This window comes from Rhipicephalus microplus, chromosome 9 (assembly GCF_043290135.1).
Source record: "Rhipicephalus microplus isolate Deutch F79 chromosome 9, USDA_Rmic, whole genome shotgun sequence".
In the NCBI taxonomy this organism is placed as follows: domain Eukaryota; kingdom Metazoa; phylum Arthropoda; class Arachnida; order Ixodida; family Ixodidae; genus Rhipicephalus; species Rhipicephalus microplus.
Genome location: NC_134708.1, coordinates 96789247 through 96861335, shown reverse-complemented (window position 1 = coordinate 96861335; position 72089 = coordinate 96789247). Strand labels below are relative to the sequence as shown.

The 72089-nt window shown below is 46.4% G+C and overlaps 2 protein-coding genes across 2 annotated transcripts; both read right to left on the bottom strand.

Moving 5' to 3' along the window:
• Positions 1–25476: 25476 nt before the first annotated feature.
• Positions 25477–40443, bottom strand: LOC142771421 (uncharacterized). The gene is made up of 7 exons (XM_075872902.1): positions 40318–40443; positions 37254–37500; positions 35251–35323; positions 34000–34130; positions 29098–29163; positions 27500–27684; positions 25477–25606 (listed from the first exon to the last, which is right to left on the bottom strand). The coding sequence occupies exons 1-6, from the start codon at positions 40318–40320 to the stop codon at positions 27521–27523; spliced, it is 684 nt and encodes a 227-aa protein (XP_075729017.1). The 5' UTR covers positions 40321–40443; the 3' UTR covers positions 25477–25606; positions 27500–27520.
• An 11668-nt stretch (positions 40444–52111) lies between these two features.
• LOC119164685 (cytochrome P450 2U1) lies at positions 52112–70176 on the bottom strand. The gene is made up of 5 exons (XM_075872901.1): positions 69924–70176; positions 69226–69346; positions 66188–66446; positions 63136–63326; positions 52112–52477 (listed from the first exon to the last, which is right to left on the bottom strand). The coding sequence occupies exons 2-5, from the start codon at positions 69320–69322 to the stop codon at positions 52299–52301; spliced, it is 726 nt and encodes a 241-aa protein (XP_075729016.1). The 5' UTR covers positions 69323–69346; positions 69924–70176; the 3' UTR covers positions 52112–52298.
• Positions 70177–72089: the final 1913 nt, after the last annotated feature.

Here is a 72089-nt window from a genome sequence, read left to right as displayed (position 1 = left end):
TTGTTTCTGTGAGAGATCCGGTCAAATTTCGTGAGCTACTGCAAATTTATATGTTCTCTTGATTTTGTATAACGATGCTTTATTTTTTTTCATTTTGTTTTTTTGCTGCATTTGCTTATAGTGTTTGTTCTTCTCCCTTCCATTGTGCAATTTTCTTTGTTTTCTTCGATATAATTTCTTTTTATGCTTTATGTTATTGTGATTTTTCTGTAACCCCCCCTACTCAATGCTCTTCTGGGGCCTGTAGGGTAACATGAATAAATAAATAAATAAATAAATAAATAAATAGAACGTGACACGAATAGTTCGACGGAAGCTTGAGGCGTCAAGTCCGGCAACATTTCCTCCACATCCGCTCGACCATGGCGCCGCACAAACGCCTCCGGTGGTCTCCGTTATTCAAGCCGTCGTGAGGCAGGAAATTGCAAAGCTCGGTTTTCCTGTGGCCTGCTCTGTCTCCCGACCCGTCTCCAGACCAATGACAACAAACGCACCACGCAATGACTTACATTTTCTTCCGCGATCCCGCAATCCGGCGGAATGGAGAACTGCAGATGACAAGCCGATCTGCTTCTGCTGCCACCGAGTTGGCCATATCTTCCGCTACTGCCACAGCATTTGGACGCCCTCAAACTGGAGCCCATTTTCCTCTACTCGACTATACGAGGACTCCCGTCGGTATTCGCCCAGTCATGTGTACCCTTCTTCCGACGTCCCTAACAGCCGCTCCATCGCTCGTTCGCCGTCACCTCAACGCCGCCGTTCTCGATCACCCCAACCACGCCGGTATCCGTCACTGGTCAACTACGGATCCACTCGGACGGAAAACTAGATCATGAAGCTCCGGGAGGTAGTGCTGCATCACTTGCGACTGATCCAAATCCTCCCCACTAATACGCTTCCCACTAATACGAACTTTATTGAGGTGTATGTGGACGGCATTTCTTTGACGGCGTTAGTCGATACCGGAGCTCAAGTGTCCATAATGAGTGCTCATCTGTGTCGCCTGCTCAAAAAAGTCCTCACGCCTGCAGCAACTATAAAGCCCTCCGTGTCGCTGATGGTGCAACTGTGGCCATCACTGGAATGTGTACCACTAGTGTTAGTATTGCCGGCCGCCATGTCCCCGTTTTATTTACTGTGCTTGAAAATTGCCCGCACGACCTAATCTTCGGCATGGACTTCCTATCGACGCATTCTGCCCTGATAGATTGTGCCACCGGTACTCTCTGCCTAGAACTTCCTCTTCTCCCGGATTCTCACGCTGAACTCACGAACAGCCTGTGCACCACTGACTTCTTCAGGATACCGCCTAAAGCTCTCACATTCGTTGAATTGGCAAACCCTCTCCCGTGCCCGACGGTGATTATATCTTGTCGCCTATTCCTGATGTTCTCCTGGCGCGTGTCATTACTGTCCCACACTCCATCGTAACCATGGCCTCTAACCGAACATATTTACCTGTTATCAAATTTGGTTTCATAAAAAAGTGCTACCTCAAGGCATGTCGGTAGCTACGCTAACACCCTTAATTGACGACCACATAACCTGTTTTGTGGTGGACGTATGTCCAGATCACCCACGTCACTCGCAGGATGCCACGTGCCTTGATGCGACTTTACGCTCCATAGACGCCCCGGACCTCAAACCTGAGAAGTCAGCCGCGCTATGCCGCCTTCTGGCTTCATACCGCGATGTATTCGACATCGACAGCCATCCACTCAGCCAGACTTCAGTCGTCAAGCACCGCATTAACACAGGTGATTCTCATCCCATTCATCGGCGACCATACCGGGTGTCTGCCAACGAGCGTAAAATAATTCAACAAGAAGTCACCAAGATGTTAGCCAAAGGAATTATTGAACCCTCTTCGAGCCCTTGGGCGTCCCCCGTTCTGCTCGTTAAAAAGGAAGATGGCACGTGGCGCTTCTGCGTGGATTACCGTCATCTGAATAGAATCACAAAAAAGGACGTTTACCCTTTACCCCGCATCGATGACGCTCTCGATTGTCTCCACGGCGCCCGATACTTTTCAACAATAGACCTACGTTCCGGCTACTGGCAGATTGCTGTCGACGAAAAAGACCAAGAGAAGACTGCATTTGTAACTACAGACGGCCTATATCAGCTCAAGGTTATGCCATTTGGGCTATGCAACGCCCCAGCCACGTTCGAGCGCATGATGGGCTCTCTGCTACTAGGGTTCAAATGGTCAAGATGACTTTGTTATCTTGACAATGTCGTTGTATATTCCCCAACATTTGAGACCCACTTCAGCGTTTTTCAGCTATTCTCGACATATTCCGCACTGCAGGCCTCCAATTGAACTCGTCGAAGTGCCGCTTCGGACACCGGCAAATTACAATGTTGGGCCACTTTTTCGACGCCTCTGGTGTGCAGCCGGACCCCGAGAAAATTCGTGCAGTCACCAGTTTTCATGTACCCCAGTCAGCCAAAGACGTCCGGAGTTTTGTAGAACTTTGCTCCTATTTTAGAAGGTTTGTGAAAGATTTCGCAACCATCGCTCGACGCCTCACAGAGCTTCTGAATAAAGATGTCACATTTACGTGGGGTATACCGACCAAGCTGCTGCTTTTTCTCACTTAATCACGCTACTGACGACTCCACCCATATTGGCTCACTTTGACCCATTCGCTCCGATGGAAGTTCGAACCGATGCTAGTGGTCACGGAATCGGAGCTGTGTTAGCCCAACGCCAACGGGGACACGATCGTGTTGTCACCTATACGCTAGCCGCCTTCTCACAGCTGCTGAGCGCAGCTATTCTATTACCAAGCGTGAATATCTTGCTCTTGTTTGGGCAGTCTCAAAGTTCCGCCCATATTTATGTGGTGCTAATTTCTCTGTGATAACTGACCATCATGCGCTATGTTGGCTTACGCCACTGAAGGATCCCACTGGCCGGCTCAGGCGCTGGGCTCTGCGACTCCAAGAGTATACCTACACGGTGACATACAAGTCCGGATGCCTACATCAAGACGCAGACTGCCTGTCTCGCTACCCGGTTGCTGAGTCGAGCACTATGCCTGACACCGACACCGAGCCTTGTGTCTTTTCCCTTTCGCAAATGACATGCATCGGTGACGAGCAGCGCCATGATGCGTCCTTGCGTGCTATCTTTGAGTGCCTCGAATCACCATCTTACAATCAGTCCCATCGCTCATTCGTGCTCCACGATGGTGTATCATACCGCCAAAGTTTTGAGCCGGACGTACGGGCCCTGCTGCTTGTCATTCCAAAACAACTTCGCTCGGAAGTTCTACATGAACTTCATGACCTTCCGACTGCTGGTCACCTTGGTGTGTCACGCACTTACGGCCGAATACGCTGACGCTTCTTTTGGTCAGGGCTTGCACGCTCAGTCAAAAAATACGTTGTGGCTTGTGAGAAACGTCAGCGCCGCAAAACACCATCGACACTTCCCGCCGGATGCCTTGGTCCACTTGACATTCAGTCAGAACCGTTATTTTGCGTTGGCTTGGACCTACTTGGCCCTTTCCCCTTGTCTTCCTCGGGTAACAAGTGGATAGCCGTGGCCACCGACTACGCCACGCGTTATGCCATCACACGAGCTCTCCCTACAAGCTGCGCCACAGATGTCGCCGACTTCCCCCTCAAGGACGTGATTTTGCAACACGGAGCCCCACGGCAGCTGCTTACAGACCGTGGCCGCATCTTGCTGTCGAACGTCATAGCCGACATCTTGCAGTCCTGTAAAACGAGACACAAGCTGACTACGTCTTACTACCCACAAACCGATGGACTCACGGAGCGTCTAAATCGAACTCTTACAGACATGCTCGCTAAGTATGTTTCTACCAACCACACCGACTGGGATCTAGCATTGCTGTACGTCACATTTGCCTACAATTCTTCCCGCCATGACACTGCTGGTTACTCTCCATTTTTTCTGCTGTTTGGCCGAGAACCAACATTGCCTCTAGACACCGTCATACCGTCCCCTGGAGTACCGACCAGTGAATATGCTATAGACGCTATCGCTCGGGCCACTCACGCACGCGAAATCACCCGTACTCGCCTTCTGACGTGTCAAGAGAAGCACCGGTGCTTGTATGACGAACGACACCTCGACGTACACATTACGCCCGCTCCTTTGGTTCTGCTCAGGTTTCCGACCCGCCAAGTTGGCTTGTCAGAAAAACTGCTTACTCGCTACACAGGTCCATACCGAGTCCTTCGTGTGGTTACTCCTGCAACATATGAAATTGGTCCTGCCACCCCTTCGCCTTCATGTGCCCAACAAGCTACCGATATTGTGCATGTTGCGCGATTGAAGCCCTGCCACTCTCCTAGTGACGTTGACATTTTGATGCGCCGAGACGGCGCTTGTGCCGCTGGGGGTTATGCTACATGCATGTATATTGATATTCTAGGGGGCGACGCGCGTGTGTGCCTGACGAGGAAGACGAAGAGTGGTGTCCGCTCGATCGCTGGTGAACCAGTTACGCCATTACCGCTGGTTTTGAATATATCTAATCCCCAGCCTCGTCGTTACGGCGTCTCTTTTTTTCCGCAACAATATGACAGACGTTTGCTGCTTGTTAAACGCGTCACTGCGGAGGACACGCTGGTGCGAATCTAAGCCACACCGATTTGACCTATTTTGGCAATCTTGTTCTTCGGCGGGTTACAGCTGGCGTGTGGGTGTGTGCGTGCGAGTGAAAAGCCAACATATATCTAAGCACGCATACTTATAACTATGCCGTCCTGTCGTTTACAAAGTGTAACGATTTCACCGTAGGCGTCTCGCCTGGGAGTGCAGTTGTGTTTGATTATCTACAAATACGTGACAGCATTTTATCACACCTGTAATTGGAAAGCTGCCTTATGTTTTCGCAATCACACGTAGCTTGCTTGCTTTTTGTTTGTATGCATTTTTCTTCAATGCTATTTGTGCAAGACATTGGACCTGCGATCGCGCGTCTGCTAAAGCGGCTCCCCAATGCACTTTCTTAGAGGGACCCAATGTGCATCTTATGTTCGTCAGTGTGCATGATAATTCATGTGAAGACTTGTTTTTCAAAGCCACTTGCAGTTTTTGAAATACAGATTACTGCACCCAATAATATCTGACACGTCATTTGATATCAGTAGTTAAAGAATACTACTGTCAGAAAATTCATGGCAAGTTTATGGTACAGATGCATTAAACCTGGCAAATACCGGGGCAGGGGCGCTGGCAGAATATTTGTAAGAGCTTGCTCGGCAACCTCATCTTGCTGAGTTAAAGACCAATCGGAATGCACCCATTACGTACAATGACATAACAAAGCACTTTTACCTTGAACACCGCACCCCCCCCCCCATTCCGAAACTTAACAGACCACAGGCATTAACCCTACGCCTATTACAGACACCCACGTACCCAAACCTTGCTACGCTTCACGTTTTTTATCCCGATGCATACCCCAGTGACACATGCCCATCATGTGGACACACAGCGACACTCGCACACATGCTCTTGCAGTGTGGAAAAACTCCTCTTGACGCTACCTCAAGCAAGTGTGAGAGGTCCCTCAGGAGCTCACTTCTCGCCGACCAGCAATGGGCCGTCCAGCAGGCTCACGAAGCGGCCGCCAGGTACTCCCTGTCGGTCCCTACGTGGGAGACGCCCGCTACGCGCTAAGCGCGTCCTGCAGGGCTGAATGAAAGTTTTTTTCATTCCATTCCATTGCTCGGCAAGCTGCTTAGGCTCGTGCCTTGTCCGATGGTGGAGGCCGGCGTGTACACAATTGTTGCCAGTGTACAGTACTGGCGGATTCAAGAGGGTACACTTGGGAGTTGTAACGCCTGGCTGCCTACACAGATGGGGCAGCTCGTGGGCGCTCGGGGAACGAATGCTTTGCATTTTGGTATAGAGCAGGGGGGGGGGGGATATTTGCGGAGCGGGAATGCTGCTTCAGGCCGCCATTAAGTTGGCCTGTACTTTACCATGTGCACACGGTCATCCTGGTGCTGCTAGCCTATAGCACGCTTTCGCATGCCGACTCAAAAAGCTCGCTGGTGCACACTACTTATATTGTAGCCTGAGCAGACGCCGCTCTCGTTCAGCGCTTTTATAACTGATGTGGCACGCATGCTCTGCAAGTAAGAAACACGATTCGGCTAAGAGATAGCTCCTTATACGTGCGTTCACAGACAGGATAAAAATAAACATCTGCACAAAAGCATAGTGAGTGTATTTCGTGCTTTATGTCACGTCAAAACAAAGCTGTCACAGGGGTTTCTTTATGCGAGAAACAAAGCAGTCACCGGGCTTTCTTCGTGTGGGTTTTGGCACCCATAGGATGTTCGACGGAACGCCAATTTCTTTGCGCATAAGGACGACCGCATAAGGTCGACCGTAGTATCGCTTGCGGATTTTTGGAGACACTGGGCTTTCACTGGGCTTTCAATGCCCATTGCGATCTCTGGCGCCACTTCGCTACACTTCACTCTAAAAACATTACGAAGCAGTCACTTTCCTTTCGCATGCTTCGCATAACATCGTTTCTCAAGGTACTGCGTGACATCTAACGAATTATTTTGCGGGCGAGAGGTGAGGGCTTTCACGTCCGAAATACATAGAAATAACGCCTTTTCTTGAAACCAGCGATAACACGTATTTTAAGGTACAAGATCAACAGGCGTATTGTAGAGCACCGATTATGTGAGGCACTGTCGCTTAAGAGAATTGACACCAGGTCTGGAAGAGCTTTCTATATATTTAATTTGTTAGTCAACTCATGAAGGGCCAGTCACTCATATCAAGCCTTTTGGCCGAGTACGGCTGAGTTATGTGTTGGTGAGCTTGAGACCGAGTCAGTCCTCGGTAAGCTCCAGTTTCTTGCCTACCAGTAATCGTGCGAATTCAACAGATTTTGTTCGTGCGTTTTCGGGTGCGCGAGCGGAGCTGACGGCGTGCAGTTGAAAGCATGAAAATGCTGATAGGTTCAATGGTTACTGCTGACGTTGTCCTCGTCATAGAGTTTCCCAAAATTAACATGAGGGCACTTTGGTGCTGCGATCATTCAGCGACTATGGAAATGATGGGTAGTACACACATTCGCCTAATTTTCGCACTTGCAGGCGACGAATCGTACTTGCGGCTTCGTTTATTGCTGGTTACGGTTTTGTTTTGAAAGAAAGAACGAACCCTTCTGAACTCAGTGACTTGATTTGAAACGGTAAGGCTAAAAGAATAAGGTTGTGAAGCGCAAACGGTGAACATTTGCTAATTTATGTTTTCGTGAAAAAACAGCTCCAAGCCACATGAACACACACGGAGCCGGAAGCAGGCCAGAAGTACGAAAATTAGACAAATGTGTGTACTACCCATCATTCCCATGCTCGCTGAAGCGCCGTGTGTTGCAGCTCCCATAGACAGCGCAAGAGTTCTCTCCAGCGTATATTAAAGAACTCTATGGTCCACGTGTCTTATGAAGAATTAAGCGGCATGGAGGCAGCTGTAGGAAGAGTGGTGAAGGCGAGGAAGAGACCACTCTCTTAGGTTAGAACTCGGAGTGGTTTAGTGGCTTTTTAATTAGCAGCGGGCCACTCCTACGTCATAGCGACAACCATTGGAAGCGGCCGCTGTCTACCTACGTTTTGCTTGAAGGAACTGCGCCGTTATGAGTCCTGTGGATCTGGCAACATTCTTTTGGCGATGTGTAATATATATATATATATATATATATATATATATATATAAACATTAGCTTAATCTAAGTTTTTTGGGCAGTGGTTTCAAATGATTGCAAGACAGATGCGATGTGCCGTCGTTGATCTGTCGTTGAGTGCCTGCTTTCTTCAAAACGCAACGACCGGAGATTATGCCTGCGGAGCATCCTTACAAGTTATAACGCACGAGCGATCGCCATCTTACCGAGGCTCATCCGCCACTGAGAATCGTCCCGGCACCAGGACCACGTTTGTCGCGTGTTGTATCGGCGTGGTCAAAAAGAGATGCGCTTTCAAAATGAACACAAAGATGACAGAAACCATAATTTCCCGCACTCGACGTACAGTTATTATACCTACAAAAATCTTGCACCTTGAAAATGACAAAATTAGCGCTGTCAACGAGATTAAAGCCATGGGTGTAACTTTTGCAGAAACATTGTTTCGGAATAAGCAGGTATGCAGCATGTGTGTAACAAATTAAGATGCGTCACTGCATTGATTAACAAAAACCGTCAAATACTTTCGTAAGAAGCTAAACGTTTGATATACAGTGGATTATTTTTATCAACGTTAAACGAATGTCACCCTGTATGGGGTAAAACATACTCTTCGTGCTATCGCAAACGTTCCGTATGCTACTCAAATCAACCTGCGCATTTCGTATTTCCTAGGAATATCGTCTCGCTATTAGGACTAACAACATAAACTTCTTCATTTCGTCTAACAAGACGTCACTGTGCATACGACACCAGAAGTCCGGCCCTTTGACTACAGCCATCAAGTCGAACAAATTATTGAAATCACTCGGTATCATTCCAACTAGCTGCACTTCTAAATAAATACTCTAAATATGGCATACGCGCTTAGACCGCTTCGGCAAGCACCCTTCGCCCAATCTTATCGGGTGATGACAAAACTATTTTCCCCACTATAGCATCTGGTTGTGATGATCAGTTACGGAATGCTAAGCATGCTTTATCTGTTCGGCGCTTGAAGTTTTCTATCTGTTCATTATTTTATGCCTTTTTATCTTTTTCTTCCTGTCGCACTTTCGTTGCCTTCGTTGTTTTTTGGCTCGATTGTCAACTCAAGTTGTAAAGGTTACATTATGTTCAATTGACATGTGTTTTTCTTCCTTTACCCCCCCCCCCCCTTTATTCCTATAGGTCGCATCAATGTGTCCAACTACGTAAATGATTCATAGAGAAAAAAATACTTTGATGTTTGATCTAGTTTCCGTTATATGTTGCGACTTGTCATAGTGTATTGAGTTCAAATGTGTTTTATTACTTCTATTTGGCTGATTTTGCAGCTGGACTTTGTAGAGGGTCAAGCCGCAGTACTGCCGATTTTTGCCACCCCAATATTTCTCAAGGAGAAATAAAAGCTAATTTAATTATTGAATGATTGATTAATTGATTGATTAATTAATCGATTGATTGTCGCAAGTTGGACTAAACGTGACTGCTTTGGCACAGTCAGTGGCTGCCCGATTTTTCCCGTCGCGAAGCTCTGAATCAATAGACCTCTCACTTTTTATAACAGTGATGTGCGCACCCAACCCACATGTCCCGCCTTTGTCCTTTTTGGACGTCTGATTCGGCGGAAGCAAAATGGTACAGGCTGGTGCATACTCCATTATGTCCAAATGATTAACACTATATCATCTATATTTAAATGTTGTAGGCCCGTGTGCTCAGATTTGGGCGCACGTTAAAGAACCCCAGGTGGTCGAAATTTCCGGAGCCCTCCACTACGGCGTCTCTCATAATCATATGGTGGTTTTGGGACGTTAAACCCCACAAATCAATCAAATCAATCAATCATCTATATTTCCGGAGTCTTCCACTGCAGTGTCCCTGATAATGATATCGTGACATTGACATCAAATTTCGCATAATACTGCTAAGAATTTCATCAATTAGCTTACCTGTAAAGTGGCGTCGTGGTCGGCGCTACCACACTGCGTGAAGCAGCTGAACAAGAAGTAGAGTTGGTCCTCGCGGAAGTAGCAGAATGTCGCCCTCCGCCCGTTTGCAGTCCCGTCCTCGGCCATCCAGGACTGTGCCTCGGGCAGCGTTGTGATGGCGTTGGCGACGTGCGCTGCGAGGCTGGCGCCAAAGAGCTCTCGGTATTCCCGTCGCGTAAACTGGCTGACGATGTCGTTGCTTCCGAGGGACGCTCCGTACCTGTGCAGGTCCCAGAGCAGCGATGCAAGCTGGTGGTACATCGGATGCGTCGGGTCGTGCTGCAGTCGTCAGAGCTAATTTACATCCCCACAACGGTTCTGGAAAAATATATATCCGTACGGACGTGTCCAGGCACCCTTAAAGGGGCCCTGCAACAATTTCCGTAATAAGGTTACACTAAAGCGAAACAATGAGTCATTTTAGATTGATAAACTGCACTATGAGAACTCTAGTGGTATGAGTTTCACTGTTGTAAGTTCATTATTAGCGGAGAATATAAAGGTTGAAGTTTCATTTTTTTAAATTTCGCACCATTTCCTCCACGCGTGACATAAGTAATTACACAATGTATTTTTCGTGCTTTCGCAACATAGGCTCGATAAATTTTTCTGAAACTTCGTATGTTATGCCTATGGCCCAGACCGATGACAATGTACTTAAATTTTATCGATGAGAAGCAACGTAGAACCCAGTAGGCGCCTTCGAAATTTATGACACCGTGTCTGGTGTGGGAATCTCAATGTGGCGTCTCCATCCGCAGTTTCTTTTCACGCGTTTTCTCGCTTACCAAAGGTCATCTCCAGGTAATAGTGGTGTACTCAGGATCGTGAGATCATGCAAAAAAGAAAGCGTTTTTCTCTTTAGTGTCCCGTAATCAAACGGCTTCACTGAAACTTTGACTCAAGAAGTCAGTGAAGGACTTCATTGACTCCTTGATAGACTGCCCCAAAAATATTTACAATCATCAATACTGACAATTGGGCGAGTTTGTACTGATTAAGTACTGTTTATTGTACAACACACACACGGACCAAAAAGAAATAGACACCCACAGGTGCGATCTCACTACTACTTTTTTGTAAACAACGAATTACGCTTTTATCGTCAAGAAATACAAACTCTCCCCGGCGGTGGACCGGAATGCCTACGACATAAAACTAAGCACACGTGCTCGTTGTCCCTTCGTCGTGAAAAGAGCAAAAATGATTGAAAAACATAAAAAAATACGGAAACAAGGTCGAGGCTGACCTCGCGCATCTGCAGATGGATTACCACACGTGATTTCCTCAATTTTGTTAGATTGCGCCCGTAGTGTCTTTTGGATGGGAAGCATAATATCTTCGAGTTCAATCCGGTGTGTGGCGTGTCCACGCTTAATGCGCATGCACGTCCATTCCCCCTTACCTCACAACGACGATGCATGGAGCGTCTGCTAACCTACGCTCGCTCCATCCTCTTTCTCCTCTAAGCGTTGCTTTTTCTGTAGCAGCCGGCATCTTAGGAAGATTGAAGACATTGGGAACAGTAATTAGGAAAGTTTAACTTGTAATGAGTGGAGTTTGAGACGTCTGAAATGAGAGGGCGTTGTTATATTAACCATCAACTAACTTCGCAGTGTGGCTGTGTGTGGTACGTTTGCAATTAGAGCACACACGACGCACATACGTTAATGAAAGGGGAAGAACTGCAGCCCAGTAACCGCTGCTTTGAACAGTGGCGTCATTGTAGCCCTCTGCTTGTTGTGCTGATCGGTCTTTTGATTTTGGTTTCGTCGCATAATTTAGATGAAGTTCATAAATTAGCTGTTATTACTAGATGTCCTCTTTCCGAAATTAAAAAGCAGCAATTAGTTCTTAGCATGAATGTCTTCAATTCTCCCATTTGACTTGACTGTCTAGCCTCACAAATGAAAAGTTAATTGAAATAATTTCATTAACTACTGTGCTGAATGATATCTTCAACCATCTTAAAACGTCTACCGCTACAGAAAACGCTACTGTGAAGACATTGACGAAATAGCGACTTTACTGATTTTTAAAGATCATTAGACACACAAGTTTCTTGAAACACCCTGTAAAAAGTCGCTGGATCTCAACTTCCAAGCTAGTGCCGGTAGGAGATCTCTCCTGTGCGTTGTTAAAAAACAAAAATTCGCAGCGTGCACTAACTAAAAGCGGATGGCGGGTCTGTGTCCAATTGGAGTCTTCTGTCTCTCACTGCCCATTAACAACAATTGGCATGTTAAGGAAGGAAACACCGGTCCATCACTGCGCGCTTTGCGCCTCCCCAGGTTTCTCTCTAGAGCAATGTCTCGATGAGTGCCACCGTCAACGTCACCGCCAGTGTAAGCGTTAGCGCCCACTGCTTCGCATCTGCAAATGGTTCCCTTTACGGGAAGATGGTGTAATCTTAATCTCTTAATTTTTTCCTTTGTGGTCCATGCCTATTTTGTGCAGAATTACGTACGAGCAAAGTTACAGTGGGATCTGTTTGGACGTCAAACGCAGTCTGTCTCCTTTCGTACGTGTGAGCACGCAGATGACTACCCAGAGGGGCGAAGCAGATGACTACCGAGGGTGAAACCACGCATAGGGGTGAGAGGGTGTCAATGAGCTACGCCAATTCGTCATCAAGCGCCATGAACATGGAGCACTTTTTGGTCTCCGAGCACGTGGCTTTGAGTCAGTATGATCGCGAGAGCAGGCCCACTCCGCGGCATTCCTCAGCGGTTGCTATTCGCGACTTCACTTGAGCGCTCACCACCTAGCGGCCGCGTCTGGGAATGGCGATAATAGGGCCAACCTTGCAAGTAGACTTGTGACCATGTTGCGCGTATCGAGACGCAGCCGCATAGTTTTTTTTATTTTCGCCATACCGCACACGCAAGCGCGAAAAAGAAGAAATCTACTGTCCAGAGACCATTGCAGCGTGTCGCAATGCGTGGCATAGTGGTGGAAAGATGAAAACTTGTCGTTCTGTCCCTTCCTGACGGATGCAGATGATGCACGACGGAGAATGGCCCAAATAATAAACTTGATTGACATGTGGGGTTTAACGACCCTAAACCACTATAAGATTACGAGAGATGCCGTATAGTAGAGGGCTCCGGAAATTTCGACCACCTGATGTTCTTTAATGTGCACCCCAATCTGAGCACATGGGCATATAGCATTTCCAACTCCGTCGAAAATGCAGCCGTCGCTGCCGGGATTAGATTCCACGACCGGCGGGTTAGCAGCCGGTATACCTTAGTTACTAGCCCACCGCAGTGGGGCAAATAGTAAACTTACACATTCGAAAGAAGGTGACGGACAGTACGGTAGTTTGTTATTATTAATTCGCTCGCGGCGACGTAATTCTCCTCGGCGAGTACACCATCGTTTAGCTTGTGTGCATTCTTATATATATTCGGCCTTCTCTAAGCACGGAGTCTGTGGCGGCTGCCTTTTCGACGAAGGCGAAGTAGGCCCGTGTGCTCAGATTTGAGTGCACGTTAAAGAACCCCAAGTGGTCGAAATTTCGGGAGCTCTTCACTGCGGCGTCTCTCATAATCATATGGTGAGTGTGGGACGTTAAACCCCATGTGTGCGTGCGTGTGTGTGTGTGTTTGCGTGCGCGCGTGCGTGCGTGTGTGCACGTGTGTGTGTACATATGTCACAATCAGTCACAGCATGTCTGTCTGTCTGTCTGTCTGTCTGTTCGTTCTTTGAATAAGTACACGCAACTTTGATAATTACACGTTTATATTATTAACCACCCATGGCTATGGTTTAACCTTGAAGATTCCGTGGTTCTGGGACTCATGTCAATTTACGATGTCAAATGGCAATGTAGCTGCCTCACAAGTGATGATGTAGCGTGGTTCCGGCATATATGGTTCGATAAATATAATGATTTACTTCATTTAGCCCCGTTCCAAATCGCTTAACCAATAAATAGTGCTTTCAGATGGAATTGGACGCTATCGACTTCCGCCATACTTTGAACGTGCCCTGGATACCACGAAGTGGCAGAGCAGAATAAAAGAACTTGGCGGAAACTTCATGGTTAACAGCGCAAAAGGACGTTCACAACCACTCGGCATATATCACGTACCATTGGAATCAATGTTATGCGAACAAGCATCAAGAAGTTTACTATGTCCCACTTTTAAAATGAGCATAACTTTTCGAAGCGGATGAATGTGGTACTCAGTAGAGATACGTATAAATTTTATAGGCATTCAGATGGGAGACCTGGCGATATGAGCGAGGCAACCAGCGCTCGTTTCATCTGGTACAGCCCAAGTTCTTTCGCTCTAGTAACCATGAACGTAATCTAACTTTCTTAGAAAGGGTGCTTACCAGCGCAAACGACAGGGCAGGAGCGGACAGGAGAAGAGACGAGACAGAGCGCTGACTCTTCTCCTGTCCCCTCCTGCCCTGTAGTTTGCGCTGGTAAGCACCCTTTATGATGTTATACCATCACGCCCAATCCCACTGTCTCTTAACTTTCTTAATTTGTCCTTAACAGGCACACTTACCATGAAGTTTTCGTCGTAGTACAGGATAAATCGTCCCAGTACAACGAGCTCTTTGCAGATGACCGTGGCTACCAAGGCCACAAGTACGGGCAACGGGTGCCTCAGGTCGAACAGTGGTGGCGTCCTTAGGTAGTTCAGCACCACGGCTTCCCTGGCGACGAGCAGCCTGTACAGTCTAAAGGTTGCGAAGCCCGGTGAATGAACCACGGTCGGGCTGGCCCGGTGTAATGACTTCTTCAGAATGCCGATACTTCTGATGGATGTCCGGATGTACAGGTCCAAGAAATCTGCCGCAACGTCAAACTGCACGTAGGAGTATACGTTGTCTAATATCTCCCACGTCAGTGTCATGTTCCAGGCGTTCACTCCCACTTGAGACATCACTTCCGAGAAGTACGCCCTAAAAGCGTCACCGTACACTTTCTCCAACCGTTTTACAGATAGAATGGTGAGGCGAAGCAGCTTCCACGTGTGCAGCCTGCTATCGTGGTCACCGTGTTCGGTCTTCCAATGCACTAGCGGCAGGATGTCTCGGAGTGCCTGCGTGCACTTGTGGTGCTGGTAGCGCTTGTGGCGGGACTCCAAGCCCATGTCTGTCAACATACCCTTCATTAGGTAACTTGAGGCGTAGGGCGAGAACAACCAGACTACATACGCGCCTAGGAAGAGCTTGAAGTTCTCAGGCAGGTCGGCTTCACTGAAGTGGGTCACATTCAACTCGTCGAAAAGTTCGGGCTGCAGGTTCACGATCTTGTCACCGGGCCACAGCTGCGAGTCGTCCGCGAGGTGACCGTTCAGGGCTCGCCGAAGTTCGGGATCGCGTAGTTCCTGGAACTCTGGACGGCCTACTGGGTTCCAGTGGAGGTGTACCTGCGTCGCGATGAGCAAGTGCGTGGCCGTCACCGCGTCGATCATCCTTGAATAGGACTGTCCCGTACCACCCACAATCTCTGCGCAACGCCAGAGGTAGGTGTGGTGCTTGCGCAGGTGAATGAGCCTCTGGAACGTCGATATCCACTCGGTGGCTCGCTCGTCCAAGGTCATATAGATGACGTTCTCGTTTGGGCGCGATGGATGGCGACCTATGAAGAAGGCCCAGAATATGTGTATACCAAAGTGCAACGACGCCTTGACGAGCGTGCTGAGTACGTCTCGTCTTGAGGCTTGCGTCTTCTGAGGCCAAGGAAGACCTAGCTCTTGCAGAATGTTCCGGAGAGTGAACAGGCTCTCTTTGCCCCTCTGCAGCAACGCAATGAGAAATTAAAGTCACATTTTACCTTCTGGCCTCAGGGGCGTTGGCAGAAATTTTTTTCGGGGGTTGGGGGTGGAAGGGGCCTATCCTGAATCTCAAGCGGAGTCCAGGCATTCTATGGAATATTTTCGCTTTGTATGTCATGGCGAAAAGAATTTCAAGAGCGGGAACAAAACCAGTGTGCCACACCCTGGCTGTGCCACTGACTGTGCTTCACTATTCACAGCGATTGTGCCGAGTTACTGCGGAAACGGGAAAGGAAGCTGGGAAGCAGTTCATAGCATTGTACTTTTTGCTCATTTTCATGCACTTCTCAAGCTCAATCATTGAGTGTTCGTAGCAGTGTGTCAGACGGAAGAACAATTATAAGGATGAAAGCTTTTATGCCGGACATCATGAGGAAACCACTGGTAATAGAAAGAATACTAACTTTCTGAAATACACTGGACGTGTCTTGGAAGGGGTTTGCGGTTCTCCCGACGTCTCGATTTAATCGCGGCATCCCTACTGGCCTTTTTATACGCCTTCGGTACTCTGTCATCATCATCATCATTATCATCCTCATCATCATCCTGACTATGCGCACTGCCGTACAAAGGTCTCCCATGTTCCACCAGTCAACTCGCTTCATTGCTTGCCGCTGCCACTTTATACTTGCAAACTTCCTTATCTCATCTTCCCGCTTAATTTTCCGTCTGCGCCTTATCAGCTTGCCTTCTCCTGGAATCCATTCTTTGATGCTTAATGAGGATTGGTTACCCTTTCACTTTACGTAATTATACCTTGAACAAATTGGTCAATAAATTCCTGTGCACATCATCGTCATAATTATGTTCCCAAATATTGTGGTACATTTTTATGTGACGGGAAGCTACTACCCTCTTAGTTATGTTCCATGTTGAGCAAATTATGTTCCGTGTTGGCCACTACACGCCGCACTTACATTGCGGCGTTAGAGAAACTGTCTGATGTGTCCTGCGTGCCCTACTGCGCAGGACCATTATTTGGACGCGATATCTTGAAAGATCCTTGTAAAGCCGTGTAATTCCTCTCGTTTGCAGCATTCCGTTTCGTCAAATTATTGCCACACTACCGTGGCCTGGGTTGTCTGATTGTTTCCGTCCGTGCCATTTTCGCGCTCTTTCATCACATTTTTACCAGAAACACTCTACAATGCTATAACAGCAGCATCCTGTATGGCTGAGAACATATTTAGTGCGCTAAGAAGAAGGTGAAGTGCGCAAAAGAAATGTTCGCTTTTATGCTCCTTCGCTAAGGAACTTTCCACAGCTTGTAAGGGTATGACTATTTGGCATAGGCAAAAAGGCAGCGACGCCGTTGCTGTGGATATTCCCAATATGAAACCGTGCAAACGTAACTAACTGTGCAGTTTATTCTCAGTGTGTCGCTCGGTGGCGCTGGTCCCGTTACAAGGCAAAAGTGGTTGCGTTAATGGAGAGACATATTCGTCGTTACAAGCTTGTGCTCCACTGGTGCTGAGTTGGCCAATGCATTGTCGCTCACCCGGCTGAGGCATTTGAGCAGCAGCACCGATGCCTTGTCTTGCGCCCTCGTCGGGTTCTTCGGGACCTGACGCAAGAGGTGACGCTTTATGGTCTGGCCATGGAACATATGCTCGTACTTTTGCAGTGGCGTCAAATAACTTCGAGATTGATCCCGGTCCCACTGGCCACACACGTGCCTAAGTGGATGGCAAGCACCAAAAGATATTTTCCTTAATATGACGGCGTCATTTTCAAATACAACAACAATACCAAGGCTTCTCGCGTGAGTTGTTTTAAGCGCGAAAAAGTAATCGTAGCGCGATAGAACCGAGACCGAGGAAAGTACAAGACATGAGTGCTCTGGTTTCCAGTTGTCTCCTCTGCGTGTTCGCTCAAATTTTTCAATGCTTATTGAATGTTACCTCACGCTACAATCTGTCTACGTTCATGAACATGCTTTTTTAAACAAGTCATGTATACACCACACTGTTCAATGTCGTTGAAAATTACGTTGACTAGAGTGTCCTATACCCATATTCGAACAGTGAGCAGCTGAAGTCATCGTCAGAGGCTGGTGCGCAGACTATAGTGAATGCCGGTGGTGCAGCCTATTTGCTTGGGCCTAAACTACCGAGGCTACCTAGATTGAGTTTAAGGTTGTTCAGATTTAACTACAGGACTAATTTGCTGAGACCTAATAATTGGGTTCAAGGTTGTTTAGGCCTAACTACTAGAAATTTCGGAATATAGTCTGTTTCTAAACAAAGAATAACATGAACATTATTACACTATTGATCGTTAGAAGAGTTCACGTGCCCGCTGAACATCCGCATATCCGCCCTGGACAACCATGGGACACCTACAAGATTGCCTGTGAGTATGCCCCTTAGAACCCTGCGGGGGCCCGCTGTGTGCCTATCGGCTATTTGCGGATAACCAGCGGACGACTGAGACATCTGGAAGTCGTTTTTCAGTGAACGTCCATCGATATTTCTATGTTCAATGGGTTACAAATAATCTAAACTTTGTATAGAGTCATTGAAAAGAAATACACATCAATAATGGCATTTTTAAGTAGTTTGCGGCTACTGTCACCAGAAATGAACCAGGAGTAAGGGGAAATTTTGGGTGGCAACCAGTATACCTGAGCAAAACGTTATAATCATGAGATCCATGTATAAGTGTGATTTCGTGGCTTTCTAGTGAACAAACTCGTAAAGCCGCATATAGCAGTGATTGCGTAGTACATTGTCCCTCCTCGTAGAATTTCTTCCTGAAACTTGATGTTTAAATACGTGTGAAATGTGGAGCTGACAGAAAAAGCAAACTGCAGCAAAAAACTGACACGATCCTTAGATTCACTTGAGACGTACGCAAAAGCCGTTGTCTTCTAGTCAGTCTATGTATCAATGCTCCCCCACCCCCCTCCTTAGGCTTTGTACATGTAAAGTGGTTTTGCAATGCCTGCAAGATCAGAGGCATTGCACGCTTTTTGTACTTCACCTAGTTTCGTACTTGTCCGGGATCGGTTCTCCTTTAACCAAACGACGAACTTTTGTGATGACATCACCGTGCTACGTCGCTATATGTGACGTTATGGTTATGTAGTGATGACGTCACATAATTTTCGGGTCTGTGACATCGTGATGATATCCAATATAGATGTCAATCGGTGCGGTTGATTTTGTGCATCGATCTTGTTGACACGACTGGCCCCCCACGCTGACGCGTAGGATGAATTTTCGTGTTTCATAAGATATCTAAGGTTCTTGAATTTATACAATTTTGTATAACCAGATGAAGGAAGCCTTAGACTGGCCAACTGTTTGATGAACCATTGTAGGCAGTCTAAAAAATACTACACTACATTTATATCTTGCCGTCGCAACTGCGGTAAAAGAAACATGCTTATAGTACTCACTGGTAAAAGTCGTTGCACGGATGCACGCTGTGGTTCCGTGAGTGTTGCAGGTCTTCGTCCAGCGTGAACTGGTCCCGCTTCCATGGATCCAGTCGCGTCAGGAGCAGCGCCGGTGTGGTCAGCAGCGTGGTCGTCGTGACGAAGACGGCGGGCAGCACGAAACAGGAGTAGCGCGGGCAGGACGCAGCGCAGGACGTGTCCTCGACGACGGCACTGCAGAACCGGATCGTGGAAGACTCCTGGCAGCGTGGAGCTCGGGGCCTAGATAGTGTAGGCAACTGCATGGAACTCTTGCGTCGTCGCGTGGCCTGTTCCGTGGCCATCGTGGAAACAGTGCTCGAGGTGAACCTGTGACTGAGGTCATCCATTGCGCCTTCAGGGTGTCCTGCTGTCTTAACTTGCGGGAGCTCGGACAGGACCACCTGGCCTAGTCGTCGTCTTCTTCTACTCGTGCAAGCTTGGCACGTGTGCCCGCTTACTGGCGCTCGCGGTAAGCTGTCAATGGTACCAACCTCCTTGGATGGTACCAAGGAGCTTTTACCCTTTCGGCCCTGGCGTCATCAGTCGACGAAACCGCAGAAATGAAGTTCAGTAGGGTTGAGAGCTGGGCGTTGGTGAGATATCATTTTAACATATGGTGTAGAAGCGCAAATTTGATGGAGACACAGAGTAGCGAGTGACGTGTTTTCTTGTACTCTGTGTCCCCGTCAAATTTGCACTACTACATCATATATGTTAAAATGAAAGCACAGAAAACTTACCCTAGCATCTCGAAAGAAATGCAAAACCTGCCAATTCTTGGCCGAGTACGTCAACAATCCCCATGGTGATTGACACCACCACTGTGGCATTTTTCGTGGAGTTCGGAGCCGTCAACAAGAAGCTTGACCGAATTCGGGGGGGGGGGGGACGCCAATACGCGCAGTCTGAGGCGGGAAAGTTTTGAAGCTGTTTCAAGACCTTTCACACTGCGAAATACTTCGTTAATTTTGATTTTGTGTACTCTTTTGAATAGCAGGAATCAATGAACTTTTTTTGTCATTTAATGACCGCAGGGCCATCATGACGTATAATCTTACCGATTCCAAAAAACATGCACCCCGAATATCACAAAGCAAGGAGAGCTTAAAGAGCGAAAAATATACATAACAACGTAAAATATTTACCGGAAACAACATACGTAGACGCGGCAAAGTACAAAGGAAATGACAACATGACTATAGCAGTAGTGGACTACAAAGGAAATCATAAGGTCAGCGGCTCGGTGAGAACGAGCTTTGCAGAAGAGGCGGAGGAAGCAGCTATTGCAATGGCCATAGCATCCACCTCGACTTCACTAATTGTTAGTGACTCGCAGACGACTGTGAGAAACTTTGCACAATGGCAAATATCCCAAATAGCTTTAAGAATATGGGCTCGATGCAAAAACCAACGAACGATAGATATAGTCTGGGCACCCGCTCACTCCTGCTTACCCGGCAATGAGGCTGCACACCAGACAGCTCGAGGACTTACAGACCGAGCCTCTGGATTGCCCTGGTCGAACGGGGAGGCCGATGAGAGATTTGAGCGGATGACCACTTACAGAGATATTACGCAGTATTACAGGCTAAGCAGGAAAATTTATCCTCTCACACACACTCGTCATTGAACAAAGGACAGGCGGTGGCGTGGCGCCTACTCCAGACCCACACGTTTCCTAGTCCGGTAACAATGAACCGCTGCGTGCCGGAACTTCATTCGGACAAGTGTAAATTTTGCCACAACAGGGCGGACTTAAGCCACATTTTATGGGCATGCCCACAGGCCCCCATGAGAGACGAATTTCCAGACGGGAGAGGAAGGGATGCCGCATTCCTCCGCTCTGACTCTCAATTACAAGCCCGCTTAATACGGCAGGCCGAAGACGCCGCCAGGGCCCATGGTATCATGGCCATCGTCTAGGTTTGGTCCTCCCTTCTCCTCTCGCACCTGAAAGGGGAGGAGGACCTTTCTGCTAATTAAATAAAGTTTGTTCATCATCATCATCATCATGTCTATAAATCCATAAATACCTACACCATTGGCTCAATTTTGTTTGTGATTTTCTGAAGTACCAACTGTTAAAAAATAATTACTTAAATGTTTCTAACAGAAATGAAACTTTCAGGACTTGAAGGGCTTAAAGTACCTGCTTGGACGGCACCTTATGATCATTGGTGTTCAAATTTTCTGTTTCACGGTGTGAATATCAGGGACGTAGTAGTATTGACCTTTTCTAAAATTTCTCCCTGGGTGCCACTATCATCCATTTTGGGCTGCGCAAATTGGCGTGACCACCAAAAATGCATTGTGGATGCTGTGCCTTTAGCCTTTGTTCTCCCGCGCGCAGCCCATGATGATGGCGTTTGTTCCTCTCCTGTGGAAAGGTGTATAGGGCACCGGAAATTCCGACCACCTGGTGTTTTTAAGACGCGGGCCACAAGCATTTTTGCCTCCATCGAAATTGCGACTACCACAGCCGGGATTTGATCCCGTGATCTACCTGATTGTACTTTTAAAGTGTGGTACATAGCTCGAATGAAAAATTGAGTATGTAGTGGTTGTCACGACGAATAAATGAATAAAATGCGTTCACTTCAGCTAGACGGTCTAACAGAAGCACAGCCCACGACCCAGACCTCCAGGCTATCTTGCACTGGTTCTGTCAAAGCGATTTTGACTAGAGAGCTGGCATCACGTCATCTCTCATAAAAGACTGCTTCCATTGCCAGATTATATTATATCGGTAATTGCAGTTCACCTTTCCCCCTTATGGTTCACCACCCCCTCCCACCGAAGTATGAACCATGCAAACAATCACGGCAGAAGAAAAGTGAAAGCCAAAGCCTTGATCTTCCAGCTTCACATTAAAGAAAACGCTCTCTTCGTAGATGCATCGCAATCAGGATAAAACAGCTTTCTGACATCTGTGGTGGGATTGTCGTCCTGACAGGCCGCATGATTAGCGCCGCTTCAGTTAGGACAAAATCCCCCGAACTTGCAGAACTGGTTGCGATCTCTCTAGCACTGACAATTTGGGAACCTCTTTCCATCCTCTCGGATTCTCTATGACGGCCATTCAGTCGTTTGACGCGAACCAAGTTTTGATGGCCACTCTCGGCGATTCTACCAACAGTAAGATTGACGTGGTTGATCGCCCACTTGGTCATCGCCATTGACGGTTTCCCCAACCCTAATAAGTTAGCCCACGCCCGCCCGCAGGAGCCTCACGGCCTCATGTATTCTAACGGGTAGGAGTTGCCAACGCCACAGACCCGTTGACTACCTTCTGTTGTAACGCACGTTAGACGATATGTGACGGAGAGAAAGTTCCGGCCATAGAAGAAGGAACAGGAAAAGCGCAGCTGAGATCCAGGCGTACGCCCACAGAATTCTCCATACCATCACGCACAGTGCGTCATATACAGTGGCAGTTATATGTTCACTCCTGAAGCATGCACCTCACGTAAATATAAAAGTAGAGACATATAACCAGTGGAAGGTGATTTCTTGCGTAGTAAGTACGTTGCAACTGTACTTGCGGTAGGCTTCAAAAGTTGATCTGCTCTCGAACTTCCACTGCGGATGACGATGACAGCACGACGCTTACAGTAAAAGTCTGCAACTGAAACCAATTTGGGAATTAAGCTTGAAAATACAACGTCGTATAAAGCAAAACGCTCACTGAGCAAGCGGTCAGACCATATAAGCTTTCTGACAGAAATAGCGACGCTATGCTACGTGCTATGGGCAGTCCTGGCATTTTCTTTTTTTTTCCCCTCTCGTAGTGCATGATATCTGTGGCGCACTGTACAAAAAAAAAATACTCCGAGGTCGGAGTAAAACGCTTGTACTCTAGCGTCCCTTATACTCGGAACAATTTTCGCAGCGGACATCCGGAGCAAAGTTTTTGCTCCTGCTCGTCGGCGGAATAGCGTGACGCTCGCGGAGCACTTTTAACATATATTTTACTCCGGCCGACTGGAGCAATTGCGTGGCGCCACCGGAGTACTTTTTACTGGCATTTTTTTCCAGCTGGCTGGAGTGATTACGTGGCATCTCCGGAGCATTTTTCGTGGGTTTTTCACTCCAGCTATCAGGAGCTTTCGTGTGGTACCTCCGGAGCATTTTACGAATGTACTTATTTCGTACGGACAGAATTTCCGTGAGGTGGATCAGTAATTTGTTAAAGTGTTTGCTCCGCTGTTACCAGAATACGTGAGAAAATTCCACTTTCTATGGGTACCTGGTCACTGTGGTATTTATCCGAATGAGAAGGCAGACTCTTTAGCCAAAGCATCTTTAAGCGGACCACTCTAACCTATTCTACCTGATTTCGCTTATGTAACAGCACTCAAATATAGAAATGCTTGTCTGCACAAGGAAATATAAAAATTATCATTGAATAAAGTCAGAGACTTCGTACATCTACGATTTTGCTGAAACAAACAGTGGTGTGAATCTCGGCAGTTAGAAATTACAATCACCAGATTACGATGCAGAATATCGCACCAGAATTAATTTCGCACCTGAAGCTGATCTCACAGCATCTCCGTTATGTCTCTTTTGCATGGAATTAGAATCAATAAATCATTTTTTTATTCTGTCACCGATATTCTTATCAAAGGAAAAGATACCTGGTCGAACCAATAGGGAAGCTACGTTCAAGAGTGAACGTGGCACTAATTTTGTCCTTCGGAGAGATTACATTAGGTTATAGCCACAGAGAGGTTTGCTCTGCTGTGTGTGCGTACATAATGGCAACAAATTATTACCTTGTTAGTCTATTGTTTTCGGCTCCCAAACTACCTGAATATCGGACTGCTAGCTCAAGGGCATTTCCATACATTTTTTACGATTTGTTTTTGTTTATACCCAAATTCTATTTAATGATATTAAATGCATAACTAGCTCACTTGATGACCTTGCGCCCGGTTCTTGGCCTATCTCTTTGTAGGCGAGTGCCAGCAAAGCAAAAGACTCATCCTCATCTTCATCATCATTAATGAACTTTGTCCGAGCATATCAGCCAAAGCTTGACTTAAGACAAGACACCAGAGTAGATGCAGACAAGACGAATGCAGGATGAATCTATTCTGGTTTGCCGTCTCAAGCGCCGTTTAAGTTAATTATTATGTCGCACTAACTAGCCCCGCAACGCATGCTTCTAGGAAACTGTTCACTTCTCATCTTTACGCACACAGAAAGGCGGAGGCCAAAGGCTGGCCGTTGTGGAAACCGCGTCATTGGTTAATGTTGGAGAGCCACGGTCCTCACAAAGGGGCAGGCCAATGATCTGTGCACGAACTACGTAGACGTGGCTAAGTATCCCCACCGGCCAAACACGTACGCAGCAGCAGTCATCACAGCAGACACAGAAGAAGTCACAATGTCGAGAAGCATACGACGCAAGTCGCCCACGCAAGCCGAGGAGTTTACAATCACACTGGCGCTGTCGAGTCCGGATCGTCGCACGGTTTTCAGCGTCTCGAAGCCGGCAATAGTCAACTTTGCTACAATGTGCATAGAACCACCGCAAGAGTATGTCCAACGATAACAAGACTGGAAACCAACGTTACCGTCAAGTGGTTCTCTGCGCATGCTGGAGAGCTGGACGCAGGCCCAAACCACAACGAGGGGGCTGATACGGAGGCACACGCTCTAACTAGCCGTGGGTCTTCGTCAACACATTCCTCGGAACCGGAACGACCCGGTGCCGAAGACAGAGTATTCCTTTCCAACCCACAGCGACGTTCCGCAGTGTTACAGAACGAGCAGACGCCTCTACCCACCACCTCACCGAGACCTAGAACGCAGTGAAGCAGCCACACAATGACAGTTGCAAGTACAGGTCATATGGACCCCCGTCTGGGCAAAGCACGCCTGCCCGGAGGTATACTCTGCAGATACATGCCAACTCTGCAAGAACTCGCGAGCCACACAGAGACACCTCCTCTGAGACTGTGCGCCCATGCCGGGTAACCAAGGAGCAATGCCAACTAGCATCAGCAGCAAAACCATGAGCCAAGAGCCAGGCAATGAAAGAGTCGCGGTCCTGCACGTGCTTGGCATCCTGCAACGCCAGCGGCCGAAAGCAGCGCCCCCACGGCTTTGACGCGAGCAAGTTGCCTCTCTGGGACGTCCGAGCATGCTAGGGTCATCCTTTATTCCCCTATCTCTTCCCCCTTTATGCCTATTAGCAATAAAGTTGTTTCACTCACCAATTGAGAGAAAGGGGGAATAAGGGATATGGTATCATTTGGCCACCGCATGGGTCTTAGCTATAGTTGGTACAGCGGCATTATGAAAGCGGTAAGCGCGCGAAATCTGGGGATTTACGTCCCAAAACCACATTACGAGACACGTTATCGTGGAGGGCTCCGGAATTTTTGACCATCTGATGTTCTTGGATGTGCACTGACATCGCACAGCACACGGGCCTTAACCTTCTTGTCTAGCGTCTTCTTTGTATGAGTAGAGCGTCTTCGCTGTTCCTTACCTAATTCACAATCTCCTCCCATCAGTTTCGGGGCAGAGCATGATGAAAGAAGTGATGACAATCAAGAGACAAAGACGCATGTAGGCTTCGGCGAATGTTGTATTTGAGTCCAATGGGCGGGAAAGACCACGGAAGGAGCAGTGTTTTTGTGCCGCCCGTGCACACTGATTTCATTTTCTTCGTGGCAGCTCCGAGTCGAGTGACTGCACCTGCTGTAAAGGAAACGGAGAAAATGGCGAAAACGTGAAGAATGGTAAATAGAACAAAACAAGGAAAAACAAATCAAGTGCTCTAACGTTGAAGCAAAATAACACGCTCTCACTCTTCAGAATGCTCCTAAGTGATAAGACCAATGCATATCTTCAGCATGTATCTAGTGACAAGAACACCTCGTTCGCCCATGTCGATTCGTAAGCGAAAATCGGGGTCATCAGCATCGTCGTAGCTGAAGAGCTCACAAGGGGCTTTCTAGCACAATTCGTCCTTGAAGAGCCAACGTGTTTGTTGCTGTGTCTAATGATGAACACGATAGGCGATAGACATAGGTCAGCACACTTACTAATAAGCGGACTGACTCAGACTAACACAGACTCGGATCAAGTCGTGATTGCGAGTGAATATGAAGAAGAAATATTATGGTTAGTGTGTCCCAGTGCGTCCGGTTGGGGAAAAGTTTAGTCTAAGCTGAGGAAGTTTAGTCCAAGTCCGAATGAGTCCTTTTGAGAGAAATTATTCGTGAGCTTGGGTTCAAGTGAGCCCTATGTACAATATATATTTTAGAGTTTCAGTCCATATTTTTGAGTGAGTCTGAGTAAGCTCAGACTCACTCAGAATGTCGAGAGATGGCCCTATATTTACTCACCTATCAGCTTTAATATCAGCCTTTAATCCGATTACGTTTATACCCATCTCTTCACACATGTATTAACACAGTAGCGTTCAAGTCCGAGTTTATTGACCAGAGGCGCGGCAAAAGGGGGGTATCATGACGTCGCCCCACAAACTCTTTCAGGGGACTTCCTGAAAGAAATGTCTCATATGAATGGCACATTTCATACAAACGTCCTTACTTACAACTCCTGGTAACTCGTATTTGAAGGTACAAGGTCGAACGGCGTATCGTGTAGTGCTGACTATGTGAGACATCGGCGTTAAAGATAATTACACCATGATCGAAAAAGCAAATTTTACGCGAGTGGAAATGGGAGCTCAGCCTCCTTCATACTCTGGTCAAGCCTTGAGTCTGAGTTAGTCCAGCTGCCCCGCCGCGGTGGTCTGGAGGCTAAGGTACTCACTCGGCTGCTGACCCGCAGGTTGCGGGATCAAATCACGGCTGCGGCGGCTGCATTCTTGTTGGAGGCGAATATGCTGTAGGCCCATGTGCTCCGATTTGGGTACACGTATAAAAACCTCAGGTGGTCAAAACTTTCGAATACCTCCACTACGGCGTCTCTCATAATCGTATGGTGGTTTTAGGACGTCAAAATCTACATATCATCACCATGAGCGAGTCCGGCTGAGCAATACGTTGACGAGTTGGAGTTCGAGTAAGTCCGGTTTAGAAATCGTTTTGCGAGTCTGAATGAGACCAATTTAGGAAAGCTTTGGTGAGTTCAAGTCCGAGAGAGCTCTAAGGGCATCGCATACTTCATCAATGAGCCTGAGAGCGTTGCAATATTTCTACCAGCCTATGGTCATACCTCAACGCTTCGTTTAATAGGTTGGCAACTGTCATCCACAAACTTGCTACACCTGGCGCAATTCTACGCTGTATACAGACGTTTACCTAAGTGAATTCCAACACCGGCGGGATTCTCTTGTAAAAAAACAAAAAAAAACTTGTATGTTTCGCAGCTCTGAAGCAGCCAAAATGCTCCTTCTCCCCATCCTGTAGCTTTGTTGCATGTGCATACGCATACACGCACACATAGAAATGCACATGCGAAGGTACATAGACATTGGCTGCCAATTCGCGCCATGTAAGCAGCGAGCGCACTTCAGGACAGATCATCGGCGGTGTGGTGCAATAGCTCAACCGATCTCACTCATGCACGGCTGCGGTTTTATCCGTCTAAATAAGTTGTTGTTGGCGTGTTCGTTCTCACCTGGTGCGTCCCGCAGGGTCGCTAGCCTTTCGCGCGGCTGTTGACATGCCTGGCCTTCTCGTGATCTTTCTTTCCGTGCTTAGGTCCATGACCGGCGCCGGCAGAGTGTAGCTTGGAGTCTTTCAGGTCGGCCTTGGCTAGTGGACTCATCTGGGGCACGTCCACGGCCAACTCGGCATCGGCCACTGCGAGTGTCGTGAGTTTAATTCGTTTCAGGTCAATAGCTCTTTCAATTAAGATCCGGTGCATATGCAGAAATATTGTTGTGAGCATCACGTTAGTAGGAGACTTTCAACACATTTTCACAACATGTCGTTCTTTGAAGGGCACGTAGGCAGAAGTAGGCAAGTGCCTTCGCATTTCTCGTCCAATAAAATTCGCGATGTCCAGGAAACCAACTCAAGTGCAAAGACTCAACAACAACTCAGTTAAAGTTCACTGCTCGGGAAGTTTCTGTACCCACCGCAGACATTAAATCTACTGAACTCATACGTAAATTGTTAAAAAGAAACTTTCATAGTTCCACCAAATACGAAATCTGCAGAAACATTGGAGCTGCGGTTCTCACGCGTTTCCCTTTTGATTTTCGGTGATATTTTGGGAATGTTGTTTGGGCGTCTGTGATTATTTCTAGAGTAGAGACGCACGCCAAAGGACGTGTCGCAGCCCCTGCCACACATGTCTCTTCTAGTAACCTTGGGCCCTAATCGTGCATATTTTGTCATTTTCGTCACCAGGTTTCGGAGAAAAATTGGTTCTGAGCCCCCCCCCCCCCCTTCCCTAAAAAAATGCTGTTTAAGGAAAGCACGAAAGTAGAAAATTTGTACAAAAGAATTCCCTTCCGAAATTGCAAAGAAAAATAGTTATACTTTTTACTTCAAAATTACCCTTACCATGTGTCGATAAGCAATATTCATGAGTCAACATCATGGTGAAAATCGTGGATTTGTGACCATCGCTTTAGCCCCACTGGGGTTCTGAGCAAGAACGCGTACATCCTGTGATCGATACAGTGCCGATATTACCGTAAAAGCTTGGGCTGCATGATTCTTGGTAACTTGATTATTAAGGAAACAGACATGTTACCCTTATCTAGGTGCTTAATATTTAAACAGTATTCGATAAATATTCGGTGTTTGTAGTATGCAGTAATAAATTGAAGTATCAAATTGAATGGAACGCCATTCGATTTGTTTTTAAAAATTTGCGAATATTCGCACGCCCCTGCATGGCTGCAACCCTTTGCCGCCGCACTGTGCCCCACGGCATCGCCAGTATGGTGCTGACGGAGCTATTACAAGGCGAAAACTTTTAATGTCTCATACTCGCGGTGTCCCTCCGTCCGTGCTCTAAAGCGGTGCCTGATGCGGCCTCTCCCTCTTACTCTCTCTCAGCAATCACGTGATTGCTGAGCGAGTGGAAAGAGGAGAAAAACTTAAGGAAACAATAAAGGAGAAAGAAAAAGCAAAAGAAAGAGAATCGCACATAGTCAGTCGAATGAACAGAGGCTTTCGCCGAACACACTTTCGAACTTTACGACGTGTCTTTCGATCTTTTTTTGTGCATGTGCTCTGTAAAATGGCAATATGTGTACTCACGGTTGTCGAGCTCATTGGGGAACTCGTGGCGCCTCGCTCTGTGAGCTCCGTGTTGCCTCCTGGCAACTGCGAACGATAAGGAAGACAACCTTGACATCTCGGTCAGATAACCATCTAGGACAGCTATGTTTACCTGCTTGTCACGTCTCAAGTGTTCTAGTGTATCGAAGTTCTCAATTTCAGTGAATATTGGTTCTATTTTAGCCCATACTGCGAATGCAAAAAGCTAGAATTTGAAAAAGAGTATGTGTTATATAAACAGAAAAACATGTGAGATCCTCTATTGCTGCCTTCACAGCATCTCCTTTGCTGGCCAGCTATAAAGGTAGTTTACAGGGTGTTTCAATAAATCTGTTCAGTATTCTTTAAAAATCACAAAAAGAATGTATCTACGTGCTACTTGCGGCGTTGCCTTTCCTGTGGCAGAAGGCTTCTGCAGATGCGTACAAACGTTAATTACGAGAGTAAATATAGAAATTAACACAAATAATTTTTTAACCAGTGGTGATATCTGGGCGCGTCAAATGCCGGCCAATTCTAACCATTTCTACGAATAGTCTATAGCCAGTTTGAAATTTTGGAAAATTGGCCAATGGTAATCACCGCGGAGCAATGCAAAGGGCCTAATTTAGCTGGAAAAACCGACGCACAAAACGGCGCATCTACCATTCACTTCGACAACGCCCTTAACCCCGCCGCAGTGGAGTAGGGGCTAAAGTATTCGGCTGCTGCCCCGCAGTGTCACGGTATGGAATCCCGGCTGCGGCAGCTGCATTTTTGATGGAAGTGGAAATGCAGCAGCGGCGTGTACTCACATTTGGGTGCACGTTAAAGAACCCCAGGTGGTCGAAATTTCCGGAGCCTTTCACTACGACGTCTCTCATAATCATATGGTGGTTTCGGGACGTTAGACCCCGCATATCAATCGATCAATCAAATAACAATGCCCTCAGAGATGACACTGTTTATTTGGCCATTATCAACGGTATATTTACACACTTTGCTTTGAGGCTGCTTATCGACGCCCCCCCCCCCCCCCCCCCAATGCGAGGGAAACAGTGTTGACATTGAGGGTGCTGTTGAAGTGAATGGTAAATGCGCTGTTTGGTGCGTTGGTTTTGGTTCCGCAAACTAAATTGGCCAGATTGCATTGCTCCGCGGTGATTACCAGTGACTGCTTTTCAAAAATCTTTATAGTGGCTATGGACTATTCGTAGGAAGGCTTTGCATTCACCCATTTGAATAGACCGGCTATTGCCACTGGTTAAAAGCTACTTGTGGTAATTTCTGTGATTACTGCCGTGATTAATGTCTGTACCCATCTGAAGATGCCCTCTGCTCCAGGAAGACAACGCCGCAAGTAGTACGCGGATAAATCTTTTCTGGGATTTTTAAAGAATATTGGACACATTTCTTGAAACATCCTGTATATGCTATCTTTACCAAGCTTTGGCAGTTATTCAGCTTGGTAACTGAAGTGACTTTGTTCTTACCACATATTTTGTGTTGAGTACGGTACCTGATCAGTAACTAAATGATATCGGCGTCATAATAACAAACCTTGCCGCGGGTATATTGAAGTTTACGTAACTGTTGCCAAAATATAATTGTGAAGCGCCCAGTAATCATTTTTATTTAGCAAGTACGTTATTTATGTACATGCCACTCTCACATGCCTAAAAGCAGTGCCACTGCTCAAACAGTGTAGATGAGGTCGGCTCTCTACACTGTCAGCTGAACGTGTCCTTGTGATCGGGATTCAGCACAATAACTGCATGAAGTAATTAACGGCGGCTTATTTACACAACAAAAGAAATCCATTAGCTCTAGCTTTTTATTTTTGATATGATGTCATTGTATTTAGTACAATAAATTTGATTCGACGTTGCACAGGGTACATATGACATATGTGCGAAAACCTATCGTTGGGAAAGCGTACTGTTACCATCTTTGTGTATGTTTTCAGGTTTCTGTGTTCGTGTTATTTTATGCATGATGCCTTGAATATCACGAGTAAGCAACTGAAGTCTCCCTGCAGTTAACCACTGGCGCTACCTTTGGAAATTGTCTATGAATTCATAAAATGTACACATTTCGGGGAACTCAGTGTTCTATTGCAACAGCAATAATGTAACAAGACGTTGAATTTTATGCTTAGTAATAAATGTTAAATTTATGCTTTCATGCTTAGTAATAAATGTTAAATTTATGCTTTTATGCTTAGTAATAAATTTTATGCTTAGTAATAAATGTTAAAATGTAATTGGGTATATAATTATGCTTATACGTTCTGTTCCGGCTTTATTAGAATAAGATCCTTGGCTACAAATATTGCGCTTATTTCGTTTTGCAAGTATGATCATTTCGAGCAACGAAAGATTACGCTTTTGAAGTGGCTCGCGGAAAACGGCCCATCGGGTGACTCGTCAAGCATGGTACTGCCTTCACCCAAATTATCATATGAAACAGGAAACTGCGAAGTTTCAATTAAATTACATGTTTATTACGCAGGATGTTGAAGTGATGCAAAATTCAATGTATCTTGCTCTTAGCCGACCTTGTCGGCAGAGCTAAGAACTGTAACAATTCAAAGCAAGCTGTGTTTCAGAACCACCTCAAAGGGAGCGTATACTGAGGGGCTCGCGCTCGTGGCGACGACGGGTGGTCACGATGCTGCACGGCGTGGCTAACGAGATGGGCAGCCGGCGCGACCTTCACGAGATTGGGTAACACTTGTTAGACCCCGCTTTCGGTCAGCCGTGTACAACGCCGCGTAGCTGGTGAAGACTGCCCGATGGTGACAGCGAGTGATTGGTTGCTACTTTTGACACGAAAGCTGCCGAATCCCTGCTTTATTTTGTGCAACTGTATGTTATTCGCATGTTCACGGTAGCCTGAAGCAAAGATGGACGATGTTTCATGGCGATGTGAAAAAGCGGGGCGGGGCTCCTTTGAAAGAACGCTAATTAAAATACCATTTTTTTCCTAATTTCAGTGAATTGCTCTTTTCAGATACGAATGTTGCCGCGGTTGCCTCGAGTAGAGGCTTGGGAGCGAGAAAGGACACGTTAAGAGAATGTGGGTCACCTTGAAAATCCCGCTTTAAACGCCGTGCCGACGTAGATTTTGACAGCATCTGATAGGTTATACGAAATTCATAATCAGTAAAAAATGAGCGCATTCTTTTCTGTGGAGACCATAGTCTTAGAAAACCAAGTCCGAGGAAATTTAATTGAGTTAATGTCACCAAAACAACGACAAATTCACTTTGAAATCCGTGATGTCGCGTGCGGCGGTATTAGCGCGAAATTCGAAAATGAAACATTGATTTTAATTTTCTCCGCTATCAAGAAACCTGTATTCACAATAACGACATTATTGTTCTCGTATTACAATTCATGAATGCAAATACATTCATCCTTTCACTTTGTCCCCAGAGCAGGGTAGCAAAATTCACGCTCGTCTAGTTAACCTCCCTGCCCTTTCTCTTCTTGTTTTCTCTCTCTCTACCATTGCACACGTATAACAGTGCTTAGAATGACGAAGATCTGAGGTAGGTGATCTATACCAGTAGAGCGGGCATATAAACCTGTATGGTGGTGCTTTTTTAACGTAAAACACAACAAAACAAAAAGACAGGACAACGCGTTACTCTCAGTTGACTCGCAAGTCTACCAGAGACTACCATAGCCGGCTATCATATCCTTATGGCCATACACTGTAAAGAATTTAAGTGCAATCCTATGTTTCATAAACACAGTTAAAAAAAAGCAAGAACGAAAAATGAAAGAGACATCTTAGAAGCATTTTTTTTTCATTAGAAATGCCAAGGATCAATGCATCAGTACACCTTCACTTATCTTTTCTGATAGATAGTATTCTTTTATCAGTAAAGATTATTTTGTTATGGTCACTCATGTGTCGTCGCGCATGAGTACTGTTTTTGTACTCTGTATAAAAGGGTCGCATAGCACCTTCAATAAAATTCAGTTGACAATCAGCGCTCTGTCCTGTCCTTGTTGTCTTTTTCCACAGTTGTCGCGCTGTTACTAAAACACAGCCACGATGAACCAGCTCGCCCAAATTAAGCTATTGTTGGCGTCTTTTTGTCTTGTGGTGCCATTTAGTGCTAAATAAGCACTATGAATACACATTGGCTAGCCCACAAACACATTGTGTAAGCGTATTGCAATAAAAATGACAGCTGGCCGAGTTGGGACGTATCCATATTATAACTTTTTCTGCGTGCACGAAACACAGGGACCAGAAAGAGAAGGACGAACGCCGTTTACCCATGTGTTTAGCGCGCGCTAAAATAAATGAGGCACAATTTCGCCAAAAGGGCGAATTAATGAATGCGATAGCAACGTGTTCGAATGTTTGATGAAGCAAGGCTGGCATCCGATCTGACGTAACTCAAGAAAACGCCAGAGTAAGCACGGCCACTTCAGGTACACTTTTGACACCGTTTTTCGGGTTAAGAGCGCAGGCCCTAGAAGCTCCCGCCGGCTGTGGGGGTACAGGCGTGGGCTGATTGTTGCCACAATAGAGCTGTAACCATGAGCGCCCCCCCCCCCTCCTTTTTATTCGCTGACGAGTTAAGCGCGCGTGCAGACGACCCTGGCCGGAAAGGTAGTGTAGAAAGGTAGTAGAAAAAGGAGGCTAGCGCATCCTTCTCAGTATGTATACAGACATATCCATATAAGGAAATGACGGCGGTGGTGACGGCAAAAACTAGCCGAGACTGTCCATATAATTGCTATCGCAATGAAATAAAACATGCATTGTGTAAACATGGGCGCAAGAAAGATGCAGGGTTTGGGGAGTCCCACAACTTCCTTCCCGTGTCCGTGTTTGCACGCCCTTAGAACGAGCATATGTAGCAGTCGACGTGTTACTCACTCCGGGGCACGACAACCGTCACGATGAGCAGCATTGCGAGGAAGACGAGGAACAGCGTACCGCACACGATGAGCACGGTGAGGATGCTGTCGGTGTTGAACGCAGACTTGCGCTTCGGCGACTGGATGACGCTGCGAGAATAGAGACTGTCAGCCATTGGTTTTATAAATGGGGTACTATAGTCTTTCCTGTTCTCACCGGACAAGCCGTTTGACATTGGCGAAGATCCAATTCAAGAATGAGAGAGATAGAGAAGGCGAGTTTAGAAGTATAGTACGCTCTTGTTTGTCTCAACCGATGTGTAGAGAAGCAGAACGTAAAATACTTTTCAGACACCGCCAATGTAGTACACGAAAATTCGGTTCGTGTCATCAGCATGCCACCGAACCTCGCAAGCTTGCACCTTCTTACTATTGCTTATTTTTTTAGGCACAGATAACTGTGGTCTTCTCAGTGCCTGAAGAATATAAGGGGGTTGACTTCATTCGCTTCTATACTGCAGGCATAAATGAGTGTAAATGATTCCGAAACTATATAACACTGTCGGTAGTGTCGAAGATTACCTGTAGGTTCAATATTGGCTTAATTCAGCTTTTAATAAGTACGTCTTCAGATTTCGTCTTCTATGCACTTAATAAGAAACTATAGAATGACCATACGTCACACCTAATTGTGTGACGTGTGATTATGTTTGTAATTCACATCTTACGGTTGAAAGGCGTGCGCAGCAGGAGCAAAGCCAGAAATTTATATACACACATATGAAAGGCACAGAATGTCGAGGTGAGGTTTGCAAACCTGAATAGACTGCCTATGGTCTCGGGAAAGGTATACCAGTGTTTCAATAACTGTGGAATTTAATTAAAGATGTCAGAAGGTAGGAAGAATGACCTCTCATAGACCCGTCTTAGTGTAACGAATGCCATTGCTGCTGACCTGGTTTGTCAACACCGCCAAGTATGTATCGACGCTGCTAAACATGTTCCGGCTTACATGCGGGGTAGTGACATGCTCGTGAAAATTTGCGGACTTGTCAAATAGATAGATAGAAATTAAATAGGCACATAACTAGTTAGATATATAGACAGACAGACAGACAGACAGACAGACAGACAGACAGACAGACAGACAGACAGACAGTTAGGTGATAGATGGATAGATGATAGATAGATAGATGATAGATAGATGGATAGATAGATAGATGGATAGATAGATAGTGCATGAACTTGGAAAAAGAACCAATGGACTCACTATCGCCTAGGGCTTCGTGGCGACGGCATCCCATACATGTAGTTGGCGTAGCCCGGATCGTATGGCGCCATCGCTGAAAAAATATAGAAAGGAATTTTGGAATAGTGGTACCTATAGCTTGCTATTATTGTTGCCCTGCTAGTAGCGTTCAAGGGTGCTCGCCAATATAGTTTTCTTCTTTAGTGGTGGTATCCGGAAACTATAGTACCAGACTGGTGCAGCAGCAGAATGCAGGCACCCTGTGGTCTCATCTGAATTTTGAGCTGTCACCCTGCCACTGAAATTCCGTGTCATTTACACTGCTTACTCATCGAGCCACACGGCACAATAACGCTGTGGAATGATGTTAGCGTGGCGCAAAGTCGCAAATAAAAAGACACGTAGGCCAAGAACACAGGCTGAGACGCATGGCGGGCACGTTGTAGGCGTGATGCAGCGTTTCTAGGACGAAGTCTAATGCGTAGATTCAAGAAAAAGAAAATTCATGTGAGGCAGTTGTGAGGTAGCACACAAAACTAAATGACGATCCTTTTGTTCCTTGGACACAAGAATGGCAGGAGTGTGCAACACTTTGACAAGTGCGAACAAGACTGTCGTCACTGCGCATTTCATATCCTATTATGAGTGCTATAGCTGCACTTGCGGCTACAGTCACATGTGGGAGCTTTACGTTACTTTAGCAGCGATGTCATTCATTACGTCGTTGCATAACAATCGCTATTCTACAAGTTCCATTCAGTGGTTTTCTCAGATCACCGGTGAACCTACGCCCGACCGCTTAGAGGTTTTCAATGTTATTTCAATAAATGTCATATATACCGATTCCGTGATTAGATACTCACCGGCGAGCTTTCCATGGCGCCAAAGAAAATATGTGCCGGAAAAGTTGGTTGTCGGCCCTTTTAAATATACAAAACGGCAGGGCTAGAGTCCAGTGCGGTGACATGAAATCATCTTTTAATAATTGATATGTGGGGTTGAACGTCCCAAAACCACCATATGATTATTAGAGACGCCGTAGTGCAGTGCTCTGGAAATTTGGACCACCTAAGTAAGTTCTTTAACGTGCACCCAAATCTGAGCACACGGGCCTACAACATTTCCGACTCCATGAAAAATGCAGCTGCTGCAGCCGGGATTCGATACCGCGACCTGTGGGTCAGCAGCTGGGTACCTTAGCCACTAGACCACCATGGCGGGGCATGAAATCATCCTTAACGTAGTCTATTGATAGCTTACACGTCACGTCAGGGACGCCAAGGCAGTATAATGACATGACTATTAAGCTGCTTCAGGGTGATAACGACGTCACTTGAACGTTATTAGGCCTCTGTGCATCAATAATGAAAGAAGTGGTACGCGATGTACTGATAACATTAGGGAGATTTAGAATAACGTTTGCAGGCGCTGCGGGTGTTGCAGGAATAGCGGGCGCCATATCAGATTTAGATTAGCGTTTGGTCTCCCTAGGAAAAACTCTTGGGACTTTCACACCGACCGCAAACCCACATGCACGGAAGCTACACACAGAACTAATCGGGCCTCGCGGGCCGCGATGGCCGCACGCTATTTCGGATTTTCTGCAGGTGGGCCGCGAACGCGAACGGCGACTCGCGTAACGACGCGTGCGCAGTGACAGCGACCGCACGGCAAGGGCTCGCGGTGCGCTATTCTAACCCCCGTATTCACAAACGCTCCTCGACCCGACTTTCGCCCTTCACTTGACAAAGTTGAGCACTGCGCCACTGCTCGGCTGAAAATGACGCTGCGCTGCTCGAGAATCACACCACATTATCCCCGATTGCTGTGATTTGCCGGGCCTAACGAGGGCGCTTCCTTTGGCTTTCTCAAGTGAAGGTGAAGCGTTGAGTGAAGGGACGTTCTAGAATAAGGGGGATTAAACTCCCTATTAACGTGACATCACAACGTTGGTGCTCCACCGTAGCTGCTTCAGTGACGTCACAGCAAGTCATCTATATTATAGAACTAATCTGAACGCTCACTTGACATCATGACGTTTGAGGGAGTGGCCACGACTGGTTGGCCGTACGCGTCGGTGGCGTACGGCTGTGTTCCGTATGGCGCGGTTGCCGGAGACGCTACGTAGGACGGGTCCACGTACTGCGTCGCAGCTGGCGGCGCCGCGTAGGTGCCGCCGGGCGAGTAGATGCCCTGCGGGTACGACGGCTGCTGGCCGTACGCATCCTGCTGGACGTACGCGTCCTGTTGGCCGTACTGCATGGGCACCGCCTGCGGAACCAATGCTGGAGCTTTAACTCAACCACAGCTATTATGTTCACGAGAGCTATGTAACATTCTTTCGAAGATTGTTAGCTGGCTGCCCGAGGCGTTGCGGCATGCACTATCTTCCAAACCTTCACATATGGAAAACGTCTGGGTTTAGTGCTGGATAGTGTATGCATGTATGCAACACCTAGCCGGGCATCTACGTATATAGCAGTGCAGCGTTTGTAGGCGCACTTTACACACACCCACAGATCCACCCCCTCCACTCTCTCACTCACTCACTCTCTCACTCACTCACTCACTCACTCACTCAACAGTACTGGGACCGTTTGAATCAAACTGAACCAGGTACATAAAATGAACGCTGCGTCAACAATAATGACCCAAACATCACTCCTGAGCGCATCCCATCTGTTTCATTCGGGTCCAAGTGGCTTTGCTATCGTGCTTTCGTTCCGCAATTAGTTTTTTGGGCGAGCTGGAACTTCATGGTGTGATGTGGGGTAACACTATAAAGTGTATGGGAGGGAGGGGGGGCAGCGACTTTTTTCTTTAACGCTTATTTTTGAGTTTTGCCGGTAAGTACATCTAGCTCCGAAAACTAAGTTATTGCGTTCACTCATGCTACAAAGGACGGCAACGACGGAAGCGCAAGTACGGTGTTGATTTTGTCACAAAGTGCTGCTACATCATTGATTCGTCGCAGTTTAGACTTCTCTCTCAAACCAAGGCAAGGACAGAAACAGCCAAATCCAAATTTTATTCCTTACTACCACAGATTTTAACCACAATATAGATTTAGGGTATTTTGCTCCCACGAGTACACTGCCAAATATTGGAGCATGTCCGGCCACATCATTAACAAAAGAAAGTCTCCTAGATACATGCAATGTGTAACAGAACAAAAAATATCATAGGCTTGGTTTCGCAGCAGGTGGCACGGCTCATTCGGAGTGGTCGCAGAAAGGAGAGATGGCTTAATGGTCACCATATCTTTTGGCTTGCAGTGCACGTTGAGGTAATTCATGGGGTTAATATTAATGCTAGCGCTCACAAACTTGTACGTGAATGCTCGAACCGTTCGGGGGTGGTAGGAGGGACATTGATTTCAAGAAGAAGCCCGACAACGCTCCATAAATAACGTCTAGCTTCAAGCTGGGTCGGACGTGTTTTCGCCTTCTATAATGCTAAGCTCAACAGAGCCCAGGTAATCACTCTTGGATTCCTCTACAGACAGGTACATATCTCTGCCGGTGGACATATTGTAGAATAGAACCAGGGTTTCATGAAGAGAGTGTTCGTTGTGCCCTCGAGAGTTGCTCGCTGACTCGCATGCCCTGACAGTGCCCTGCGAATGTGGAGGCTTAGTTTGTGTGACGGGTACTCGTGGCGGCGGAGCTTGCAGAGCCCGAACTTCGGTCTACAACTACTGGCTTTCTGGATGGTCCGAATCATCGCGAAGGGTCTTCCCCTTCCTGTGCCGACCTTGGGGGAGCCACCGACTGGATGAGAGGATTTTAGGCTTTTCATAAACTAGTCCCTTTTGTAGACTAAAAAAAGCAAAAGCGACAACGAAGGGTAATAAAGGAAAATACTGAAAGAGCAAATGGTCAGACTATCACATGAGATTTGCGATGGAACAGAGGTTGTGTCGAGCCGCTGTTTCGAGAACTGGACTTGTCTTCCTGAAGGCTAAAACAGAACTGTTCTATGTGAACAGAACAGTTCTACGTGAGTTCTGTTATAGCCTTGAGGAAGAGGAGTCCGTTTGTCGAAACATCGGCTCGACGCAAACGCTGTTTATAAATTTTTCATCGCAAGCTTCCCTCTTCCCCCTGCTACGGTTTTTGGATTGCCTGTATATACGCACTTTAAAACATACATTTGTGAGGCTCGGGGCAAAAGGCTGTAGACACACGGGCATTCTAATTGCATATTTAATGAACGGCAGACAAAAAACACACTGGTGAAACAGGGCGACGCTCGCAGAAACACAACAAAGAGTCGCATAACGCTGTCAACGCGTGCAGTCTTTGGCAGTCTTGGCCAACGTTTGACAGTAGGCGGTGTCTATGAGGAGGAACGGCAGAAGAAGTGGCTGCGAGGGCTGCTATCTGTCCAGAGGCACGGGAGATAAGGACACAGTGGATTGGCTCACACCTCACACATTCATTTGGACTACACACTAAAATGAAAACTTTTGAGCACGTTGCTGAGCGACTATGTGCTGGCAGCTCTGTGGTCCTCCTACATTGTGAGTACCAGTGGTGGCGTAATAGAGAAAGGTTAATTAGCACCACTAGTTTTAGAGGCGAGATGTGCATGCTGTTGAAATAACGGTAAAAACCTTAAGGTGGCACAATAAAAGACAGCAGATTCAGGCATTAATCTTACAAGAGAAGGGTGGTTGATGAGGAGCACCTTTAAAGTAACCGCCACACACTTTACGTAGGTACGTGGCACTCTATGCTACATTCCTCTCACTGAGCGCATGAACCTAACTAAGTGCTAGCGAAAGTGACCAGTACCAGTTTTCAAAAGGGCTCGCACAACGCGTACAAGTTCTGAACACGGTGCACACGGCCTTTCGATTACTGCGCGGTTAACGCTGTGTGCCACGATGTAAGCTAGAGCGGAAGGAACACTCCGCGAGACCTTGTGGAACAAGCGGGTGGTCGACCAAAGTGCAACCTCTCGGTGCTTTTGAACCAGAAGCGAGACACTCGTAACGGCACCGCGGACGCGTCTGGAAGCTTGAGCAAAAGTAAGAAATTCGCTATTTGTTGAGGCTACAGGGGCAAACAAGAAAGATTCGCTCACCATCGGAACGCCGCGAGCTGCTGGCCGGCTCCGCCGATGGACCACGCGCTGTGCTTCGTCTTCTCCTGGAGCGAGCACGAGACTGTTGATAATGATGATGATGCCGCTCACCCGCCAAAAAGGGACAAGTGCCGAGTGGCTGGATCGCTAAGGTAAAGCTAGAAAAACAACCACTGGACTTTTATAGACTGCAGTAACAAAAAACAACGACATAGCTTATAAAGGAAAATGCTGAACGAGAAAGTGGCCAGACTATCAGATGGAATTTACGACGGATATAAATAAATATGGCTCCGGTATCAACAATATGAATAACTAAATATATACTCGCATGGCTACGTTTAGTTTCATTTATATAAGCAAAAACGGCGGAGGGACACATTCTTGTGACTATAACGTGATGTAGTGCGACTTAATGATAAATTTACTGCATTTATTTCCAGTCTTGAATAATAAAGGCGAGCGAAAGGTATGTTTTTCTGTGATAAGACAGCCTATTGTTCAGCTATAGTGCAAAGAAAGGCAACTTGTGGCCCACTATTCATGTTTCACGAAGATTAGTGCCTACTTCAAAAGTAGTTCAGAGACCTGGCATAGCTCTGTAGTAAAATGCTTTATTGCCACGCAGAATGCTTGGGTTTGATTCCAGATGGGATCCTAACATTTATCCTTTTCATTCGTCGGGCCGACGCTGCCGATGCCGGGTATTTCTGAACGCTCGCGCGTTGAAATCGCCCATGTGTGTTCTCGTCGTTCATGGGTAGATACAAAGTGTCAATCCCCTGTGGCACGTACCCGCATACCAGCGGCCCATACCCGCCAGTGGGCACCTTCCACTGTCTGTCGGCAAGTGTTTGACGACGTACGTGACAAGATTGTGACATTATTCATGTTTTGAGCCGCGTGTCATATTCGTCAAACTATCTTACCCTGCCATGCTAATTTTAGTTCACGCCAAGTTAAGGGGGTGACAACAAGAGCGGATAGATAGATAGATAGATAGATCGATAGATAGATAGATAGATAGGTGCTTTGCCTCACTCATCATCTTCACTCCATGGATATGCTGTGATATTTTTTCCTTTTCTTTTTTCCAGTCTTTTATTATATTTACTTCTATTTTTCAAATTTTTTTTCTTCATAGTGATGACAGCATAGGACAGCATACGGCAACCCAGCGCCTTACACTTATTATCATCAATGCGCTCGAAGAACTAGAGAAATAAGATTTGTTGGTGCAAGAGCGTGCTCACTATGGTATGCCGCTGGCTGTGCTGTATGCTGCTTTATTGCGATAGCAAATGTATGGACAGTCTCTACTGATTTTTCTCAACTTTCTACATCGTCATGTTTTGTATATATATATATATATATATATATTGTAACGGTAGGATGAGAACGACGAAGAAGACAAAGAAGAGGACGATGTTGTCAGATCTGTGAGCCAACTGGGCGCCATCTTGTCCACCACCGAGTTTATTCCTCGTTTTATAAAGTAAAGTTATTCTCCCGTAACATCATTGGTGGGAGGTGCGGGGTACTCACTTCACGCAAAACGGAGCTTCGTAGCGGGCGCCTAGTGGTCTCCCCCATGGCGACTGCAGTCAACAATGCCGACCCTTCCCCGTCTACCGTGCCTTCTCCAACTACGTCCGTGCTTTCTCCAACTGGACCGTCAACCCTCATCTTGGAGCCCCCGAGAGATCCAGGTACCTTTTCTGGCACTGATGGCATTGACGTAGAAGCCTGGCTGAAGTCATACGAACGAGTGGGTGTACGTATGCGATGGGATCCAACGCTCATGCTGGCCAACGTGATTTTTTATCTCAGAGGTACCGCAAAGGTCTGGTACGAGACGCACGAGGAAGAACTGACTAGCTGGGAGTTATGCAAGCAAAAGCTCCGGGAGCTATTTGGCAGGCCTGTGGCAAGTCAACGCGCCGCCCAAAACGAGCTCGCACGTCGAGTTCAGACGTGCACCGAATCATACCTCACGTACATTCAGGACGTGCTCGCTTTGTGCCGCAAGGTAGACTCGCAGATGTCCGAAGCCGATAAGGTTGGCCATATTATTAAGGGCATAGCAGATGACGCCTTTCACCTTCTTGTGTTCAAGAATTCATCTACGGTTCACGACATTATTTCTGAATGCCGGCGCTTTGAAGAAGCGAAGAGCCGCCGTGTTCTCCACCAGTTTGCCCGGCTTCCAAACACGGCTGCAACGTCCACATGCGAAGACCCTCGCCTGCCTTCTACGGAAAGTCCCGGTGACGTTGTCCGTATTGTCCGTCGGGAAATAGAAGCCGCAGCTCCACTCGTGTCAGCCTCCCCCAACTCCGAAAGCTATCACGCCACCGTCTCTCTCATACAGACCGTCGTGAGGCAAGAACTGGCCAACGCCGGCTTAAACGTCTGCTCCATTCATCGTCCAGACTACGCCACACCAAATCCACCCGTGACTGTCCCGCCCAACCGACGTTTTTCTGCCAGCCCACATTATCGCGACCCGGCGGTATGGCGCACCCCAGACGACCGGCCGATATGCTTCAATTGCGGTCGTATAGGCCACATTTCGCGTCACTGCCGTGCTTGGTCCAGCTCTGCTCCGTGGCCTCACCCTCCGCCCCATCGCCCACCTGTCTGGAATTCACGCTCATCACCGAAAACAGAGCCGCTAACGCCTGAGAATTCCTCGCGCCCCCGATCCAGCCGCTCCCCTTCGCCACAACGCCGTTTCTCCCGCTCGCCCCCATCTCGCCGATCGCCGTCCCCAAGCTCGTTCCGGCGTTCACCTCCGGAAAACTGACGGGAGCAGCTCTTGGAGGTGATGCTGCAATACCGACCCGATCCCAAAATCCTCTACTGACCTTGCCCGCACATCAGAACCTTATCAATGTTGACGTCGACGGTGTACCTACTACAGCCCTCATTGACACTGGCGCACACGTGTCTATCATGAACGCTGACCTTAGAGCACGGCTGAAGAAAGTCCTTACTCCTGGCCCAACTCCTGTGGTCCGAACGGCCGATGGTGGAAAAGTCGCCGTAATTGGTGTGTGCTCAGCTCGCGTCAGCGTCGCCGGACACCACACATCAGTTCTGTTTTATGTTTTAGAACACTGCCCTAATGACATAATTTTGGGCCAAGACTTTTTGTCTGAACATTCGGCCTTGATAGACTGCTCTGCCGGTATAGTGCAACTCGCTCTACCTAATGTTGTTGATCCTCCAAGTTGCCCTCCAAGTCGGCTTTGTTCTACAGAACACCTGCGTCTCCCTCAACGAACAGTAGCTTACATAGGCGTCTCCCCTGTTCCACCTGTCCCAGACGGTGTTTATATTGTGTCCCCCAATGTTGACGTCCTGCTTTCGCACAACGTTGCGTTTCCTCACACCGTCATCACTATTACGGCCAATGCATCCTGCCTACCCTTAGTGAATTTTTCACTATGTACACAAGTCCTCCCTCGTGGTATATCTCTAGCCGAGATCGTGCCGGCGGCAGAGTGCCATATTTGCACTCTAAGTTATGACAGCATCCCGAGTGCCGAAAAAACTTCGTCTACTCCTCCATCAGACCAAAGTGTGTTAACCAAGATGATTGCCCCCGACTTGCCGAAAGAACAAGCTAACGACCTGCGTTCCCTGCTTGCATCTTTTTGGGACATCTTCGACCTTGGCGACCGCCCACTCGGCCAGACGTCCGTTGTTAAGCACCGGATTGATACAGGCGATACGAGTCCAATCCATCGGAGACCCTACCGTGTTTCCCATGCAGAGCGGCGCATCATCCAACAGGAGGTCGACAAAATGCTTTCTCGGAATATCATCGAGCCTTCATGCAGTCCCTGGGCGTCCCCTGTTGTACTTGTAAAGAAGAAGGACAACAGCTGGAGATTTTGCGTCGATTATCGCCATTTAAACAAAATAACGAAGAAGGACGTCTACCCTTTACCACGCATAGACGATGCCCTGGATTGCCTTCACGGCGCAAAATATTTTTCCTCCATTGACCTCCGCTCTGGGTACTGGCAGATTGCCGTTGATGACATGGACCGTGAGAAGACGGCGTTTATCACTCCCGACGGCCTTTACGAGTTTAAAGTGATGCCATTCGGTTTATGTAATGCGCCCGCCACATTCGAACGTATGATGGACGCTCTGTTGCACGGCTTCAAGTGGTCCATCTGCCTGTGCTACCTGGACGACGTTATCGTTTTTTCGCCTTCTTTTGCGACGCACCTTGAAAGGCTATCGAAAATCTTATCTGTCTTTCGTAAGGCGGGCCTGCAACTCAATTCGGCAAAGTGCCACTTCGGCCGTCGTGAAATTTCTGTCCTCGGACACCTCGTTGATTCCGTGGGGGTTCGCCCTGATCAAGATAAAATACGCGCAGTAAGAGATTTCCCTGTACCAACCTGTACCAAAGACGTTCGCAGTTTCGTTGGCCTCTGTTCTTACTTCCGCCGCTTTGTTAAAAACTTCGCCGACGTAGCACGCCCTCTCACTCAACTTCTCAAAAAAGACGCTGGCTTCATCTGGGGCCCTGAGCAAGCAGATGCGTTTCAAAATCTAGTGTGTCTGCTTACGTCTCCGCCTATCCTCGCCCACTTTGATATTTCATCTCCAACAGAAGTTCGTACAGACGCAAGTGGCTATGGCATCGGTGCAGTCCTCGCCCAGAAACAACAAGGACGAGACCGTGTTGTTGCTTATGCCAGCCGCCTTCTTTCGCCTGCTGAAAGAAAATATTCAATAACCGAACGGGAATGTTTGGCACTTGTTTGGGCAGTCGGTAAATTTCGTCCCTATTTGTACGGCCGGCCATTCACAGTAATCACAGATCACCACGCCTTGTGCTGGCTTTCGTCCCTTAAAGACCCTTCAGGCCGTCTTGGCCGTTGGGCGCTGCGCCTTCAAGAATTTGATTACTCAGTCCTGTATAAAACCGGCCGCCTGCATCAAGATGCGGACTGCTTGTCCCGGTATCCTGTCGACCCTCCAGACGGCGACTCCTCTAAAACCACCCTTCCTATCGACGTTTTCTCTCTATCCGCGTTTCATGACATTGGAATCGAGCAGCGACGAGATACTTTCTTGGACGGTATTATCCGAAGGCTCACATCGGTGAGGCCCGACCCTTCCCTTCGAATGTTTGAAATACATGATGGTGTATTGTACCGTTGCAATATGCGTCCTGACGGCCCCGAAAGACTACTCGTCGTTCCCATTCAATTGCGTCACACTGTTCTCGCCCAGCTTCATGATGCACCTACAGCGGGTCACCTCGGCGTGTCACGGACCTACGACAGAGTTCGCCGGCGCTTCTTCTGGCCTGGCATGTACCGCGACGTCTGCCGTTATATTGCAGCCTGCGACCCTTGTCAACGACGGAAAAAACCAAATGCCCCTCCGGCCGGACGTCTTCAGCCACTGCACATCCCACAAGACCCATTCTACCGTGTTGGCGTGGACCTGCTTGGCCCTTTTCCTACGTCAGCTGCGGGTAATCGGTGGATTGCAGTAGCAACCGATTATGCTACCCGATACGCGATCACACGGGCCCTTCCAACCAGCTGTGCAACTGACGTGGCCGATTTCCTTTTGGAGGACGTCATCTTACATCATGGCGCCCCTCGACAACTCCTTACCGACCGAGGCAGCTACTTCCTTTCCAAAGTGGTTGATGACCTCCTCCGCTCCTGCGCCACTAAACACAAGCTCTCGACTGCTTACCATCCACAAACAAATGGTCTAACGGAGCGCCTCAATCGCACTCTCACCGACATGCTCTCCATGTATGTCTCCGCCGATCACCGCGACTGGGACACTACGTTACCGTTTGTAACATTCGCGTACAATTCTTCCAGACACGACACCGCTGGGTTCTCTCCTTTTTTTCTGTTGTTCGGCCGTGACCCTGCGCTACCTTTCGACACCCTCCTGCCGGCCGGACTAAATGACAAGTCTCAGTACGCTCGTGATGCAATAATGAAGGCCCAAGCGGCACGCCAAGTTGCTCGACGACGCTTACTGGACTCCCAGGACAATCAGAAGAGCGTATACGACGCCCGCCATCGTGACGTCCACTTCACACCCGGAGATCTCGTTCTGTTATGGTTCCCCTCGCGCCGCGTTGGACTTTCGGAGAAGTTACTCCCACGCTATTCAGGTCCCTACCGTATCTTACGCCAAGTAACTGACGTCACATACGAAATCACCCCTACGGACCCCGCCATCCTTCACCCTCACACTGACGTAGTGCATGTTACGCGACTCAAACCGTATTACTCCAGTGCCTCCTGATTAGCACCGGGTCGGTGCTACAGCCGCCGGGGAAATCATGTAACGGTAGGATGAGAACGACGAAGAAGACAAAGAAGAGGACGATGTTGTCGGATCTGTGAGCCAACTGGGCGCCATCTTGTCCACCACCGAGTTTATTCCTCGTTTTATAAAGTAAAGTTATTCTCCCGTAACAATATATATATATATATATTGCTGTATATACGTGTGAAGATCATGGCGCATCAACTTCCATCTTAATGCTCCATAAAGAAAACGACAGAATACCGATAAAGGAGGCTGTAAGACAAGGGGATACGATCTTCACAATGCATATTTACCACGTGCTTACAGGAAGTTTTCAGAGGCATTGAATGTGAGCAGTTCGGGATAAGAGTTAATGAAGAGTGCCTTAGTAACCTGCGCTTCACCGATGACATTGCCTTGGGGAGTAATTCAGGGGACGTAATAATGAGAACGCTTATTGAAAGTACTTGTGATATAAGTGTGTAGAAAGAAAAGTGGATGAAAAGATAGCTTGCCACAGTAGCTCAGTGCTAGAGCATCGAACACGTTATCGAAGGTCACAGGCTCGGATCGTGATGGTGGCAAGTCATCTGTTGGTCCACTTTTCTTTCTACACATTTACATAACAAATACTTCTAAAACACTTCTAATAAGAGCCACCATGCTTTTCCTGGGATTATAGTCGGTAAGTTCTCATTACTCCTGTGTCTAACAAAAAAAAAAGAAGAAAACGAGCCCATAACATTTGCATTTTCCTTCAGGAGACGAATTGCAATTTATGATTACTGAATTAGACTAGGAGTGCAGCAGGGTATGGGTCTTGAAATCAATCTGCAGAAAATAGAAATAATGTACAACAACCTCGGAAGAAGACAGCGCTTCGAGATAGGTCACAGTGCACTGCAAGTTATATAAAAAAGTTACAGCATATCCACGGAGTGCATGGTCATAAGTGGGGCGAATCATCTGTCAGTCCATCTGCGCTGCCCTCCGCGCGTCCATGTATCTATCCGCCCGTGCATTCATCGGTCCGTCCATTCGTCCGTCCGTCCAAGAATTCGTTCATTCATGCGTCCATGCGTCCGTCCGTCAATCCGTTGATGCGTCCATCTGTCCGTTCGACCGTGCACCTGTCTGTCTCTCCGTCCGCGCGTCTGTCCATCCGTTCGTCCATCTAGTGAACACTCCAAGTACCTACATCTCGCATCTTTTCATCATATATTCCTCACATAGAAGTATCGCCATCCAGTAGACTTTCCGAGGACTAAACGAGAGGTGGCACGGCTGGACTAGAGGAGCTGCACGCGCGCACTTTTTTACGGCCTGCGCTTCGTGTCTATAGTTCCCACCTTTCGCCGCCTCTAGTTCATGGAACTGCGGCGCAACACTCACTATACCTTGCTAACATTAACGACGCTACCTGGCTACGCCCAGCGAGTTCAACATAGCAACCAGATAGTGCTTGAAGTGCTTCCTTCTGATACTAGTTTTTTAATAAGCATCATATTCAAAGCAAATTTTTTTGCAGATTAAGTCACCGATACTCGTCTCTGCAGGTTATTCAATCAGGAACAATTACCTTTTTAATTATGATTAACGTGCGTGGGTTTCCTCCTCAATTCTAAACAGTGCGCGGGTGCTGCTCCGCCAGTCCGGCTGTTCAGGTGGCTATACGTACTACTATGATGCACTACCACTACTACTACTACAACTACTACAACTACTACAACAACTACTACTACTACTACTACTACTACTACTACTACATCGAGGACGCACGACCAACGGCTTCAGGAGCTTCGCCCTTAAAAAGTACGTCTAACTAGAACAGGTAGTAACCGTGGAGTCAAACCACGAGACTGAAGTAACTAGAAGAATAGGAATAGGGTGGAGCACATTCGGCAAGAATACTCAAATCATGAATAATAGACTATTACTGCTGCATATTCTGCGCCGACGCCACCATTGCGCGGCGCGCACGATTACGTGCGCATCTTTCGTTCTGTCGCGGCGGCAGCTATCGCCGCTCCTCTCCCTCGTTTCCCTTCCTCTCTTACGTTCATACTAAATATAAGCGAGCCTGGCTTGGCAATAAAGGACGTTCTGCTCTCTTGCTGACCGGCGTGAGCTATGTTCTCCGGCACGCCTTTGCGCGGCCCGCGGAATGCTACAATTACTATCCCCCAAGAGGAAGGTATATATAGGAGCTGCATATTGCCGGCACTTACCTACGGAGCAGAAACTTGGAGACTTACAATGAAGGTTCAGCCTCAATTGAGGACGACGCAGCGAGCGATGGAAAGGAAAATGACAGATGAAACCTTAAGAAGCAAGAAGAAAGCAGAGTGGATCAGGGAAGAACTGGTGAGAAGGACATCATAGTCGAAATCAAGAAGAATTGCTCATGGGCAGGGCACGTAGCGAGAAAGCAAGATACGGAAAATCTGTACATTCCATAAACATTTACACCCATTGAAACATTGAGGAAATCTTCTAGACCACTGGTAATTAATGATCACAGAGTGAATTCCAAGAGAAGGCAAGTGAGTGAGAGGGAGGCGTTTTCCCTGCAGTGGACGTAGTCAGGCTGATATATATATAAACGAACTTTTCCTGCGCGCGGAATCGAAGGTGCTACGTCGCGCTCCGCATCGAGTGGCGTTCGCCACTGAACCACGTGCGCGCACGCCTTGCACATCATATTGCGGCTAGCTATTTATATCTACCAATTATCACCAATTATCAAAGGTGGAATGCCTATGCCTGGGGAGGGCACATGAGTGTGTGCTCATCTTTTCCAGTGAAATGGCACGAAGGCCGCTGAGGTGGCCCACTCGCGTACATTGTCCTGCGGTGCAAGGTCTCCTCGTGCATCGCGCACACGCATGTCTCGTGGTGACGGAGAATCGTACTGACACCTTGGTCTTTCACCGGAACGGTTGCCTTGTAGCTACAGGGCGCACAAAGGTCACTTCACTCCCTGCAGTTCCTATATTGGCGAAAACATTGCACTTTCCTAGCACAGCGAAGTAACAGCTGTGACACTAGTTGGTTCGCGCTCATCCCGTGTATACCTGTGCATATACGTTTCTTGAGTCCTTTGAGTTAGAACTCTGCGTCGAGTGTTGATGTGTGAACGTTGTTAGCTCGCGCTCGTCCTGTGTGAGTTCTTTTTGTGTGTTCTTACTTGATGAGCAGTGAGCTGCGCATTTCGACCTGGTTGCCACACGTTGCGTGACGTTCCAATTTGTTGCTATCTCGTTCACTGATTCGCCCTTGCACCGAAACCATGACTTTTTCCTGCGGTAATACCACCGTCAATGTGCTCGAAGAACAAGAGGAAGGAGACTTTTTCTTGAACGGAGCGCGCAGTATGCCACATATGGCTTTTCTATATGTGATTTTGCCAGCGTTGCACCATGATACATGAGACGACGACCGCATACGACAGCGCCGGCCCCCAAAAGTGCTCTGCACTTGAAAGAATAGTGATCAACGTGGAGTGTTCATTGATCCCTTTGAAGGATACGAAAAATCTGTACATTCGATAAACATTTACACCCATTGAAATATTGAGTGAATCTTCTAGACGCCTAAATTATCAGATGCCTAAACCCTCAGTAAGTTTGCCTTAGTATGACAAACCAACTAGCCCAGCAACAAATACTTCTAAGTTACATTGAAATATACAGGTTCTGAACCTGAATACACAGCTGTGAAATGTGGCTTTTTCATCTGTTTTGCGTTTGCCCGCTCACATGCCAGCCTTCGTTGCAATGTTTTAGAATAGCAATGAACATTGTGTGTTTTTAATATGTGGTTGCTGTATGCTAATGTAGAGCGTATTCTGCAAGTTGTTGACAGAACCACCTAAAGTTCGCAAATGTGTATACAGAAACGTGACAGTAGGTTCATATAGGCAACATATATCGTATTCAATGACTATGCTACATAAATATCACTATGACGACTTCAAATAGTGTAGCCGTGGGTATATTGCTGCGCCGATCAACAGCGGCTGTCGCCTGTTGTCTTGAGTGGCCGTTAGATTTGACAAAGGAGACAAAAGGAACAGCATGGGGAGAAAAAAAACGTATCTTTATTTTTCATATACGCTTGCATACAAATCCATACATCTGCGGGTAACAATACGTGCCGATAAACATAAATTTTTGCTTAATCGTGGCCCAGTTCTCTCAACTTTAGTGGATTTACTGTTTTGGGAAGTTTGAAACCCGTTCATAATGAACAGCTGAATTTACATGAGCTCGTGTCTGGCTGGTTCGTATTGTTAGGCCACAGATGACAATGCGTCGTTCTATTGATAATCGCTGCGAACGAAGCCTAAAGCCTGACCATGCTTACGCGTTACAGCGCGTCAACGCGTGGCCTGCCCATTCAGCGCCGTGCCCTCTTCGATACGAAAACAGAGAGTAAGTGGCAACACTAAGCGGCGCTGTCTCTCTCTTTCTCTCTGTTGAGTGATGGCGCGACACCAAGTCCACAAGCCACGCGCAGACGCACTTAAACGCGTATAGGTGTGGTTGCACCTTGTGTGGAACAGTTTCCCAATAAGAGCTTGAGCAGCTTGACGATGTCCCATTCTCTTACAAGTTTGCAATACCGAAAGATGACGATTAGATATATGACAATTGTACACAAGTGAATATTACAAGATACTTAGTACTGCATAAGCAATTTGACAAAACTTGCGGACCAAGCCAAACAAAGTTAGAGAGGAGGATAATTAGGACAAGAAAAATAGAGAGGACTAATAACAGACCTGCAAGAAGGGAAACGAAATAGAAAGAAGCGTTTTATGCGAAAGATGACGTTGGAGGAAGTGTCAGAGCTTCCATGATTTAGCGAACTAAGCAGTGAACAGCGAGAGTGCAGAACAAAGATTTTTTCTTCATAATGCGCTGTATTCGCTTGTACAAACCAAATTGATTTGTGTCTATTATGGATCATGCTTTTATCTACTTGTACTCTGGCAACAACATTATATACAATGAAGCCGTTCTAACACTGCCTTAAGCGGTGCTTGCACGAATGAAAGAGTTTGTACGTATGATTGATTACACACACAGATGTATACAAACATTAATACATACAGGTATGTCGAACGCCTCTGAAATGAGTTCTTCGCTAAGCCTCTGCTTGCTGTAGCGGTAGTCATGGCTTAGATTGCCCCACTTGAATTTTTGACCGGGTCATTTTGATACCTATTATTTTCCCAGGGATATCTAACAGCACTAGGCTCTGCTACCTTAAGGTACAAAGAAAATTTGGCTGGGTTGGAGAAGCTGAGAGGTCGACCTGAGTCAATTTGCTGGCCGGCTACTCAGCGTTAGGCAAGGGCAAGGGAAAAAGTTCTATTGGGACCACTACCTCGTCATGAGCGCGACATCTTGAAAGCGCTTAAAATTTTTTTTTGCATAGGTGTAAACTCAGCGAGAGATTATAGATAGTTTACCGTCCCTCTCTTCTTTTTAGTATTTTAACGTAAAACCTAATGTAAGTACGTGAAAGTTCTTGTATATGGTCCTCATCGAATAACGGCGGCCGCAGCTGGGAGCAACCCAGCTCCGTATCTCAGCAGACAACCGCCATTTCGACCTCATTGCTGTGGTGAGCACTGCTTCATCGGCACCTCTCCGAGGGGAGTTTCAATCGGAGCGTGGCAGGAAACGTATCTTGGTAGCGGCGTGCTCGTACAGCGGCTGGTACGAACCAATGTGCACGGTGGCGCCTTCTTCGGGAAGGATTCTGAACTTCTGAAGCAGCTTGGTCAGGTAGAGGAAGGCCTCAGCCGTGGCCAAGCTCTCCCCTGGGCAGATTCTTTTACCTGCAACAGAAATAAATGATTGATGATTGTTGCAGTTTGAACGTCCCAAAACCACGATATAAATAAGAGGGATGTATTAGTGGATGGCTCCGGAAATTTTAACCTGCTGTTGTTCTCTCACGTGCAGCTGAACTTAGTACGTGAGCCTGAAGCAATTTCGCCTGCAACGAAAATGCGGCTGTCGCAGCTGGAATTCAATCCCATGGCCTTTGTGTCAGCATCTGAACACCGTCACAAAGAGACGATCGTTGCAGGTTGCAACATATGTTGCTGATTGCGTTCGGCTGAGACATCCTAGATTGGAGGCTCAAAACTACACCAGCTGGTTACGCTATAGCTTACAGCGTGATGCTTTAAATTAGGTAAAAATTGTAAAAATTTTTTGCTCGTCTTAAAGCGTAACAGAATTTGCGTTATTTTGATTGATTGATATGTGGGGTTTAACGTCCCAAAACCACTATATGATTATGAGAGACGCCGTAATGGAGGGCTGCGGAAATTTAGACCACCTGGGGTTTTTTAGCGTGCACCCAAATCTACGCACACGGGCCTACAACATTTCTGCCTCCATCGGAAATGCAGCCGCCACAGCCGGGATTCGATCCCGCGCCTTGCGGGTCAGCAGCCGAGTACCTTAGCCACTAGACCACCGCGGCGGGTGCGTTATTTTACGGTATAACGGAGAAGTTTACGTGATTGGCCACGCATGTAGTGTTATATTATTGCGCAAAACCAAACCAGAGACAGACGATGCTGATACTGCACTGGTTTGCACGCTTTGATTAACGGCTGGCTTGAAGAATTGCGAGTTACACAATCATTAACTAAGGGTACATTGTTATTATGTTGTTTTCACGAGAACGCTGACGCGGCTGAAAATTTTCGTGGAGCTGAAAATTTTCGCGGAACAACTGCAGTAAATGTTGGAAAGTTCACAGACAAAAAAAGTTACTACATATTAGCGTTTGCCTATACATATATTTATTTTACAGTGAACTGACTTTCATTTTGCATGCAATATCTGTCGTGCCAACTTTTCTGAGAAAATCTTTACCTAGCGTACGCTTGTTGGCAAATCTCTCGAGTATGTACTTTGTACAACCATATTTCAATATTTCTAGAACAATAATTTATGTTACCCCTTGATAATGACGTTCAAACGTGGCGCAATAAGAGTTTTTCTATACGAATAAGTTTTCTGCTCATGACTTCTTCTTGTCCCTCGTATCATGAGACGGTAATGATACATGGACTGCAGGGCAACCAGTCTGCAATCACCAAATAGCCAAACTCATCACTCTGCCTTATTTTATTTTGCTCATTCTTTAAAGCTTTGGTACCACCGGCGTTCCTGCTTGGTTTTCACGAGGTGTCTAATCGTCTTTCACTGCGCAAGTTCTCCTTCACTGCGTTGCCCGCAGATGTTCTTTCGCCCACCTTTAGTTATCAAGCGTGTCGTTTTCTGCAAGTTCGTTGACGGAGGTTTATCTACTAATGTTAGTGTCTTCAGGAGTACCAAAAAGATTCGTTTTTGAATATAAATATCCCAGAATTCATAAAAAGCTGGTCTATAAAATCAGGATTTATTGACAATGTTTACAGACACTCAAATTAGGCAAAGGTCTTGTCACGCAAAGAAAAAAAATATTGAGCATCTTCCTTCCTCGATCGGATGCGAAGCAGCAGCGGTGTGCACGGCGTTGACCCGGTTGAAACAGGCGTCGACGCGGGTGCTGGAAGAACAGTTTGAAGCGAAACTCGACGTAGCGTTCTCAGAAAAATGAGCCAAAAGAGTGTTTTCACTCGACGTGCGGTTGAGCGGTGCGGGCCATGGAGAGGGTGAAGCGAGAGAGAAGTGTGTTGCGAGTGGTTGGAGGAGCCGGCAGCTGCGGGCGCTGCAGTGAGCGTGCTGCGGGTGAGAAAGAAAGTGACGTCAGCGAACACCTGCGAGGGGAGCGTGTCGTCAACGCGCAGTGGTGGCGTGATCTACTTGGCACAGCTCCAACACCTCCAGCGAGGATAACGCGTTGCGGCGCTTTCGCACGAACGCACGTATACGTACGGTGCTATACACGTGAGTCAAAGAGCTGCTTTGCATCTACAAAAATAAGGCGTAGACGCTAGCAGCCGTGGGTTCGAGGTGCCCTGACAACGCTACTGTATTATTTGTAATGCTTGGAATCTGTTCGAGAAAAATATGAGCATGGCTTTAGTGACTTGAAACCATAATGAGCGAGGTACAGTGGAGCTGAGGGGAAAGCTCAGCGTTGGAGTGCAAAGTAATGCAACGCTAGCCAAAATAGGGTATGGTGCAGCAAGGCGTCCAGGAGTTAAGCGATGCTGAGGAACACATGTTAATAAAACAAACGTATTAAATGCGAAGTATTTCTTAGTGAACTTCGGCACATACCCACGGGTGGGTATGTGCCGTTGGTTTGCAGGTATTTGCCACAGGTGATTGACACTTATTATCTACCCAGTAACGACGAGAGCACACATGGGCAATTTTAACGCGCGAATGTGAAGAAATACCTGACGTCGGTAGCGTCGACTTGACGAGTCCAAATTGGAATTGCCAAGTATTCTGGGTGCCAATGAAGCATTTTACCAGAGAGTAACGCCAGGTCTCGGAACTACTTTTAGAATAGATGCCAATCTTCGTGAAATATTAATAGTGGTTTCAGTGCTGCCTACCTAATTTGATAAACATTACATACGTACTATTTTGATACAGCCGTTACGTCAGGTTAACGTTAAATGTAGTTAGTTGCCATGCGTTAAAGTTGATTTAAGTAGCAGTGTCCAGGGCCAGCATCTTCACGAGCATCAGCGCTTCATATCAGCTTCTGGTGTTGCTAAAACGCGTGTTACAGTTGGCATCTTTGCGCAAGTGCAAACAACTGGTTATGTAAACATCTAAACTCTTCAACACATGTGTGTTCGTGCAACATTTGTGCATTCTTTTGCGCCATTTCGTGACGTGTCGCTCAATAAAAAATGCAATACGGTCACCTTTCTTCCGCATGCTTCGCGTAACGTCGATTCCCGTGTACGCGGGATCTGCTGAATTTTTTATTTGGGCGAACCTGCACCCACAACTATACGTGACTACAGTCGTCAAAGGGCGAGTCAGTCGAATTCTAAAGATGTCCATCTGCCTTCCTTTTGTGGCCAGAGCAACCACTTGAGCGCGGGCCGCATGCGAGCCGCGTCTGGCCTGGTGCTCGTGCCACGATTCCCGCACTCACTTGTTTATGCATAGTGTGCAATTTACCTCATATTTTAAAGTGCTGTATGCGCACGTTTTATCCCTTATAATATTTGTTGTTTGGAATCGCGAAACACATTTATTTGTTCATTTCCATTTGCTTGTTTATTGTGGTTTACGTTTCCTCCGTGGCTTAATTAAGTTAGCGACAGTTGTAGCTACTATTGTTGGTATTGTTTATGTTCATTCATGTTAACACTCTTGCTTGGGGCCTAGTGGGGCCAACAGTATTTGTAAAAAAGTGCGCCCTCCCCTTTCCGGAGAGAATCGTGAAAAATGCGAATGCATTTGTTGTGCCGAGATTACACAGCGTAATAAGTTTAATGACGTAAATAATGACGAGATGAGGATTAGTACCATAACCATTTATGTACACAGTCGTCAGTGAGTGAACGGTCGAGAGTGATGCGCGCGCTCTACTCTATTTATATATGACACCCCAGATGACACCCCCCCCCCCTCAGTAATGAAAGAAGGAATCAGAAAAGCTTCGGAGAGCATGCAAAGGGGCAAAGCTGCTAGTGAAGATCAGGTAACATCAGATCTGCTGAAAGATGCAGGACAGATTGTGTTAGAAAAACTAGTCGCCCTGTTTACGAGGTGTCTCCTGACGGGAAGAGTACCAGAGTCTTGGAAGAATGCTAACATCATCTTAATACATAAGAAAGGAGATGACAAGGACTTGAAGAATTACAGGACGATCAGCTTGCTCTCTGTAGTATACAAACTGTTTACAAAGGTAATTGCTAAAAGAGTAAAGAAAACATTAGAATTCAATCAACCAAAGGAACAAGGAGGACTTCGAACAGGCTGCTCAACAATCGACCACATTCATACTATCAATCAGGTAATAGAGAAATGCTCAGAATATAACCAACCACTATACATAGCCTTCATAGATTACGAGATGGCATTTGATTCAGTAGAAATATCAGCCGTCATGCAGACACTGCGTAATCAGGGTGTCGATAAAGTATATATAAACATCCTGGAAGAAATCTACAGGGGATCAACTGCTACCTTTGTGCTTCATAAAGAAAGCAACAAAATACCAATCAAGAAGGGTGTAAGGCAGGGAGACACAATCTCCCCAGTGCTATTTACCGCGTGCTACAGGAGGTTTTCAGAAGCTTAGAATGGGATCAGTTAGGGATAAGAGTTAATGGAGAGTACCTTAGTAACCTGCGCTTCGCCGATGACATTGCATTGCTGAGTAACTCAGGGCACGAATTGCAAAGCATGATTATGGAGTTAGACAAAAAGAGCAGAAAGGTGGGTCTTAAAATTAATCTGCAGAAAACGAAAGTAATGTACAACAACCTCGGAAAAGAGCAGCGCTTCGAGATACGTAATAGTGCACTTCAAATTGTAAAAGACTATGTAACTTAGGGCAGGTAACGACCGCGGAGCCGAACCACGAGATTGAAGTAACTAGAAGAATAAGAATGGGCTGGAGCGCATTTGGCAAGCACTCTCAAATTATGACAGGTAGATTGCCACTACCCCTCAAGAAGAAGGTATATAACGGCTGTATCTTGCCGGTACTTAGCTACGGAGCAGAAATCTGGAGACCTACAAAAAGGTTCAGCTAAATTGAGGACGACGCAGCGAGCATTGGAAGGAAAAATGGTAGGTGTAACCTTAGAGGACAAGAAGAGAGCAGAGGGGATTAGGGAACAAACGGGGGTTAAGGATATCATAGTTGAAATCAAGAAGATGAAATGAACATGGGCTGGGCATGTAGTGCGTACACAGGATAATCGCTGGTCATTAAGGGTAACTAACTGGATTCCCATAGAAGGTAAGCGGGTTAGGGGGGGGGACAGAAGGTCAGGTGGGCAGATGAGATTAAGAAGTTTGCGGGTATATATTGGCAGCAGCAAGCACAGGACCAGATTAACTGGCGGAACATGGGAGAGGCCTTTGTCCTGCAGTGGACGTAGTCAGGCTGGTGATGATGATGATAATGACGAGGGAGTGGCAGGAAGAGTGGGGTTCAGGGAGGAGCGAATAAAAGAATAAAAGAAGGTTTAGTTCGGACTGGCGTGGTGGATGAACGTGTTTTTCGAGCGCTCCCGATCGACTGCACAGATAAGTGGTTTTGCATGTTTTGAGCTTGCCTTTATAATTATAAGACAGTAGTTAAAACCTTTGTAGCACTTATTACATTGTCCGGGGGTATTGACTAGTTTGTGCGTGTGTGTGTTTGTTTCTTTGTGTTTTTTCTCTTGCCACCCCGTGGGAGAGGTGCACGTACATTGAACTCGCAAATTTTTAGAGTAGAGCTTAATTTTCTCTTTTTCTTAGGGCAGGGATCGTGGTCTGTAATTATCGAGTGAGACAAGTCATAGGGGCAATCGGTGTCATAAAGACATGGTTGAAAAGGCTGTAAGGTGTTCAGGATGCGAAGTGATTTTGAAAATTGACCCAAGTGCAGAAGCAAATGGAGAGGAGGCTGACGTGAAGTGTAGGAAATGTGAGGTCAAGGAAAAAATGGAGAAAACAATGGTTGCCCAGAGTGAACTGCTGTTGAGAATCGCCGAGCTAGAGACTGCTGAAGTCCGCCAAGGAAGCACTAGCCATGGTGAACAAAGGCGCAGCTGGCGGAGAGAACAGTAGGGCACCGGCAACCAGAACGGCAGAGAAGAAAGAGCTAGCAAGTTTGAAAAAAAAAACAGGTTCAGCCGGTTTAATTGTCGCAAGGCCACGATTCAGCGAAGTAGTGGTTGGGCTGAGAGGGGACAAAGCAGCCGGTGTCACAGGTGCAAGTAACCCTCAGGTACAGGACGCTCCAGCTGAAAAGTCACAGCATGTGATCTTCGCTGGGGACTCGAATTTAAATCGATGCGCTGAAGCAATAAAAGGGGTGGTAAGAGGTGACAAGAGGGTTGCAGTAGGGACGTTCCCAGGACGCAAGCTGGAAGCAGTCATGAGGCAAGTGAGCGCAAAACTCAAAACTACAGCTGATAGACGAAACCTCGTGATAATTTCAGGTGGTTTAAACTATGTCTTAAATAAAGATAGGCAGCACTAGCGACCACACTGGCGAAAGGGGCCGATGACATGCGCGCCACTTCTCCTCAGGTACATGAAGTGATATGCATGATACCGGTGCGTGACAGCAACCTGCAAAGAGCGGTTGTCAATGCGAACCAAGAGATATGGCGGATGAGTCGAGGGAAAGGCTTTGGGGTGGTGAAAATAAGCACAGAGGTGCGTAGGTGGGCTGGTTTTCAACGAGACAGAATTCACTTCGATGAGCGGCTAGGTCGTGAGGTGGGTTGGCGACTTGCATGACGCGCAATAGCTTTTTTGGGGGGCACGCGGGCCCTTCGGGGGGGGGGGGGGGCAAGATAGCTAGTAACGAGGAAAACAACCAGGGAGACTATTTGACAGGTGGTATGGACAGATACGATTCCAAAATGGCACCAGTATCTAAGATAGGTAAAGTCCAGGGCAGAAATAGACGTAGCCACGCCCGCCGAGCTACTTCAAACATAGGGTATATTAACATGCAGGGTGGCAGGTACAGGCTGAAGTGGGAAGAGATAGAAGAACAGCTAAAAGGGGAGGTCGATGGAATACGGTTTTTTAGAAACACATCTCAGGGACATGGAACAACCTCCTTACAATCCGGACTACGCGTGGGAATGTTGTAATGGAACAGAAGGCAGCAGAAAGGGGGGTGGTATTGGAGCATTCATTCATAAAAGTACAGACTGGCAAAGGGTCTAGCAGGAGTGGAAGGAACATTTATGGCTAAAAGGGAAAGTGGTAGGGTAGATGACACTCCTTAGTTTGGTGTACTTGTGGACGGGAGCAAAGGCCAGAGAGGAAAACCAGGCAATGGTAGAGTATATATCAAAGGACATTCAGGAGTTAGGAGGAGAGTGCGAGACAATTATACTAGGAGATATGAATGCACACATAGAAGATATAGATGGGTATACCGACGCGACAGGCAAAATGATCGTGGACATGTGTGAAAGGCTGGATTTGATCATTTGCAACAGTACCGAGAAGTGTGAAGGGCAAATAACATGGGAGGTAGGAAGGCTGCAGTCGACGATAGATTACGCACTGATGTCACATAAGATGTATGATAAGCTCAAGGAAATGTACATAGATGAAGGTGGCTCCAGAAGTCTGGGTAGTGATCACAAACGTATCAAGCTAAGTTTTGGAAGAGCAGTGAAAGTGGGAAGGAGACAATATGAGCATCAACAGGAAAATGTTTATTCAGAAAGGCAAATAAAAATAGCTACTAAACAAATTGAGGAAGTAATCACTTAGGATAATAAAACAGTGGGGACATACTTGAATTTAATTAGACTGTTTGAGCTAGAGCTTGCTAAGGCACGTGACAAGTCACCCCGGAAAAGAAGACACAAACCGAAAGTTGGTGGGATGAGGAAGCTAAAAGAGCCATAGCAAAACGTCAGGAAACCTCTAGTGAACACAGACATGCTAAGCAGCGGGGTGAACCGAGAGATGATGTTGAAAGAAAATGGGAAATATTTATAAGCTGTAGAAGGGATGCCTTACTTCTGATCAATGAAAAGATGAGAAGAAAAGGAGTTCAGTGGCTTGCAGAAGTACACAAAAAGATAGAAAGGCAGCTGCGAAATTTTGGAACCATCTAAACTCCCTAAGAAATGAGACGAGCCTAGAGCACCGGTTTGTAACTACAGCCCAAGGGGCTAGGCTAGAAGGGGACGAAGCCATTGAATATATAAGAACAAGTGTGACAGAAAAATTTCAACAAAGAAGTGCTTTATGCACCACAATTCACAAGGATGAATCAAGTGGTGCGATGGCTCCATTTTCACAACAAGAGGGGGAAAGGACTGAGAAGAGGGTCCCTTGTGGTACATGAACAGGCCCAGATGGCATTCCAATTATGCTGATAAAGACATTAGGTCCGAAGTCTAAGCAGGCTTTGAGAGAGGCAGTGAGCAAAATAATAATCGATGGAGAAGTTCCCGATGGATAAAAACTTAGCAGGATGAGCATGATCCATAAAGGAACGGGGGACAAAGCTTACATAAACAACTACCGTCCTATAACAGAGACATCAGTGGTCTACAGGCTGGCAATGCAGATTATAAAGGAAAGACTGCAGACATAGATAGAAGATGAGGGGGTGTTGGGGGAACTGAAGAATGGGTTTCGGAAACACAGGAGGTTGGAAGACAATCTGTTCTCACTGACGCAGTGCATCGAAATAGCAGATAAGAAACACAGGTCCCTGTGGCTAGCATTTTTGGATATCAAGAGAGCATACGATAGCGTAATTCAAGAGGACTTGTGGGTAATACTGGACACACTAGCTGTGGAAGATGGAGTCACTAATATTTTAAAGGATATCTATAAAGGTAAAAAGGCAGTTATAAAGTGGGAAAAACAGGTATCGAAGCCTAAATACAGAAGTAAAACGGGGGCTTAGGCAGTGGTGTTCTCTGTCACCCTTGATATTCATGATGTACCTACAAGGATTACAGGCCAAATTAGAGGGAAGTGGACTGGGTTTCAACCTCTCTTTTGTCAAACAAGGAAAACTAATTGAACAGGCACTACCAGCATTGATGTATGCATATGATATAGTGTTAATGGCCACCAACAAGGAAGATTTGCCGAGATTGATGGACCTCTGCGAAAATGAGGCAGATAGGTTAGATTTTAGATTCAGTAAGGAAAAATCAGCAGTCATAATTTTTAATGATAATGAAGGTAGTGAGCTTAGAATACAGGAGGTCACGCTAGAGATAACAGATAAATTCAAATATCTTGGCGTATGGATAAGCAATGGGACCAAATACCTAAGAGAATACTTGAGGGACTAAAGGTAACAGGATTGCAGCAGTGATGAAAAATAGGACACTGTGGCATTAGAATAGGCATGATGTAGTGAGAGGAATATGGAAAGGGGGTCATGGTTCCTGTTCTGACATCGGCAATGTGGTCTTGTGCATGAGATCAGAAGTTCAAGCAAGATTAGAATTTAAGCAACGTGGAATAGGTAGGCTTGCCTTAGGAGCTCACGGGAATACACCAAATCAAGGAGTACAAGGTGATATGGGATGGACATCATTTGAGGGCAGGGAAGCTAGCAGCAATATAAAATTTGAGAAGCGATTGAGATAGATGGTGGAGGAGCGTTGGGCTAGGAAGGTATTCAGCTACTTGTACATGAAGATACAAAATGAAGCAAGCAAACCAGAAAATTGACTGGTAAATACTTAGAAAACAGCAGGGGGCCAAACCAAAAAGAATTACCGGTTAAGAAGAAGGTGAAGGGAGCTGAGACCGATATGTGGAGAATCGGCATAATTAAGAAGTCCGTATTAGAGATCTATCAAACTTTTAAGCATTTTAAAGAATCTATGATAATACTCGGGGGTAGTTCTTTACTGTTCGAGGCCAGGACGGGAGTATTGCGAACCAAGACATATCGGGCCAAATACGAAGGGGTAGACACGGTATGCGGTGCGTGTGGAGAGGAAGAGGAAACTGCCGAACACTTGATAATGTTCTGTAAAGGGCTTCACCCTATCGTTCAGGATGATGGCGCAGAGTTTTTCAAAGCACTAGGGTTTAGAGACAGGGAGGGCAAAGTAGGCTTTAAGCGGGTAGAATTAACTAGAAGGAGGTTATCTGATTGGTGGCTAAAGTCAAGGCACGAGTGAAAATTAAACCCTTCACTGAAAAGTACAAGTCCTCAACCTCACTATTTTTCAAGTCCTCAACCTCACTAGTTTTTTGTTCACTAAGTATTACAGCTCGGTGGCGTTAGCCACCGCCTGATCTGAAGGGTACAGCCATATCAATCCATTCTTCCATCCACACTCCGCTACTCCACCCATGCCACTTGCTGCGGTTGCGAGGGGGTTGCACGCACCCGCAGCTGTTGCTATGGAAGAGTGAGAGTGGGGAGTTAACACCTGCCAGCTCGCGGACACCGATAGACGCCTGACATGGGCAGACTAAAAAAAAAATCATTCGCATTTAAAAACGCAGCCATTCTACTCTTAAACATCCTCCCCTCCAAAAATTTTGCTGTTGACAGTCCCGGTGGCACATACCGGCCAACCCAGTTTTGAACAGCTCCTCGATTGTTTAGGGGGCTGGAGTTGAGTAGCAGGGCTTGCACAATTTCTGTGTCACATAACTGCGAGAATTGTTGTATCCTAATCACCTTTGCTTTAACAGCTACACTGTAAAATATTTGCGTATACGGATAGCTTTTCTTTTCTCTTTTATTCTCAGCTTTATGACCCTGTAGCTTAAGGTACAGTTGGCCCTCTAACCAAATGTAAAGCCATCAGAGGAATGCCTATGTGGATAGAAAGATAGACCACGTGCATTCCTTAATCCTGCTACATGTACTCACCCAACGAAAAGGTTATGTAATGCGCGGGCCTAATAGACGGCATGGTGCCGTCGGTTGCGATGAATCGCGAAGGGTCGAACTTCTCTGGCTCCTTCCATAGCTCGGCACTCTGGTGGACAGCCCAAAAGTTGGGCAGGAGTACGGTGCCCTTGGGAACGTGGTAGCCACCGATCACCATGTCTTCCACGACTCTGCAAGAGTGGATATAGACAGCATACACAAAAGGGCCACAAACAGAGCGAAACATGGCCACCGACTGCGCACACTATAGACCAAAACGTGTCGTGTATCTTTTATTTTTTCTAGACAAACAAAATACCTTCCGATGTAACCGTGTAATTTTGCCCACTCAACAGACAAACCGTTTAACAACTACAATGATTAAAAAAATGAAGATCCAATGAGAATTTTTTTAAAATACCCTGTGTCTGAAGCCTGAGGTTCTTTATTTGGGCTTTCTCGCCTAAGACTTATTATTATTATTATTATTATTATTATTATTATTATTATTATTATTATTATTATTATTATTATTATTATTATTATTATTATTATTATTATTATTATTATTATTATTATTATTATTATTATTATTATTATTATTTCACTTTTCACACATTTGTTGCATTGTGTGCGTGGAAGTACTGCAATACTGTGATAACGAGAAGCCAGACACTGCATTAAAAATAAGTTCCAAAGAGTCACATTTTCATTGATCGGAACAAATTTTGAGGTTCCATGGGTAAAAGAAAGTATCACCATGGAATTGTTGACAACGTTGTGAAAAATGCTGATGGAATGGGCCAAGGCACACTCCCTATTTCAGACAAGTTTCTTAATATTCGCAAACTAGCCTAATTATGACGCACTTTTAATATTCGCCAAATAGCTACAATATTTTTCAAAAACATCGCACCATAGCACTCTTTTTCATAGTAGCGTTTTCTATAATAGCACCATAGTAGCGTTGTACGGACTTGGGAGGAAAGTTTTTTCCGAAATAAACGTCGTTGTTTGTTGCCACGCCTTTGCTCTCTGTCTGAATTTGTACTGCTCTGCTTTTTTTTATTTCAGCGTTTTATGGCTTTTGTAGTATACCTAGTACTCTTGCTAATTGATTGCCTCAGAGTCACCTCTCTTGAGCCATCACGTGCAGTGCATCACAGATACAGGGACTTAATCATGCCAGCCTATCAACCTGTTCGAGTCTGTCAACAGTCATGGAAGCCTTTTTCCTTATTTATTTTACCCTCAGCGTTGGCGCACAACGAAAGGAAGGGGAATGTCACATATCAAAATGGGAAAGAACATTTGATACAAAACTTAATAATGAAACTTAAACCATTTACAATATATACAAGGTAGATGACCAATCAAAGATGTCAACAAAAAGACGTGGCGATAAGGATAATGCATGTATTTCATGTTGAAGAACTAAAACAAATAATAATTATAAGCCAAAGAAGAAGAGTAAAAAAGAGGACGTGAATAAAAGCTGCATCAAATAAAGTTACATTTTTTCTTGTGTCAATTTAGCGCGAAGACTATTGCGTGTATGTGTGAGAATAGAGACATCTTATCGCTCTGGAGTACATCGTACTCTAAATCGTCCAACATTTCTTCTAAACACAAAAGAGTGACAAACACATGTTCTAAAAAATTTTTAAAACCTGATTTGTCGGTGATAGCGGTAGCTCATCGTGCCAATAGATTAGATTCGTATATAGTTCTTCATACGAATGCAGAGTAGGTTATAGCAGCTCTGCAACAAGGAACATGAACAGTTTTAGCTGGTCAATTTTTGGTTGTCTGAAAAAGGCGGTTTAACAAACTGTTCTCGAAGGTTATATGATAAGACAGATGCTTGGGCTAGATGGTAATTGGGAATCAACATATTTGCACAGTAATGCTACTCGTAGTCTTGCTCTGTGCAAATATGTCGAAGGTTAAAGTTGTGATAATAAAACTTATGAAAGAGACTAAGCCGGGATATTTTACGCTGAATGGCGAGTTCTTGATGGTTAAGCTGGGACATCGTTAGAGCGACATTAGGAGATCGGTTTTAGTGGGATATATTTAGGCGAATCGAACGATTCCGGGTAAACGATTCCTGGACTTTTATGTTTTTGTTTGTTTGTGTTACCACCATGATCCCGGATGGATGGTGCATATTCAGGTGACTTTCTGATTGTACGATGAATGATCCATATTCAAGTATCTACCGACTTGACTGATCAGCCCAGGAGGACCCACAGAGGACGGCTCCTATACGTGTATTGGATCACCAATAAAGTTGAATATAACACTTTCAGTTTCTTTCGGCTATCATTCATACTGTGAACCCCGTTTCATGTTATGAAACCTGATCGCCACTGCACTCAACTTTCCCAATGTCCCTCCATCCATGCTGATTAACATTCGTGACAACTCCTTACATACTCTGACAGCCACTTACGCAAATTCGGACTTCCCGTCACACCTTCAAAGGGATTTGCGAAGAGAATAGGGGATGATCACGAGATGGAAAGGTGTGGTGTCCAGGCATAGACAGGAGGAAAGAGAAAAAGAAAAGACAAACACTGACTTTCAACTGAAAATGCATGCCACTTGTTCCTCCTTTACTATATAGCATTCGCGTTTGTGTCCTCCATAGCCCTGCCTGCCTGCCTGCCTGCCTGCCTGCCTGCCTGCCTGCCTGCCTGCCTGCCTGCCTGCCTGCCTGCCTGCCTGTCTGTCTGTCTGTCTGTCTGTCTGTCTGTCTGTCTGTCTGTCTGTCTGTCTGTCTGTCTGTCTGTCTGTCTGTCTGTCTGTCTCCACATGTGAAGATGAGGTTCTGAGAGATTGAGCAAGGCGTGCATAAAACGCTGCTAAAAAGGCAATCTTTCCCATTACAACTGACAATCCCTTTTGACGAAACTTGGGCTCCCTCACGGCATTCTCTGTAGAAGCATTCCTCAACACTGCATCGTATAACCTCACTGCGTATGCCTGGCCGAATTCTGAGGCACACGCATTTTGATGGCGTAATGCCATACGAGCGCGGTCGTCATACCCGCGAGGAATGCCGAAAGGCGTGCACGCTTTCCAACGGTACATCTCCCAGATGGTGGCCATGGTGAGCGGCATGTGGACGTGGTCCGTCCACGTGGGCAGCCGCTCCCTGCCCACAACATGGTCGATCTCCCTGCGCACTTGCTCCTGCAGGCTGTCCGCACGGGCGGCGAACATGAGTATGTGGCTTTGCACGAACAGCGCCACCACGGCCGTGGCGCCCAGCAGGTAGTCGGTCGTGTTGCCCACCATGCGGTCCTCTGTGGGTGTCAAAGTAAATAATCGCTGCCGATATTGCGTGGCATGACGGCCCGTGCCACGGCAACTCATCATTCCAGAAGGGCTATGAATAGTAACTCACACTGACACTTGACGCGGGAATCAACTGCCAAGAAAGCTGTTGAGCATTGACATAACTTTACACGTCAAACGAAAGTTATTTAAAAACTTAACAAATGATCCTGTTCTATTAGCGTTAAGCGGTAACTACTTCTTCGGGTGATTTATATCATAGTGATGTTGCACGTGGAAAAGAGAATGTTGATTGACGGTTACATTGCACAAAAAAGAGTTCACTTTTATTGATGAGCGTATCATGTAATCTCGTTGTACCTCACTTGTCATGCGCGGCTATTACTTTTTAAATTCTTGTTGCTCGGATTAAACTTTCAGTTGTGAGTGCAGCGCTGTGTGTAGTTCTCTTCTTTGTCTCCGTCTTTTTGTGCACCGCTTTTCTTTTAATATGAATACACACCAACTCGCCCAACTTTCTATTCTGTTGATGTACAGTATGGGCCACTGTTGAAGGGAACACTCGATTGCACACCATCAATTTTCCTGGCCCTCTTAGAGCAAGTGGATTAAGAAACAATCTTCATGCAAGTCAATAGTTTGTCAAGAGGAATTGAAAGTTTGAACCACCAGTAGCCTTATGCATATCTAAGGCGCCATGATTCTGCAAGATAGCCAAATATAAACATGCTGCTCACGCATGTGTTCCCTTTAACACTGAACCCGTCTGTACGTTGAGATTTCTAAATGACTGCATAACTGTCTTGTTGTGGTTTGTACGACAAGACCACATGAGGTGGTTGGTTGTATTCAATAGATTTCACGCGGTATTTTGTAGTGACCGTGGTACAGCTGATATAAAAATTTCATGCGAGATACAGTTCTGTGATGAGTTAGTTTCTTTTATTCTTTTGCACTGTCACGAAGAACGGGCACGCTTAAAAAATGCGAGTATGTGGTGTATTTAAACCTCAATGCCAAGTTTCGCACTCTTTTCCATTTCCGTGTTAATTACTTTTGATGCAGGTTCCCGATCAGATCTACATATTCTAATTTCGGTCGGACGAGAGCTCTGCATGCAGTCAATTTTATGGTCGACGATGTACGACGCAATTTTCGTGTCATAGGTGTTAAGGTTTTAACTCTCAAACGCACAGTGTGTTTATGAAGGACGCTCCAGAGGATCAATCCGGAAACCTCAACCACCACCTGCGGTTCTTTAACTGGAACCTAAATATAAGCACATAGGTGTATAGAACTTTCACCTACGGCGAAAACGCGGCCGCCAAGGCCGGGATGCCATTCCGCGAGCTTCGCGCTTTGGCTAAAGGGAACTTGATGGTGATAAAAGTGCTTCATGACGCAAGGACCAGTTATGGCCAAACGGCCGTAACTGGCTCATTCGTTTTATCAATTCGTCCAAAAGGTATTTGCGCTTAACTCTGGTTAACTATGGTGTACCAACTAGCCCATGTGCACACGTTGTTAGGCAAAAGAGCGCCGCGAAATAGCACACGGGCATAGACTGTCGTGGTGTATTCACCTTGAATATGACGAATAATTTGTGTGTATGCTGCCTGTATGTTGGTATATGCCATGAGTGTGTGGCTTAACGGTTACGATGTGGTGCCGCCAAGCATCAGCGCGTGGTCTTGATTTCGTATTAGGAGGAACTGCCGCTTGTTGTATGTGGAAGGGAGAGTGGGGTGCACCTTCATCTAAGTGCACGTTAAAGAGATATGTAATATACTTTCGAGATTGACATTACTCCATCATTGTAATTGCTCCTAGCGATCACTCCTAGCAAGCGCGAAGCTCTGTGAATGCCGATGAGATATACGTTGAAGAAATATTTTGAACGCAACCCACATAAACAGAGAAAGAAATAAGGAAAGAGACACTTGCAACTAACTTTATTTGAAAAAGAGCTTCTTTTTTGTATGCATGCAGACATATGCGCACTCAGTTGCGCAGGACATTACCAAACAATTCCATGCTTAACACATGAAGAAAGCAAAACATCAAAAATTGCGCTTCACATTTACGCAGGGTGACAGACGTCTTACCGACACACATGTCTCGCTTCACATTGATAAAATACGCCTGTATAAGTTCACGTGCCACAGGGTTTTTGCTTCTTCCAAGTATGCGTATGTTTGCAAGGTCAGGCTCACACATGCGGGATTCGCAGTGCATGGGTCAATGGGCACTCATCCTTATGTTCATTTGAAAGCTCATACTCCCTTGCCCAATCATTAACGCATCAGCTGGTCTGGCCGATATAAAATTTGCCGCAGGTAAGTGAAATTTCGTAAACCACGCACACCGCGCAATGTACAAGTGGTCTTGCATGTTTGTTACCACAAAGGGTCAAATTTTGTGTCGCTGCAATGCGTGGACAGAGGCAATATGTCGTTTGTATACCTTGCGCGGTGTTTGTGCTTCTTAAAGCATATAATTAATTTTCGAGAGTACACTAGTGCTCACCAGTAAATTTTTTGGCCTTTGAGGACTTCGTTTTTCATATTCCAAAAAAAAAAAACTCAGATTGTACTTGTAAGCTCCCCTATAAGAAACCCTTAGCTGCCCATAAAATAATCCTCAGCTTCCAAACTCACCATGGTGGGACGCCCAATCGTATAGCTACATGAAATCTCAGAATATGCTTCGATCTCTTGACTCAACACCATGCAACCGAACGAGAGGTGCTATATATACGACAGAACAGAAAACAGCCGGAACACTCGCCTGTAAACGTGTCGCCTTCGTTGCCAACGTCGTTCATTTTTGCCTTGTAGATGTCGATGACGGCCTTGTTACGCTGAGATTTATCCATGAGCACCATTTATCCAGTCGGTGGACTTCTCTCCTGCGAGGAAAAGATGCGCCCACTAATTTACATAAATCTATCTATCTATCTATCTATCTATCTATCTATCTATCTATCTATCTATCTATCTATCTATCTATCTATCTATCTATCTATCTATCTATCTATCTATCTATCTATCTATCTATCTATCTATCTATCTATCTATCTATCTATCTATCTATCTATCTATCTATCTATCTATCTATCTATCTATCTATCTATCTATCTATCTATCTATCTATCTATCTATCTATCTATCTGTCTGTCTATCTATCTATCTATCTATCTATCTATCTATCTATCTATCTATCTATCTATCTATCTATCTATCTATCTATCTATCTATCTATCTATCTATCTCGACCTGTCTTTGTGTGTGTCTCGACCTATCTGTCTGTGTCTCGACCTGTTTGTCTCGGCCTGTCTGCTGGCGTGCTGGCCTATCCATGCAAAATTGAACACAAAAATTTTTGATTTTCAAAAACCAATATGTACCATACCGTAATGAGCCATGTGCACGTGCCTATCACGTAAAAGTTCGCGTTTCGCACTCGTGGTGTTTTCATGCACTTACTTTGACATGGCCTCAAGCTGCTTGGCCATGTCTTCGACGTGGACGCGGGGAGAACTGGGCCACAGCCAGCGCTCGAGCGACTTCAACCAGCGTGGGCGACAGTCAATAGACGAGGCTGCACTGCCCAGAAGGAAGCCCTCGAGGTGGTCGTCCATGTCCTTCCGTCGTGGATCATCCAGGTCCAGGCGACGTCCCAACAGGAACGTGACTACGTTGTTGCAAGCAGAGCGGAATATCAAGTCGCGCGTCTTGATGCCCGCACCCCCGAATCTGCCTATTGTGTCCACCAAATGCTCGCCTTCAGTCTGCGCGAAGTCATCAAATAATGCATCTTTATAAAAACCTTAAGAGACTTGAAGAGAGCAGTGTGGGTAAGGAAATGAGTGGGTGTTAAAGACATCTTAGTCGAAATCAAGACATGGATGCGGACACTGCAGCACGTAGGAATGATAACCACCGGTCATTAAGTGTAACGACTGCATTCTAACAGAAGGTATGCGGGGGAGACCGGAAGTTAGGTGGGTTGATGAGATTAGGAAGTTTTTCGCATATAACATAGCAGCAGCAAGCACAAAACCAGGTTGACTGGCGGAACATGGGGACCGGGGCATGGTCCTTGTACTGCAGTAGGATTTCAAGCCCGGCAGCAGTATTGAGGAAAAATATCATGATGACGACGATGATGATGATGATGATGATGGCTAAAATGTAAGCCTCATATGCCTCAACAAACGCGAAAAACGTCGCAGTCAGTGGCAACACCAGGAACGCGAGACGTCACGTAATCAGAGATTGCTACTTAATGACGCCACCATATCGTCACATAGCCGAAGCGTATCACGTGAAGACGTCATCGCTCTAAATTGCCGCATGGTCAAGGTAGGACCGATCTGGAAGGTAGGGCAATGGCATATGAGACAGACAATAATGATGAAAGACCAGTGCTGAGCCCTGTAGGCTACCCTGCAGTGGAGAAAGGGAAAGAGGCTAATAAACTTAGAGAGGAGAAAATTCACAGCATATCCACGGAGTGAATGATGACTGGTGGGGCGAAGCGTTTGTTGGTCTGTCCGTGCTTCCGCTCGTCTATTCGTTCTTTCTTCCGTCCGTCCATGCATCTGTTCGGCCGTGCTTCCATCCATGCGTCCATCCGTACGTTTATTTTTCCGTTAGTCCGTTCGTTAGTCCATCCGTCCGTCTGTCCATCTATCTAGTGAACACTCCAAGTACATTCATCTCACATCTTTTTATCATGTATTCACCATATACAAGTGCCACCATCCAGTGGACATTCTAAGGACCGCTCTTTCGGGTATGTGCCACCGGTGGTTCCGCACTAACGAGAGACGCACAAGCCACGCCATGAGGAGTTTCGTCTCTAAAAAGCACTGTAGCCGCCAGTGTTACAGCAGTTTTGCGCCTTACATCACTGACGGTGAGGCCAGTCCCATGGCTGAAATCACAGCAGTTCATTCGTTGATCTACGCTACTTGTATACGCAGTCCCATACCGTTCCAAGATCATGTCGATGGTGAAGTCGGTGGAGCGCTGCTTGTGTTGTCAAGTGATAGACTTCTGTAAACTGGCGAGAAGTGGAGTGATGGTGTCGAGCAGTTTGAACTCGTTGCGAGCCATCGGCACCTGCACCTTACTCAGCAACAAACGATTGGCACAGTGTAGGGTGGTGATCATGCTGAGAACTTGTCATCTTCATTCGTCAGTTTATCGGGTGCTGATGAGCTTGCCGTTACTGCCCAAATGTGACGTCCCTCGTCAGACGCGAGTAGCTTTGGGAGTTTAGGCCAATCTTCAATCGCGTTGGTGATAGAAGTTTCCTTGTTTTTAGGCACGGCTAAGTTTGGCCTGGGTAGTTTATATGAAGTGTCAGTTGCACTGCTGGTTGAAGAGTCTTTTTCCTTAGTCCTGACGGCATCTGACCCGAAAGGCAGAGGGGACAGTATTGCACCTGGTTCGCTTGGCAATGAGGTGCTGAAAGCCTTGGTGCACAGTTGAGGACGGGACCACCGTCACGTAACGATTGCAGCTGCTTTTTATTATGAAGAGTGATCTTCAACCTTTTTCTTCATTATTGCTCTCTCCCTTCGTATAACAGGGAAATTCCTTGAAGAAGCGTCCGGGGGCCCGTTGCGATTTGCAAATTTCAGC

Coding starts and splice junctions, on each gene's coding strand:
- LOC142771421 (XM_075872902.1), bottom strand. Junction 35,324..37,253: donor CTCAAACGTCATGATGTCAA/GTGAGCGTTCAG, acceptor ATATTTTTTCAG/CGATGGCGCCATACGATCCG. Junction 34,131..35,250: donor CCACGAAGCCCTAGGCGATA/GTGAGTCCATTG, acceptor CTATTCTCGCAG/CGTCATCCAGTCGCCGAAGC.
- LOC119164685 (XM_075872901.1), bottom strand. CDS start 69,322: ATGGTGCTCATGGATAAATCTCAGCGTAACAAGGCCGTCATCGACATC. Junction 66,447..69,225: donor CGAAGGCGACACGTTTACAG/GCGAGTGTTCCG, acceptor TGACACCCACAG/AGGACCGCATGGTGGGCAAC. Junction 52,478..63,135: donor TTACATAACCTTTTCGTTGG/GTGAGTACATGT, acceptor TTTCTGTTGCAG/GTAAAAGAATCTGCCCAGGG.